The sequence below is a fragment of the Pinus tabuliformis genome, chromosome 5_1 (genome assembly GCF_031772625.1).
Source record: "Pinus tabuliformis cultivar Carrire ecotype Pingquan chromosome 5_1, CPIR1, whole genome shotgun sequence".
NCBI lineage: Eukaryota > Viridiplantae > Streptophyta > Pinopsida > Pinales > Pinaceae > Pinus > Pinus tabuliformis.
In genome coordinates, this window is record NC_142305.1 from 349,573,980 (window position 1) to 349,646,068 (window position 72,089).

A 72,089-nucleotide genomic window follows, 5' to 3' on the forward strand; every position below is an offset into this window, starting at 1 on the left:
TATGTCACTTCCACCAACAATCCTGAGTTAACTGCAGAAGATTTAACCAAAGTAAAACCACCCTTCTAGCTAATTATAATACCCTAGAAGCTCCTTACAAATCAATTCCAAGAAGATCTGACCATAATACCATTTTTTTAAGACTCATTTAGCAAATACACCCTATGCATAGACTCTTATATCAACATCAAATTAGGTTCATGATCTACCAACAATGTTTAAGGGATAATTTTTTCTACATATTCCTTATTGCTCTAATATGTAAGGAAATGATTTTCATTGGGACAACTTTTCTAGGGTATGGGTTGCTCTAAGGACCTTAGTAAGTAAAAATTGTTTCCGCTACTTGACCCCCCTAATTTCATTTTCCTAGGCTCTTTTGAGTGCCAATGACCTACCCACTAGTAAGGGAATATGTCTTTCCCCAACATCAAGCTCTTAATATTTTGACATGTCCTTTTCTAGTAGAGTTTAGGCCTTTTGGGCTAGTAGTCATAAGGACGCCATCACTGCTATCACTCTCTCTCACTACGCTAAGATGTGGAGAGTGAATTATGTCCAATAGAGTAGGTTTATGTTCTAAAGCATTAGAAGGGCTTATGTATTCAATAAAATTTCCAATAGTTAGTTCCTTGTTTGACTCCATATTAGTATTAACATGTTGATCAATGCATACACTATCATTTTTGGGGCTTGGACTAACCCTAAACCCTAATTTATGAATAACATGGCCCACAGAGGATCCTATCCCAAAAATAACATTGACATCAATCATATTATTTGGAGGTTTAGATGACTTACCAAGAGCACTACATGTCTAAATTTTTCAAGGAGAAGCTTATGCATCAAGGCCCGCATTATCCCACATTGAGTCTATTCCATGATGAATGCTTGTGACTAGTTTAACTTCTAAGAGTCACCATTCCTCCATCATTCTAAAGAGAAATCCTTTAATGGTGTTCAATGTTTGTTTAGATCTTTAGTCAAGGTTGTTCCCTTACCTAATACACCATCATCAATTATATGGTGTCTTTTCCATGGGAGTTGTTAAAGGCTTCTTTGCTTCTTCAACTAACATATTCCTGTTCTTCAAGCCTTTGGGCACTCATTTATTTTGGAAGGATAATGGACAATCTTTGAGAGTGACCAGCCTTTTGACATCTATTGTACCAAAAAGGTACATTATGGTAATCCAATGGTTGGGAAAGCATCAGTCACTACTCGTTAGCTCAATGGAATCATAGAGACCTTCACAAACCCACAGATTAACGAGAATTTTTTCCACTGACCTTTCATTGTTTGTTTGAAAGTTCTTATCCATAATCAAGGTTCCTCCTAATTAGTCCTCTATCACTTTTAATCTTGTCACTATCCACTACTATAGAGGTATCTTTGGGAACTTAAGCCATACATGGTTGACCTATAATCCCCTGTCTTTTGGATAAAAAAGTGGTTACTATGAATGCAATATTAATACTAAAGAATCCCATAACCATTTTTCTACAAAATCATGGATGCATCTATTTTTTCCCTAAAAATAAGATGAGTTTAGGGTTTATTGAGACTCTTCAATTCCAATAATATTATTTAAATTTAACACACACACATATATATAAGGATCAATGCAAAGCCTCACTGGGTGGGGTCATACCTTTTGGTAGCAAGAAAAAGGGTGTAATTTTTACCTCAACAACCTTGCTCATGTTTTTTAGTGGAATTATACCACAAGGGAGGTTTACTCAAATCACCTAGAAAGATATTCTAATGCTATGGCTCAAGGTGATGAATAACAACCTATTCTTGGATAGAGTACCAACAAGGTTTAAGATGTCCTAAGTTTTCTATCAGCATTCAAATACTCTATGCCTAAACCAAGAAATATGTTGCTATAAGTTAGGGCTTAGAATATATGCAATGATGAGTCATTCAATGTTATGTAGCAACAAAAGATTTAAGAATGATATTCAACAAGCAAGGATCATAATTTCTACATACCATCGCAGTATTGGTTTCATGAGTTTTAGATATTTATGTAGTGATTTTGTATTGTTAACTTTGGGAGGAAAACCATTGAAATCCTTCGAAAATAGTCCATACTCACATAAATAACATATTTACCATAAGGGTTTAAGCAAAAAAACTCTGAACAGGTTATTCCATAAACTTTTTAAAATTTAACTCACCTGTATGGGTTCTCTCTTCAAAAACATATTTACCATCAATAACTACCCATCATAATTTAAGCTAAGTCTTTGCATAAAAAATAAATATACTTACTAGAAGTTATTGTCCACCATTATTTAAGCACATAAAAAATGAGTAGAATTAAGATGTAAATAAATATAATTAGCAAGAATTATTTCCCACTATTATTTGGGTTGCTCAAAACTTTAATAAGCATGAGTAAAAAAACAAATGTGCAAATTTACTAGTTGTTAGTAACTACCAAAATCTATGCAAATCCATGCAGAGAACTCATTTTTCCACCTTAGATATCACTTTACAATTTTTCCAAAATCATAACTATTAAATTACAAATAATTTTTAATTTCAAAATTTGGTTTGATCGCCTATTTTTAACATCTTACTTTCATTTTTCTATATTTCTTTATCAACTTACTGGTTAAATTTAAATAATATAGTTAGAATTTAAAAGTCTTAATAAACCCTAAACTCATCTTATTTTATAAATTATAAACATACTAACAAATAAAAAAATTAATTAATTACTATTTACAAAAATAATTTTTATATCAAGTTTCATTAATATAATTGACTTTCAAGAATTTTATTAAACTATTAATTAATTTTATTAAATCAATAATATACTGGCATGTTAATTTTATAAATCAATTAATGATACTCACATCAAGGTAAACATTATGATACCAAACTTCTGCAGAGAGCAGGACTGGCAGCCTTTCGCTGCAGAATGGCGTATCTTCCCACCTAACATCCTCTGAGCGGTCACGGTTGTAGAAATTAAAATTTTGAGGGCGGGTTTTCAAATTCAAATTCAAATAAGTGTGCCATTAAATGCGTATGTTGTATCATGTATCGTATATTCTAGCATTCCCAGGATCTGGTGGTGGTGGCGGAGGCGGCCGCGGCGATCAAGGCGAAGGCGGCACGAAATTCATTTCAAATTTGCTGTCGCATTTGTTGTTTCTACTTAAATGTTTTGCAATTCAATTCCTTCAACGTGAGTTGCATGCACTTAAATGGACACCTTTAATTAATTAATTATCAGAGAATACACAAAGATCTCCTTATCTTTTGCTGAATCTGACATTAAAATGAAAATTTATGGGATGAAGAGCTCTTAAACATTAATGTCGATAACTCGTTCTAGTTCATTTTAATAAATAAATTTTAAAAAATGTCTATAAATAAACACTTTAATGGTTCGAAACTGTTCAATTAGTGACTAACTACTTTTACAAATATGTCATTTTGATTTTGACCATTATCACATCTAAATTGGATACGAAGTTGTGTACACCAGTAAACCAGGTCGGAGTTTGAAAATATTGAGGAAAATGTTCAAAGGAAGAATTTTAATTGTGTTATATTATTGAAAATATTGGGGAAAACGTTTAGAGGAAGAATGTTAATGATGTTATGTTATTGAGTTGAGAGGTTTATTTTACAATCAATGTTAGGGAATGTGTAAATATGTGTAAATCTGTTTGTATGTAGAGTTGACATGTGTTATTTTAAAATAAAAATAAATTAGCAATTGCATCCAAAAGTGTAAAGGAACTGTGATAGGAGGAGTGGGGAATATGGAAGACAATAATCAAGTCAAATATATGGACAATGAAATAGAATCAAAATTTGAGTTTTTATAGTGACAAAGGAGTTATTCGTTGTGCCCACCTTCATTTGAGCCATCGGTTGTGCCTACCATGCTCGAAATAAAGGTAGCTCAAAAGTAGCCCACTAGACTGGCCCACCACAACAGCGATAACACTCATGACACGAGCAACCACTAATGCATTCTCTCATTTTTAACGCCAATGTAGTTTTAACTAGACTCTGCGCTTGCAACTCCTCATCCATGGGACTCCATATTCGCAATGGAATGGAACGAACTCTCAATGAAATTTATGCTACAAAACAATCTCCTCTCCCACGTTAGCTTGCAGCCAAAACAAAATTATAATATAATTCCAAGAAACAATATAGAACTCACTGGTTCAAACCGCACAGGTCCAACTTTGGAATGCATGCGTCCATCGTAGGGCCAATGGAAAGCATCAACTCCTTAATGGAGGGCGAGTTGTTTTTGTGTGTGTACTATTTTGGGTTCGACCTTTCTACAGATTGGAGTAGAATAACTGAAGACATAAGTTTCTCAAATTATTATGAAATGACACTGTATAATAAAATTAACTTATTTATACTTAGTCAAGACCCTCCTTATGGTACTTTAGTGTTCAGTATTTATATTGAAGGAAGCTCAGATACTGTCAGTTTGTCATATTGGTTTAGTCGACGCCCTATTGGGGTAGTTAGAGTTTAAAAATGCTAGAGCCAGCTTGTGCAGTTTTTTGCTGAACATTGCGTAGTATTCCATCCCAGGTTTGCTTCGAAGAAATGGAAATATATGTGGTCTTAATAAATTTGGGAGGAAACCCATCGAATTCAACTTTTGAGTTTTTTGAAACGAGAAATAAGAGGCACTTTTTATGTTAAATTGGGTGAGGTACAATGACGATTCAGTGCAATCGACAAGTATTCAATTTTCCGCAAATTTAAAAAGAGGCAAAATGATTGTATCAAATTGGGATCATGGTGCAACACTATTAAAAAGTTTATCAGGTTTTAGTGTGCATTAGGAGGATCTTCATTTGTTAAATAATTTATATGCAGGTCTTGTAATTTGTAGGGAGAATACAAACACGACCCTTGTTGAAGAGATATGCACAAATAATAAAAGGGCAGGGTTATCAAGGGGTGAGTTTGTTTACGATATATGTGGGTGTGAGGACAATTTGAATGTTTTGAGATAATGGTGAGTATTGCACCATATATTTCAAGTATTGATAAGTCCTCACAAGTTGCAATACCTCATTTCCAATTCTTCTAGTAGAGTATTGCACTTGCTGCATGTGATTTCTAGGTTTGATTTTTTAGTGCTAGCTACTAATCTTGACTAATATTTAATGTAGTTTCATCTATCCACCTGCAAGGGAGGTTCGGTTCTTGCCCATCCATCTTGTTTCTACATCCCTAACAACTTGCAAGATTGGAAGAAATCAGGCACCAACGTCATGTAAGTGTTGTGGTGGTAGAGGTATTCTTATTATAGGCTCACCAAATGAAGGGCCTTCAAAGCTCAAATGAAGAAAAAAATTGAATTTGCAACAAATATGTTAAAAAGGTCACACATTGAAGATATATAAAAACTCACAGTCACACCAAGTACCGCCTATTGCCAAAAGACTAAGGAACTTGTAATGTTTTTTTGCATACATTTGATTTACCTCTTTAGCAACAGCAAATAAATTTCATGAAGGTGTGGATGCCATAGGGACCAACCTCTCCAAAACTTGACCATGTCTCTAAACATCAATCCAACACTATATTAGAAACTAATAAGGTTTAACCAAACAAAACAAACTATGAATTACCACACTACCATGTATAGTTTCTATTCTTAACAAGAGATGTCAATTCACATTATCACCTCCTTAATAGATTTAGCAACACAAAGATGATGCATCCCAAGCTAGAATGAATAATTAATGGCAGTTTAGAGCATTATCACACATCACCAACTATCCATACACAGAGGAAAAAAACCAAGCCCCTTTAATAGACGAGTAAGTAAAAGGCTCACAATTATACCAATGAAGAAAAAAACTTGTTGATGCAGATGGTTACCAAAATTGATGCGGTAGTATACAATTAGACTAATGGTTCACTTAAAAACCAATCAGCTACGCGTTAAACATATTTTGTACGTGTATTCCCTCCCGAGGGTCCTGCTTGCCTGACCAATCACCGTTGATCCTACTTTGACTTCTTACTCCCTGAGCGCTTCAATCTCCACCGTTGATCTGGCTTCTTCAAATCCAATGGATATCGCGTTGTATCCGCTTGCCAACTAGTCTGACTGATTTCCACCGTCGATCTGTCCTGTTCGATCCAATGGTTATCACACAATCTCGCACAATTACTTGCATGATCGATATTAGGTCGAGAGCACGCGAGATAAGTGGTTTCTCCATGCTACATGTCAACACCTTAGGTTAATCGCACAATTTGGAAAAATACCATTTACCATTTATTTTCCACGCGATATACCACTTACTACTTTCTGAATACTACCCACGTGCTTAATACAGAACCTTTAAGAAATATACTTAATAAGATTTAGCGCCTAATGTTTGTATTAACCCTTAACACTATTTGGCTGTAATTATCAATGAAGCGCATAAATGGAAAATAATACCCGATTAGGGTCCAGAATGCCGATACACAGATTCAAGAGAATTTCACACTAGGAATAATACGCAACACCACACTTAATCAATTATTTCAATAAAATAGAAATTACAGAGTCTTGACCCTCTCAGCTCGATTACAACAGTTTGTCTGACCTCTCTTTCACTCGCAAACCCTATCTCTCTCTCAATATTTCGCTTACTCGCTCTCCTATTCCATCCAACCTCTTGTAGAAATTTCTCTACAAATCTCGCTCTGAGACCATGTAGAAATTCTTCAAATTCTCTACAAATCTCGCTCTAAGACCTATGTAGAAAATATACTTGTAGGTTAACCCAATAATGCAATATAAATCAAAGAAAAATACTATAACCTACTTCTACTATCAATTTGCGGAAGCTTAAAGATCGAGTTGAACACATATAACCAGAAGAAGAAGAATCAATGCACAATACACATGAAAATACTTTGGGGAAAGCCTTAGCTAAAAACCCCACTATCTGTATTATCATACAAGGTGGAAATACATAGGAATTATACAAAGCCTTAGCTCTCACAGCTAGCCAGCTCTCAGTACAATCCTCACAGGTGCTCACAGGAAAACTTGGCTACTCTCCAACCTTCCTCTCTGCCCTCCAAGCTCCTATTTCCTTGCGTTGTTCCTCTGGGATGATTCACCTTCAACCAAGTGGAACACTATCTACTAAGTGGATGATCACCTGGTCTCAGACACTGTCAGAACTGCGCAATCCTCAAGGAATTATTCCTTTTGCATGCATGAGTTTTCTTTATAGGAAAACACATGCAACTGATAGTACACTGTCCTTGACTTTAATCTCAACTTGGTCCTTCTCAGAATAGACATGGATGAGTTTTTGATGAGGGAATCTTCAGTTAACTATAGTACACTAGTTGAGTACATGCATGCATCAATTGACTGTTAACTCACCATTAGTTCCTCAAACAGTTTGGAACTAATTTAACTGGACTTAACTCAGTAAACTGAGTTAACTAATTACAACTCAAATATAACTCAATCTTATCTCCTTAATTTAAGGCTTATCTCCTTAATTTAAGGGATAACTCTTGCATGACTTCAGAAAGACTTCTAACTTGAATTTCTCCAACTAATTAAGTCAAAATAACTTAATTAATTATTTCCAAGTAGTTGTTAAGACTAAATTCGATTTTAATTCACAATTTAATTCAAGGACAAATTAAATTGGAATATTCTTGTTGCCACATTTCAACACTCCCTCTCAACAAGAAAGGGATTATCTGCCACCCCGATCCTATCTCTATGGAACTCGAATTTACACTTTGACAATGCCTTTGTCAAAATGTCAGCATCTTGCTCCTCTGTCGAAATATATTGTAGCAACATGATCCTCCCATCATCAACAGCTTGCTTTACCTTATAAAGCCAACGGGAACTCACAACTGACTTGTTCTCCGGTCTCAGAACCACGTCCCAAACACTGTTACGAACTATGGAGTCATACTCCTCCACCATAGCATCAACCCAAATCAATTGTTGCACTACTTCCTCAAAGGAAGATGGCTCGGTCTCAACACATTCCCTAGCAAGGACCATGTATCTAGTGTACCTCTCAAGTGACATCATCTGTCTGCGCTGAGAAGATGGTGCTCCCACATTCTCTCTCGCATCCTGCAACAATCTATCAGCTTCTCTTGTGCGCTTTCGTCCATCTCTGGAAGACTCTGCTTGAGTGGATTTCTCCACTCCTGGAACCTCTGCATGTGGTTGCTCCGCATTAGTCTAAGGCTCCTCCTCCTTAGGAACCAACAGTTCCTCCATAGCCTGTAGTTGGAGCTCCCTCTCAATGGAAACTCACATGGCCTTCTGCTCATCAAACTCGAGATCTCTGCAAACCACTGTCCTCCGATTGGTAGGCAAGTACACCCGATAGTTGTGAGGTGTATCAGTGTACCCCACAAGTATCCCCAACTCTGCTGTCGGCTTAAGCTTCTTCCATGCATCCTTTGTCACATGGAAATATACTGATGAGCCAAAGATCTTGAAGTGACCCACATCTGGTCTCTTACTAGAGAAAGCTTCCTCTGGTGTCTTCATCCCAAGTATGCAATGCGGGCTTCTATTCTGGAAATAGACTGCTGTGTTGCATGCCTCAGTGCACAAGTGAAGTGGTAGGCCTTGGTCATGCAACATTGCTCGTGCTGCCCCTACACTAGGTTTTTTCTTCCTCTCGGCCACCCCATTCTGCTGTGGGTTATGAGGTGTCGTCAACTCTCGTTTAATTCCTTCCGCTGCACAAAAGTCCTTAAACCCTTGAGAGACATATTCTCCACCGTTGTCTCTTATCAAGGCCTTGATCTTCTTCCTTGACTCTTTCTCGATCAAAGCTTTGAACTCACAAAACTTTGTGAAGGTTTGGTCCCTCTTCTACATGATATAAATCCAACATTTAAAAGAATAATCATCAATGAAAATCACATAATACCTTTTCTTCACAGTGGATGCAATCGAGAATGGTCCACACAATTCAATGTGAACTTGCTCTAAGATAGCCTTTGCTCGACTGTCTCGATCATGAAAGGAAGACTTGGTGTACTTTCCCAAGGTACAACCTTTGCATGTGTCAACTTGCTCAATTTTACCTTTGGGAAGTCCTGCAAATATCTACTGCATTATCTTCAAAGCCCCATGATGTAAATGGCCCAACCGCCTATGCCACAACTTGCCAATGTCTTGGCTTTGCACCAATTCTGCTTTCGTACTCAATGCTGCACATGTTGGGTTGTGTTATATTCTTTCCACGACTAACCTACGTAGTTAACCGGGGGGTTAGAGGGGGAGCGGAGCCCCCATTTTGTTGCGTCGATTACGTAACGGGGGGGGTCACAGGGGGGGCGGCAGGCCCCCCTGTTCGGGGGGTTTGAGGGGGGTGGGTAGCCCCCCTCTACGGGGTTCGGGCAGTGCCCCGAGAAAAAAAAAATTGGACCCTATATTAGGTTGGGCGAACCTACCTATGGTTTTCGGTCCATGGTTTTGGACGCGATGGTTTTTCATTCCATGGTATTAGATGCTTTGGCATGTATAAATATGTATTGTAACATTGAAAGGAATATAATGAAAAATCAAGCTAGTAGTCCCGGTTTTGGGATCCAGGGGAAAATCTCTGTGTATATGTGTTTTATGTGTTATGCTCTCGCATTGTTTATTTTCTATGTTTTAGAATTCGTATGCAGGTAATTTCTATACGGGGTTAAAACCTACATTTGGTATCGGAGTTGTTTTGGATTCAAGGGGACACCTTTGTTACTGAGGGGTTTCGCTTGGGCCTTTGGTAGACCCTGTTCAGTGGGAGATCTGCGAGATCGATTCTGGTGGTGAAAGAAGATGGCGAGCAATGGAAAGATAGAGATCGAGAAGTTCAATGGTCAGAATTTTGAGTTGTGGAAACTCAAGATGGAGGATCTATTGGTGGATAAAGATCAGTGGATCACGGTAGATCCAGGTACTAAACCAATGGGAGTGATCGATGAATAGTGGAAGAAGATGGATCGGAAGGCAAAGAGCACAATACGATTGTGTGCCTCAGATTCAGTATTGTTGAATGTATCAGGGGAAGCTATGGCGAAGGCTTTTTGGGACAAGTTAGGGACTTTGTACCAATCTAAGTCTCTGGTGAATAAACTGTTCCTACGGAAAAAGCTGTATAACCTGAGGATGAAAGATGGAGACTCGGTGACAGAGCATCTGAATGCATTTAATACTGTGGTAAGTCAGTTAGCGTCTGTTGATATTAAAATTTCAGATGAAGATAAGTGCATCAATTTGTTGTGTTCTCTACCAGATTCGTGGGATAGTCTGGTTATTGCAATAGGTAGCAATGCAACTGCTTTGCAGTTTGATGAAATAGTCTCAACCTTGCTGACGGAGGAGATGAGACGAAAAAATATGGAGAACCAGAATGGTGATGCCTTGTCTGTACGAGGACGGTCCCAGAATAGAAAAAAAAAAAGTCATCGAGTGGGAGATCTAAATTTAGAGGGAGATCTAAATCTCCAGGAAAACCTGTAAAGGTGGTGTGCTGGAAATGCGGAAATGAAGGGCACTTCAAAAGGGACTATAAATCTAAAGCTCCTGATAAAGGAAAGGGATCTGATGATGCTCCTTCTGCAGAGGCGAAAACCACCTCAGATGAAGGTGGGGATGTGTACTTGGCTTCTTCAAGTACACATGTAGATCATGAGGCATGGTTGATTGACTCAGGTGCATCCTTTCACTTCACTCCCCATAGAGAGTGGTTCTGTGAGTATGAGAAATACGATGGTGGTGATGTCTTCGTAGGAGATGATAGGAAGGCTAGAATTATTGGTCACGGAAAAGTAAAGTTGAAGTTGCAAGGTGGAAGGATTAGAACACTTCCGGGTGCTCTGCATATTCCTGCATTGGCCAGAAACCTGATTTTTGTAAGCAAGTTGGATGATGTAGGTGTAAAAACAGTGTTCGAGAAGGATACCTGCAAGATGGTTCGGGGAGCACTGGTATTGATGCGGGGAGTTCGGACTGGAACTCTGTATAAGCTGCAAGGTAGCACTGTTGTTGATGGGTGCAACAGTTCTGTAGTTCCTGAAAGTGGAGCTGAAAATCTAGTGGTCTCTAGAGAGAAGACCATGTTGTGGCATCAAAGGCTTGCACATATTGGAGAGAAGGGCCTTCGAATACTTCATGGTAAAGGTATGGTATAAGGTATGAGCAATAGCTCTCTGGATTTTGGTTTCTGTGAAAATTGTGTATATGGGAAGCAAAATTGGGTGAGTTTCCCCTCTGGTGCTAAGAGGGAGAAACAGATATTAGAGCTTGTGCACAGTGATGTTTTTGGACCTATGAAGGTTCCATCACTGGGTAAGTTTGTGTACTATGTATCATTTATAGATGACTTCTCAAGGAATACATGGATATATTTCCTTAAGAAGAAATCTGAAGTCTTTGACAGGTTTAAATAATTTAAGGCTCTGGTGGAAAATCAGAGAGAGAAGAAGATAAAGGTGTTGAGGACAGGTAATGGTGGAGAGTTTTGCAGCAAGGAATTTGAAGAATTCTGTAAGAAGTTTGGTATAGCATGGCAGAAGACTACTCCATATACACCTCAGCAAAATGGAGTCGCAGAAAGAATGAACAAGATGTTGATGGAAAGGGCAAGAAGCATGCTTAGTGGTGCCGGGTTAGGACAGGAATTCTGGGCAGAGGCGGTGGATACTGCATGTTACTTGGTCAACATGTCACCTTCATCAGCGTTGGAGGATAAGACTCTACAAGAAGTATGGACTGGTAAGAAACCCTCTCTTTCACATCTGAGGGTATTTGGATGTGATGTATATGTACATGTTCCAAAGGAGAAACGAACCAAGTTGGATAGTAAATCTGAAAAGTGCATCTTTATTGGGTATAAGGATGGTTTAAAGGGTTATAAGCTTTGGAACCCAGTAACAAGGAAGGTTGTGTGCAGCCGAGATGTGGTGTTCTGAGAGGTGAAAGATGTTATTAAACATGAAGTCCAACCAAAGGAACCTGAGAAGATATAGTTTGATCTAAAGGAGGAAGAATCGGACTCTACAACAGAGGAGGAATCAGAAGATGAACAGTGTTAACGGGAAAAGTGTCTATTCAGAACGACCCTATCCCACTAAGGTGTGACAGTTACCTTAGAAACAAACAGAGAAAACTACTTTTGTATTTCCTTTATGAATTAAGATAGAGGGGGATAGAAAGAACCGACCTGTGTCTTGCGCTAATCCTTTGATCCAACCCCTCTCTTCTTTGACAGCTTCCAGCTACCTGCTTCCTTACTTGCCCAACTTCACCAAGTTCCTGTAAGATCACAGAAGAAGAAAACTACACAAAGACATGGATCTATATTCATAAAAAGCTTAGGATCAGATTTAAGCTAAACATACAAATGTAACAAGAATCAATGATACACAAGCATGTAGGAGAAACTCAAATAGTTTTATTGATATAACAAGAAGATCTAGGAGGAGTTACAACCGATGATTCCTGATCCAGCATCAACCTCCCAGCAAAGAAGCCCCTCTTCACCTCCAACAAAGCATAAATCACCCAATACTCTGATATCTATCTCAAAACCAACAGCAATTCTTTGCAATGTACAAAATTCCAGCCTCTGGATCTCTGGGATGAGGGATCCATATATAGATGTATGCAAGGAGGATGAGTCAGCTTATGATTTGACTAGTGTCTTCTCTCTGTCAGTTCTTGCTTCCACTTGGAGACTCAGAGCCTCTTACTCATCCTTAGTCGAATTCAGTGAGGCAAGTGTCATTGGAGAAGATTCTGGAAGCTTCCATTGTCTTTCCACCTCGCGGAATGGCACTGCCATTTGTCATTTCCCGCTCAACGCACCCTGATAGTGCATTTAGGTGCGTTGCAATGCACCTAGCTAGTGTATTTGGGTGCTATGCAACGCAGCTAGCCAGTGGAGCAGCTGAAATGATCCTGATTTGACTGATTCTGAGCATTTTCTGGTGGAGAACTTCTGGGAGAAGCTGTAATTTGTTGACCTTGTTCCTTTAGGGGTCGGAACAACACTTTTAGGGACTTAGGATCCCTTGGTTTATGGACATTTCATGCTTGGAGCTGCAAGGCACAAAAATGTCTATAACAGTTGCCCCCTAAAGTATGAGGCCGTTTATCGGGTGAAATGCTTTATTAGGAGGATCCGAAGTTCTTTCAATGCTGGGAGGAGACCTGTAATAAGATACAATACAATACATTATCTTCATACTATTTTTCATGATCTAGCTGAGGCGGGCATTCCCATGCTCAGCTTTATAAATTCATTCTCATGTACATAGGACAGACAATCGTCTGAGTGTAGACTGATGATTCTGATAGAGCCATCATCCTTTTGGTAGGATGATTATCTGTGCTGCAATGCTGTACATTTAATGTCTTTATTTTCCTGAATATATATCGCAGCCCGCATGGATGAAAATAGATCCGGGGTCTTCAATCTCATCCGATATTCACTCGAAGTACAAGTCGATCCATGTGAGAAATGTTCTGAAGTCGAACATGGAAAGACATCGCTTGATTACCAGTCAATGATGTAAACTGTTAACAAGCGCGAGAGGAATCACTGATAATGATAATGACCCTCAAGGTACTACATTACAATTCACGTGGTGTGAATAATGGACTTGGCGTCGAACACCACACAAAATCTTTCGGTCAAAGGCCATTGATGTAAACCTGTCGCCGGAAGTGAGAAACTTGCCATTAAGGCATGCAAGCTTCAAAGTACTAAATGGGGTGTTCCTAGACCAACTTCTTGGATAATGAGTTGATGTCGACAAGAAGCGATCTGTCAAAAGGAGGGCCTTAATGAATCCCACATCAATGACACGGTACGGAGCAAATGATTTTGATGGAGGTGAAAACAATATGATGATATACGGTTCAAGATGGCGGTCATGAAAGAATGAAGTATAATGTATGGTAGTGGATGGGACATGGGTGACTTCTCTGGATGACTTCTCTTGAACATGTCGGCGACACTTATGTGATGGATTGGTAGCATTTACCCCAAATGTGGATGGTATGGCGTGACCATGGTGATGTGACCGGTGAATGAAACAACCCAACCCGACTCGGACACGGAGTGGAAGTGTCATGTTCAAGAGCGACTTGCTACCAATAAAGATTCTTTGAGTTTTCTTCCCAATTTTTCCCAGTCATTGCTGACCAGTACCTCTTTATTTTTGTCAAGCTTGAGGAGGATAACATATGCTTGTTCTCTAATTTTCCCTTCGGGCAAACCCATCGCTATGTTTTAACGAGCCTAGCGATAGTGAAACTCATTCTCGTCTAAAGACAAGTTTGTCGCTATTAATCTTTTTAACGAGTTTAACGACAAAGATAACTCGGTCCTTTTCATTTTTAGAGAGTCTGAAAAGGTACGTAAAGGTAACTCCAAAATTCCTTTTTCGTCATCTAATCCCCTAAGTCCGAAAAAGTATAAAACAATACAGAAGGGATGAATTTTCAATAGTTTTAACGAGCCGAACAAAACAAGCGCTTGATCTTTTTGTGCAATAATCCCTCAGGTCCAAAAAGATTAAAATCTAGAGGAGGGATAGCACTTCCTGTCCCTTTAACGAGCTGGAAGGCCAAGGACTCGGCAATCTTTTCATATTTTACGAGTCAGTTGAAAAGAGCTTAAAGAAGACTCGTCTTTTGAGGAACGAGTGATAAAATGGGTAGCAGCTGATTCCAGGTAAGGTTTGGAATTTTCCAATCATGGCAGTGTCACAAGGATGGCTAGTGAAATCACTCTTCGCAGCTGTTCCTCAAAATGGGTAAACAATCAAATGGAGGTGAATGATCGGCCAATGGAAAAGTGAAGGTGACGGTGCAAACACGACCAAGGCTTTGATGGCTGAAGTACTACATTCACGGTGGTTATTTACCGGGGAATAGTTCATTTTTTAACGAGCTTAAATGCGGGTGGAAAAATTTGCTCGGTCCGGGTTTATTTTTTAACGAGCTTGAACGTCGCGGAAAACACTGCTCGATTAATCCAGTCATATGATAAGAATGTCTCATATAAAAACGGCAAATTTTAGATTTTTGCCCCACATCCTTTCTTTATGCAAGTTAGGTGATGACTAATCCTACAAGTTTAAAGGGTTAGAGGTCCTAAAAATTTAAAAAATAAATAGTCGCCCATCACTTGCACTCCAAAAGGTTTGCATGCCCCCAGGTATAAAACAAAGTTTCAAGGTCACCCTCTATTCGAGCTGACAAAACATTTGTTTTATCAGGAAGGGTATACCTCTTACAGGCTACCCAAAGATTGTTCTATTCACACAGCAAACAAAACACTTCTTCGGCGATGTCTACCGAGATAAACAAAGGTGAGTGGTAGTGCTCGCCCACTTACATAACTTTGACAAGAGAATCCTGTACTAGAATAACCCCCTCTTCCAATCATGGATGGGGCTACAAACTAGGCATATTCTCCCGCGGAAACCTACTCTATACCCAAAGTTTTCCTGCCGAAGCAGACCAGGATGCATGCCCCCTGGGTTTCAGTCATATCCTTCCGAATTACTCGCGCTCATCGGGAGGACGGACTGGAGATTAAGGCATTTCTTGCGTGAAAAGACCATTTAGGGACGGTATATGACCATTTGCTATGCGTGATCCGGGAAATGAAAGCTGGTCCACGAGCTTGACCACTCTTCCTTCGTGCGGAAAACACATTACTCTAAAGATTGAGGAGACAATGGCTCCCATGCAATAAATATAGTCTCGTCCAAGGAGTAGGTTATAATCCAAGGGTCCTTGAACAACCATTACGTTCATGCGAACTGTCTTCCTTCTCAATGTTATGGGCACATCGGGAAGGATCCCTAAAGGTCGACTGGTTCCTTTATCAAAGCCTGTCAGATTTCTCATTTCAGGAAAAAGCGCTGGCGAACCAAGCGCTTTCCAAGCAGTCGAGGAAAGGATACTCACAGAAGCCCCCTCATCTATGATGGTACCAGCCATAACCATTCTATATATTTGGACGATAATTCGGAATGGTATGCTAGCTGGTAAACGGGGTCTGCCTAGTTGATTCCAGTCGAAGGAAACAACTAGGTTGCTTGGAGGTGGGACCGAATAGATGGCCGGATACAGCTCTGACGATCTTCCTTCCTACGGTAAAGGAACGGGTAAAGTACCCCCATGTTCGTCGGAGTCTGTGTTTATGAAGAGAATTTGGACGGTTTCATCCTTGTTCTCTTCAGTGACTGTATCATCTGAAGATGAAACCTCTGAAGGCAAGACCGGGTCAACTACTGTCTCAACCTTTTGACTTTCGTCTGGTATGGATCCATATGCTTTATCTTCAATGATAGGCGCTTCAGCCGACCACTTGAGCGGGCCAGCTGGATTCTCAACTATCGATGGACTCGACAAGAGTTTTTTATATCCAGGAGGAAGTCGTAACGGTGAAACCGAACGATCATCCAAAACTCTTTTAGCTTCGTCTAAGAAGGGACAATGGTGGACGGCATGATTGCCTTCGCACAGTTTACAAGGAAATCTAGCTTTCCCTTTTTGTCCTGGGGCTTCACTTTCGCTAGTTGACGGTGTGCTTTCAACATGATCATCAGAGGTTGACGACACCGGATTGTGCAAACGAGGAGACCAGTCCCTTAGTATTCGAGGGATGCAAGGACAATCTCTGTGAAAGTGGTCTCCTTTGCAAATGACACATGGCGATTTAGGCCTGGTCGGTGCAGTGTGTGGATTTTCGTTAGACGACACTCGTTTTCCCCCATTCGCTTTTGGCTCCTTTTTCTTCTTCTCTTTATTTTTCTTTTCCTTCTTCTCCTTAGGAACTTGGCTTTTAGCTTTACCAACCCCATCAAGCGAAGAGGAAGGAGGAGAGGAAGAATTAGAGGAAGTAGAAGGCTGGTGGGCAACTCTGGACTCGTCTAATTGCTGATTCGATTTTTCAGGAATAGTGGTGTTCTGAACGACATTGGTTGAGAAGAGCCATACCGGCAAGCCAATTGTTAGTCCTGGAAGCGACAATGTGGCCATATGGGGTGCACCAACATCTCCCCAAGAGGAGAAGGGACTAGGATTTCCACCAAGCGGAATTCCTTGGTTGGTGGACTCCATTTTCTCAACCTAAGATCAACGTAGGAAAGGGTAATGACTTTTCCGTTTAAAATAAATTTTTAGACGCTTTGACACAACTTGTTTTTTCAATTTTTAAGAGTCGAGAAAAAACAAAAGTTGACTCTAGTCTCCTTCGATTTTGAATGAGCCTGAAGTGATAAGTGCTCAGATGGACCTTTTCCGTTAAGGAGTCTGAAAAGGAACGAAAGGGACTGCTCTGGAGATCTAGGTAGAGGGAGTACCAAACCAATCGCAAAACTGCAGAATACTTTTTACGGTATGGCAGTCAATCTTCCCGAATGCTGTGTTCAGTGCATTGCGATCGATAGGGCAGCAGACAAAGCTTCCTATGGATAAAGGATTTAAGCCTATAGGGGTCTCCCAATATATACTCGACGGTACGTGGGAGAACAAGTCCGTACTGGCACTTATCGTCTCAAAGTGGAGGAATCACCCAACCATCAGTGAGGACAACAGTTACCAGGCTTTACGGCGCCGGAATACGTCTCTAGCCTAAACCTCTAAATGTTGTGCGTTAAGTTCCAAAGCGTTGTTAGATTCATTGAATTTATTTTAAGTTGATCTTTCTTATGAAGTTTTCCTTTTGGGTTCACCACGAGATGTAGATGTAATTCCTAAAATGCAATCTAAAGATGATAAGCAAACTTTTTATCTCTTTTCAGCAATGAAAATCCTAGCTACAAGGGGAAAAGAAAGACACAATATTTTCACAAAGAGAAAAGAGCACACTGTAAATGCACTTTCCTAAATCAAGCCAAACAGACTGTCAATATGCAAATGCACATGTGCATGTATTTGTTTTCGACTTTCTTAATATTGATGCCTAAAAAGAAAGTTGATGTACAAATTTGAATTTGCTTTCAAGTGACAAACACAAACAAGCTTCTTTTCGAAATCAAAAGGTAGAGATGATTACGACACTTTATGATTTTGAAATAAATACTCGTTTCGACACTAGAAAGTCACAAATTCAAACCAAAGGCAAAAATAAAAGCATAATCGACTGTCAACAGCAAATAAACTTTCTCCTATGATCAAAATCGACACTTACGACAGATCTAAATCAAAGGACGACAGTACGACTATTCTACTTTTGCAATGGAAAACTGTAAATGACGCAACAAACACACAAAAACACCTACAGTTCTTTTGTACAAATGAGGCGGAATAACAGCAAGGAAAAGGGGTTTTTAAACAGACACATACACTGATCACAGGCTGCAAAAATCAGAGACAAAACTGGAAAGAATGAAGCACAAGAACCTCAGCTGCACAGGGCTAGTCTGATCAGCGCACCTGTAACATAGAGAAACTGGATTGCAGCGCAGGTTTCCCTCTCGGGAATTGCGCTGAAATGCAGGAACTCTTCACAGTACCTGCGCTGGGGCAGAAACGAGAATTCTATCCGGGTTCTGGGTCACGGTTTACAGTTTAGTCTTCGGTTTTTGGCTGAGTAAAAGCAATCAGTAATGCACAATCAGAGGGTAGATTTAAGGGAGGTCTAAGAGCTATCACAAAGGGCAATCAGATCATTTTTGAATCAGCTGTTCAAATCATAAACAGATCCAATGAATGGATTCAAGCAGCAGATGTCTACTTTGCATTTGTTAATGGCAAATGCAGTTCGATTGCTACTTCTAAGTTTATGAAACAAACAACAAGAGAAACACAAGCAAACTAATTAGACAATCGTCCCCAGCGGAGTCGCCATTTTTTAACGGGAAAAGTGTCTATTCAAAACGACCCTATCCCACTAAGGTGTGACAGTTACCTCAGAAACAAACAGAGAAAACTACTTTTGTATTTCCTTTATGAATTAAGATAGAGGGGGATAGAAAGAACCGACCTGTGTCTTGCGCTAATCCTTTGATCCAACCCCTCTCTTCTTTGACAGCTTCCAGCTACCTGCTTCCTTACTTGCCTAGCTTCACCAAGTTCCTGTAAGATCACAGAAGAAGAAAACTACACAAAGACATGGATCTATATTCATAAAAAGCTTAGGATCAGATTTAAGCTAAACATACAAATGTAACAAGCATCAATGATACACAAGCATGTAGGAGAAACTCAAATAGTTTTATTGATATAACAAGAAGATCCAGGAGGAGTTACAATCGATGATTCCTGATCCAGCATCAACCTCCCAGCAAAGAAGCCCCTCTTCACCTCCAACAAAGCATAAATCACCCAATACTCTGATATCTATCTCAAAACCAACAGCAATTCTTTGCAATGTACAAAATTCCAGCCTCTGGATCTCTGGGATGAGGGATCCATATATAGATGTATGCAAGGAGGATGAGTCAGCTTATGATTTGACTAGTGTCTTCTCTCTGTCAGTTCTTGCTTCCACTTGGAGACTCAGAGCCTCTTACTCATCCTTGGTCGAATTCAGTGAGGCAAGTGTCATTGGAGAAGATTCTGGAAGCTTCCATTGTCTTTCCACCTCGCGGAATGGCACTGCCATTTGTCATTTCCCACTCAACACACCCTGATAGTGCATTTAGGTGTGTTGCAACGCACCTAGCTAGTGTATTTGGGTGCTATGCAACGCAGCTAGCCAGTGGAGCAGCTGAAATGATCCTGATTTCACTGATTCTGAGCATTTTCTGGTGGAGAACTTCTGGGAGAAGCTGTAATTTGTTGACCTTGTTCCTTTAGGGGTCGGAACAACACTTTTAGGGACTTAGGATCCCTTGGTTTATGGACATTTCATGCTTGGAGCTGCAAGGCACAAAAATGTCTATAACAAACAGCCACAAACTCCGGCTCTGATAAGATCAATTCGAGAAAGAAGGCAGCCAGAAAGGTATATTCCATCTGCTTTCTGTTCAAATTTTGCTTTGTCTGTTACTGATGATGATCCCAGAACTATGAAGGAAGCAGTGGATTCAGAGGATGGAAAACTCTAGAAAGAGGCCATGGTTGATGAAATGGCATCTTTGCACAAAAATGAGGCTTGGGATCTGGTGGAGTTGCCAGCTGGAAGGAAACCCATTGGCAGAAAATGGGTGTTTAAAAAGAAGGCAAATGTAGAAGGGAAGGTGGAGAAATACAAAGCTCGATTGGTAGAAAAAGGATATTCCAAAGTGCCGGGAATTGAATTTTGTGATATTTTTTCTCCTGTTGCCAAGGTAACTTCTATTAGATTACTTTTATTTATTGCTGCTGCTTTTGATTTTGAGGTAGAACAGATGGATGTGAAGACAACATTTCTTCACGGGGATTTGGAAGAGGAAATCTACATGAAGCAACCTGAAGGCTTTGCGGTGAAGGGTAAGAAAGAACTGGTATGCAAGTTAAAGAAGTATCTGTATGGGTTAAAACAGTCACCAAGGATGTGGTATTAGAAATTTGATACATTTATACGGGGACTTGGCTTCACCAGAAGCAAAGTAGATCACTGTGTATATTTTAAATTAATTGGTGACCATGTTATTTATCTGGTCTTGTATGTGGATGATATATTGCTGGTTGGAAATGACAAAGAAATTATCCAGGATTTGAAGACCCAATTGTCCTCCAAATTTGACATGAAAGATCTTGGTGCTGCAAACTATATTTTGGGCATGGAAATTAAAAGAGATCAGGCAAAGAGGAAGCTCTGGTTAAACCAAAGGAAGTATGTCAAGACAATACTGTAGAGGTTTAATATGCAGGATAGTAAACCGGTGAAGGTTCCTATTCCTGTAGGTGTGAGGTTATCTGCTGAACAGTGTCCCAAGACACAAGAAGAGGAAGAGGACATGTCCCATGTTCCATATGTGAGTGCAGTCGGTAGCCTGATGTATGCAATGGTCTATACTAGACCAAACATTGTACATGCAGCGGGAGTATTGAGCAAGTTTATGTCAAAACCAAGGAAGGAGCACTGGACAACAGTGAAGCGGGTTTTTAGGTATTTGCATGGCACTAGTGATTATGGTTTGTGCTACCAAGGAAGACCAGGATTGGATAGAGTGGTGGATATTCATGGCTTTGTTGATGCAGACTGGGCTGGAGATCTGGACCAGAGAAAATCTACAAGTGGGTATGTGTTTAACCTATTTGCAGGTGCAGTCAGTTGGATGAGTAAGAAACAATATGTAGTGGCACTATCAACTACAGAGGCAGAATACATGGCAGCACTCATGTAAGCAAGGAAGCAGTTTGGTTGCAGAGATTGTGTTCAAATATGGGGTTGGTACAGGGAGCTGTAAGGATAGACTGTGACAGCTAAAGTGCAATTTTCTTGGCAAAGAACCCTGCTTATCATTCAAAGACAAAGCACATTGATGTTCAGTATCACTTTGTGAGGGATATGATAGAAGGCAAAAAGGTGTTGCTGGTAAAGGTGGACACTTTGAAGAATACTGCAGATGCATTGACAAAATCTATGAGCTCCCTGTGGAAAGAAAACAACAAGTGGGAGATTGTTGGGTTGTGTTATATTCTTTCCACGACTAACCTACGTAGTTTATCGGGGGGTTAGAGGGGGGGCGGAGCCCCCCCTTCGTTGCGCGGATTGCGCAATGAGGGGGTCATAGGGGGGGCGGTAGCCCCCCCTGTCCGGGGGGTTTGAGGGGGACAGGTAGCCCCCCTCTACGGGGTTCGGGGCATCGCCCCTAGAAAAAAAATTTGGACCCTATATTAGGTTGGGCGAACCTACCTATGGTTTTCGGTCCATGGTTTTGGACGCGATGGCTTTTCGGTCCATGGTATTGGATGCTTCGACATGTATAAATATGTATTGTAACATTGAAAGGAATATTATGAAAAATCAAGCTGGTAGTCCCGGTTTTGGGATCCAGGGGAAAATCTCTATGTATATGTGTTTTATGTGTTATGCTCTCGCATTGTTTATTTTCTATGTTTTAGAATTCGTATGCAGGTAATTTCTGAACGGGGTTAAAACTTACAGCACAATCATCTACCTCTAGTTTATAGAGATTCTTCACCTGAATCCTTATCCTCTTGGTCTGACCCGTGGCTATGTGTCTTAGGAACACCTTTCCTTTACTGAAGACAACATTGTAGCCTTTGTCCTCCAACATCGTGACTGATACCAGGTTCTTCTTCAATCCAGGCACATACATCACATCTGTCAAGGTGATAGGGGCTCCATGCTCCCTCTAAAAAGCAACCGTGCCCACTCCTGAAACACTATACTTTATGTCATCACCCATCTCTATGCGTACCTTGAGGTCTTTCTCCTCCAAGGCACTGAATAAACTTTTATCACCAGTGATGTGGAGTGAGGCTCCACTGTCAAGATACCAGACACAACCCATCATCAATGACACCATGCATGTGATGAGGGTAAAGTCCATTTAGAACTGAGAGGCTAATGCCTCACCTTCCGATCCTTCTGAGGATCCCTTCTTGGAATTCTTCTATGGCCAATTAGTCACATAATGTCCCATCTCATGACAATTAAAGCATCTCACTTTAGACTTGTCATCGTTCTTCCCTCCATGAGAAGAATTCGATTTGGAATGGGAAGCCTTCCCCTTCCCTTTCCTTGCCTTACTCGCTAAGGCCAGATTTTCTTCATCATCATTCTTTGATGAAGAACCATCTCGTGTGCCCCTCCTGATCTCCTCCTGCATCAGATCTGACCACAGTCATTCCTAACCCAGTAGTTTCTCCCTTCCATTCACAGAGTCGTGGTCACTATTCCAACTCTTTGGAAGGCCAAGGAGAGCGAGGCTCACCATATCATCATCAACAGTAGTTATTCCCACACTACTATTCTCATCTCTGTAGGTGGTGAGCTTGTTCAGATATGTGGAAATAGTATCGCCCTTCTCCATCTTGATTCTTCGAAGCTTATCCTTGAGCGCCAATTTCTTCTGGTCTCTACTGTTCTAGTAGAGGTCCTTCAATGTCCACCACATTGAATATGGAGTATCCTTCCCATGGACACTCGAGACAATATGGTCTCGAACTCCCTCAAGGATGATTTGTCTCACCTTCGCCACACACTTCTTCCACTCAGCCAACTCTTGTGCATTAGTTGAACCTGGCTTTGGGATTTCTTGATCAATGAATTCTTCAAGCCATTCTCTTCTAATACACCCTCCATTGTATCTTTCCATGCTATGTAATTCAAGCTACCTTCTAAGGCATACTCGAGTATCAAGCCATAGAACGCCATTGGCCAACCTTGAAGTATGATAAGAATTCAATTTGCACCTGCAATCCTGAACTTCAAACTTCGAATTCTCTTCTCAGTCTACTGTTCATAGCTCTGATGCCATGTAGAAATTTCTCTACAAATCTCACTCTAAGACCATCTAGAAATCCTTCAAATTCTCTACAAATCCCGCTCTGAGACCTATGTAGAAAATCGGCCTATAGGTTAACCCGATAATGCAACATAAGTCAAAGCAAAATACTATAACCTACCTCTACTATCAATTTGCGGAAGCTTCAAGATCAAGTTGAACACATATAACGAGAAGAAGAAGAATCAATGCACAATACACATGAGAATACTTTGGGGAAAGCCTCAGCTAAAAACCCCACTATCTGTATTATCATACAAGGTGGAAATACATAGGAATTATACAAAGCCTTAGCTCTCACAGCTAGCCAGCTCTCAGTACAATCCTCATAGATGCTCACAAGAAAACTTGGCTACTCTCCAACCTTCCTCTCTACCCTCCAAGCTCCTATTTCCTTGCGATGTTCCTCTGGGATGATTCACCTTCAACCAAGTGGAACACTATCTACCAAGTGGATGATCACCTAATCTCACACACTGTCAGAACTGTGCAATCCTCAAGGAATTATTCCTTCTACATGCATGAGTTTTCTTTATAGGAAAACACATGCAACTGATAGTACACTTTCCTTGACTTTAATCTCAATCGAGTCTTTCTCAGAATAGACATGTATGAGTTTCTGATGAGGGTATCTTTAGTTAACTGGAGTACACTAGTTGAGTGCATACATGCATCAACTGACTATTAACTCACCATTAGTTCCTCAAACAATTTGGAACTAATTTAACTGGACTTAACTCAGTAAACTGAGTTAACTAATTACAACTCAAATATAACTCAATCTTATCTCCTTAATTTAAGGCTTATCTCCTTAATTTAAGGGATAACTCTTGCATGACTTCAGAAATACTTCTAACTTGAATTTCTCCAAATAATTAATTCAAAATAATTTAATTAATTATTTCCAATATTTTTTAAGACTAAATTTGATTTTAATTCACAATTTAATTCAAGGACAAATTAAATTGGAATATGTAGAAAATCTGACTGTATGTTAACCCGATAATGCAATATAACCAAAGAAAAATAATATAACCTACTTCTATTATCAATTTGTGGAAGCTTAAAGATCGAGCTGAACACATATAACCAGAAGAAGATGAATCAATCGCACAATACACATGAAAATACTTTGGGGAAAGCCTCAGCTAAAAACCCCACTATCTGTATCATCATACAAGGTGGAAATACATAGGAATTATACAAAGCCTTAGCTCTCATAGCTAGCCAGCTCTCAGTATAATCCTCACAGATGCTCACAGGCAATCCTGGCTTCTCACAAGCCTTCCTCTATGCCCTCCAAGCTCCTATTTCCTTGTGTTGTTCCTCTGGGATGATCTCCTTCAACCAAGTGGAAAAACTTGATTTACCAAGTGGATGATCTCTTGATCTCACACACTGTCAGAACTGCGCAATCCTCAAGGAATTATTCCTTCTGCATGCATGATTTTTCTTTATAGGAAAACACATACAACTGATAGTACATTGTCCTTGACTTTAATCTCAACTGGGTCTTTCTCATAATAGACATGCATGAGTTTCTGATGAGGGAATCTTCAGTTAATGGGAGTACACTAGTTGAGTGCATGCATACATCAACTGACTGTTAACTCACCATTAGTTCCTCAAACAGTTTGGAACTAATTTAACTAGACTTAACTCAGTAAACTAAGTTAACTAACTACAACTCAAACATAACTCAATCTTATCTCCTTAATTTAAGGCTTATCTCCTTAATTTAAGCGATAACTCTTGCATGACTTCAAAAAGACTTCTAACTTGAATTTCTCCAATTAATTAAGTCAAAATAACTTAATTAATTATTTCCAAGTAGCTGTTAAGACTAAATTCGATTTTAGTTCACAATTTAATTCAAGGACAAATTAAATTGGAATATTCTTGTTGCCACATTTCAACACCTCTCTCGTTCCATTTATTTCTTTCTTTTATGGATCAAATCCTATCGTAACAACATTGACAACTCAATCTCTATTTTTATCAGCTCAACTATTAAATCCCTATTCTCAAGCTCTGATACACACCTATCCTAACACTTATCTCATATTCTAAAAATAATACAATGATTTAATTGTTACAATAATTGAAGTAAAGATCAATTCGAGAGATCCAACCCTCTCTCCTAAGAATTTATTTTGACCACTCAAGTCAATAAAATCCATCTCTTGTTAGCCACAACATGTGAACATACAATCACATTGCTAGCTAAGTTCGGATGCTCCTGCATCAGACTCCCGGGGAAGAAAATAATCATTCATCAAACTATCAGGATTGACTACCTGTAATTTTTCTTTTGTTAACCAATTAGCATCCTCCATTGGTTGTCCCTTCCATTTGACTAGATACTGAAAATAATCTTGTCCTCTGGTTCTTTTGGATACTCTTTTCTCCAAAACAGCTTCCACCTCTTTCTTGACTGTCTTTGGCATTTGTTCTTCCCAATTTAAAGTCTGAACTTCATCTTCTGTAGGTTCCTTCTATAACTCTGCCTCTGTCTCCTTGTATGGATATAAATCTGCAACATTGAAGATAGGTGATATTCCAATCCCTTCTGGCAACTCAATTTCATAAGCATTGGTTGAAAACTTCCTCACAATTCTGCATGGCCCTATCTTTTTCATCTTTAGTTTATTATAAGTCCCAACAGGAAATCTTTCTTTCCTCAAGTACACCATCACTAGATCTCCCACTTGGAATTCTTTTTCTTTCCTCCTCATATCAGCTCTCTATTTGTATTTACCACTACTTTCTTGCAATTTGTCTTTGACATCTTCTTGTAGTCTCTACATCTGCTCTACAAACTCTTTAGCCTTTGAACTTCTTGTCTCCTATTTTCCCAAATTTCTGAGCTCATACACACCTCTTGGATTCATTCCAAAACAATCTGAAATGGACTCATCCTAGTACTTCGGTTTGGAGTGTCATTATAAACAAACCCAGCTTCAGCAAGTGCTAAATCCCATTGCTTAGGATTTTGATACACTAAACTTCTCAATATGTTTCCCAAGCTTCTGTTTACCACTTTGGTCTGCCCATCTGTTTGAGGGTGATATGCTGAACAGAAACTAAGGTTGGCACCTAGTTTCTTCCAAATATTTCTCCAGAAAATGCCCAACAAACTTTGTATCCCTATCAGACAAAATACTTATAGGCAATCCATGTAACCTTACAACTTCTTAAAAAAATAAATTAGCAATATGTGTTGCATCACTAGTCTTTTTGCATGCAATGAAATGTGCCATTTTTGAAAATCTATCTACCACAACATAAATGGAATCATTTCCTCTTTGAGTTATAGGTAAGCCTAAAAAAAATCCATACTAACTACATCCCATGGTCGGTATGGTATTGGTAATGGCTAGTACAATCTTGTATTTTGGCTTCTCCCCTTAGCATGCTGACAGATCCTGCACTTCTCAACAAATTTCTTAACATCAATTTTCATCTTTGGCCAGTAGTAAAAAGCATTTACCTGAGAAAATGTTTTGTCTTGACCAAAGTGCCTAGATAACCCTCCACTATGTTTCTCCTTGATTATGTTTTCCCTCATAGAACATTTGGGAATGCATAGTTTGTTACCTTTAAACAATAAACCTCCTTGGATAAGATAATCTAACCACTGGCTTCTATTATGAACTGTTGGATTTTGTACAACTACATAAATATCTTTGAATTTTTCATCATCTTTATACATATCAACCATTTCTTCAAATCCTACAACACCAACTCTTAATTCTTTCACAATGAAATTTACCTTGCTTAGAGCATCAACAACTTTGTTCAACTTACCACTTGTATTTTTTATCATAAAAGTGAGACTCTACAAAATTTCTACCCACTTGGCATGCTTCTGGTTTAATTTTTGTTGGTTGTTTATGAACTGTAATGCTTGATTATCAGAATACAATACAAACTCTTTTGGTAGTAAATAATGTCTCCATTTTTTAAAGCTTGCACAATAGCATAAAATTCTTTATCATAAGAAGAATATTTCTTCTTAGGTTCATTTATTTTCTCACTAAAGTATACTATTGGTCTCTGTTACTGACTTAAAACTGCTCTAATTGCAACTCAACTAGCATCAGTTTCAACTTGAAAAACTTTTCCAAAATGAGGCAAAGCTAAAACTGGTTTTTCTGTAATTTTCTTCTTCAGCAACTTAAAATTTTGGTCTGCTGCTTATGCCCACTTTAATGGCTGATTAGTATCTTTGATTGTTTAAATAATTGATGCACAAATATGACTAAAACTTCTGATAAATTTTCTATAAAAACTTGCAAGACCATGAAAGCTTCTTACCTCAAATATGTTTCTTGGAATAGGCCAGTTCCAAATTTCTTGGACTTTCTCTGGATCCATTTTCAGACCTTCTTTAGAAACTGCAAACCCTAAATAGATTAATTCTTCTTTCATGAAACTATATTTCTTCAGATTTATCAGCAGTTTCTCTTTCTGTAGAGTTCTTAGAACCAACTTAAGATGCTCCAGATGTTCTTCTTTGCTTCTACTAGAAACTAGAATATCATCAAGATAAACAATGACAATCTTGCCTGCATATTCCTTCAAGAATCCATTCATCAATCTCATGAATGTGATGGGTGCATTAGTGAGTCCAAAAGGCATCACTAACCACTCATACAGCCCACCGTTTGTTTTAAATGAAGTCTTCCATTCATCTCCTTCTCTAATCCTTATTTGATGGTATCCACTCTTCAGATCTATTTTAGTAAAATACTTTGACCCATTTAAACAATCCATCAAATCATCCATGCATGGTAAAGGAAATCTATACCTAATAGTAATCTTGTTTATGGCTCTGGAATCAGTACACATGCGCCATTCACCTCCTTTCCTTAGACTCAGTACTGTTGGTACAACACATGGAATAAGTCTCTCTCTGATTAATCCCTTATCCATCAGTTCTTGCACTTGTCTCCCAACTTCTACATTTTCTTGAGGAGTTAACCTGTATGCTGCTTTATTTGGCAAACTTGCTCCAGGTATTGTTGGGTTGTGTTATATTCTTTCCACGACTAGCCCATGTAGTTAACTGGGGGGTTAGAGGTGGGGACAGAGCCCCCCTTTGTTGCGCCGATTTTGTAGCAGAGGCGGGGGGGGGGTCATAGGGGGTTTGAGGTGTACCCATAACCCCCGTAAAACTTTGGTTTTGGACCCTATGTTAGGTTGGGCAGACCCACCTATGGTTTTGTGCATGATTTTCACACAAGTTTTTGGACGCGATAGTTTCTCGGTCCATGGTATTGGAGGTGATGGTTTTCGGTCCATGGTATTGGATGCTTCGGCATGTATAAATATGTATTATAACATTGAAAGGAACATAATGAAAAATCAATCTGGTAGTCCTAGATTTGGGATCCAGGGGAAAATATTTGTGTATATGTGTTTTATGTGTTATGCTCTTGCATTGTTTATTTTATGTGTTTTAGTATTCATATGCAGGTAATTTCTGTACAGGGTTAAAACCTACATTTGGTATCGAAACTGTTTTGGCTTCAAGGGGACGCCTTTGTTGCTGAGGGGTTTCGCTCGGGCCTGTGGTAGACCTTGTTTAGTGGGAGATCTGCGAGATCGATTCTGGTGGTGAAAGAAGATGGCGAGCAGTGGAAAGATAGAGATCGAGAAATTTAATGGTCAGAGTTTTGAGTTGTGGAAACTCAAGATGGAGGATCTGTTGGTGGATAACGATCAGTGGATTGCAGTAGATCCGGGTACTAAACCAACAGGAGTGTCCGACGAAGAATGGAAGAAGTTGGATCGGAAGGCAAAGAGCACAATACGATTGTGTGTCTTAGATTCAATATTTCTGAATGTACCAGGGGAAGCTACGGTGAAGACCTTGTGGGACAAGTTAGGGACTTTATACCAATCTAAGTCTCTGGTGAATAAACTATTCTTGCGGAAAACGTTGTATAACCTAAGGATGAAAGATGGAGACTCAGTGACTGAGCATCTGAACACATTTAATATTGTGGTAAGTCAGTTAGCATCTGTTGATATTAAAATTTCAGATGAAGATAAGTGCATCAGTTTGTTGTGTTCTCTACCAGATTCGTGGGATAGTTTGGTTATTGCAATAGGTAGCAATGCAACTGCCTTGTAGTTTGATGAAATAGTCTCAGCCTTGCTGACGGAGGAGATGAGATGGAAAAATATGGAGAGCCAGAATGGTGATGCCTTGTCTGTATGAGGATGGTCCCAGAACAAAAACAAAAATAAGTCATCAAGTGGGAGATCTAAATCTAAAGGGAGCTCTAAATTTCCAGGAAAACCTGTAAAGGTGGTGTGCTGGAAATGCGGAAAGGAAGGGCACTACAAAAGGGACTGTAAATATAAAGCTCCTAACAAAGGAAAGGGATTTGATGAGGCTCCTTCTGCAGAGGCGAAAACCACCTCAGATGAAGGTGGGGATGTGTACTTGGCTTCTTCAAGTACACATGTAGATCATGAGGCATGGTTGATTGACTTAGGTTCATCCTTTCACTTCACTCCCCATAAAGAGTGGTTCTGCGAGTATGAGAAATACAATGGTGGTGATGTATTCTTAGGGGATGATAGGAAGGCTAGAATCATTGGTTGCGGAAAATTAAAGTTGAAGTTGCAAGGTCGAAGGGTTAGAACACTTCTGGGTGTTCTGCATATTCCTTCATTAGCCAGAAATCTGATTTTTGTAAGCAAGCTGGATGATGCAGGTGTAAAAACAGTGTTCAAGAAGGATACCTGCAAAATTGTTCGAGGAGCACTGGTATTGATGTGGGGAGTTCGGATTGGAACTCTGTACAAGTTGCAAGGTAGCACTGTTATTGATGGGTGCAACAGTTCTGTGGTTCCTGAAAGTGGAGCAGAAAATCTAGTGGTCTCTAGAGAGAAGACCATGTTGTGGCATCAAAGGCTTGGACATATTGGAGAGAAGGGCCTTTGAATACTTCATGGTAAAGGTATGGTAGAAGGTATGAGTAATAGCTCTCTGGATTTTGATTTCTGTGAAAATTGTGTATATGGGAAGCAGAATCGGGTGAGTTTCCCCTCTGGTAGTAAGAGGGCGAAACAAATATTAGAACTTGTGCATAGTGATGTGTTTAGACTTGTGAAGGTTCCATCACTGGGTAAGTCTGTGTACTATGTATCATTTATAGATGACTTCTCAAGGAATACATGGATATATTTTCTTAAGAAGAAATCTGAGGCCTTTGACAGGTTTAAAGAATTTAAGGCTCTCGTGGAAAATCAGAGAGAGAAGAAGATAAAGGTGTTGAGAACAGATAATGGTGGAGAGTTTTGCAACAAATAATTTGAAGAATTCTGTAAGAAGTGTGGTATAGCACGACAAAGGACTACTCCATATACACCTCAGCAAAATGGAGCTGCACAAAGAATAAATAAGAGGTTGATGGAAAGGGCAAGAAGCATGCTCAGTGGTGCCGGGTTAGGACAGGAATTCTGGGCAGAGGCGGTGGATACTGCATGTTACCTGGTCAACAGGTCACCTTCATCAGCGTTGGAGGATAAGTGGTGGGCCCTAGTATTGTAGCAATAATGCTACAACTCCTGGAACTCCCTTCTTTAATTTTATCAACCCGGTAGTTCGTAACAAACTTGGAAGCGACAGTGCTGTATGCACAAGTACTAGCTCTTGCTGCAGCTGTCACTTGGTCAGCTGGCACAAGTCTGCTAGGGATCAAGCCAACTTCTATGAGCTCTTAGAAGAAGCTTTATAGCTGATGGATGGAAGCTAACTCAAAGGAAGCTGATCTACTTGCAGAAAGAAACTGAAAATCAAAGAGTAACATAACCCTAGCAAACCCTAATTCTACCAGCTAGTCCTACTGATGCAAAGGAGAGGAGGAAAACTATTGAAGAAGATGCCATTACTTCTACAAAATTTGAAATGCACATGCCTATGCTATCTCTGTCTAAAGAACACATGTTTTTGTATTTTTGGTTACGTTATCAAAATTATCATACGTGTACTTTTAACTGGCTTCTTACTGTGCAGGGGTGGATCAATGAGGAGGAATGCTTGGAAAAGGTTGGGAAGGCTCAGAGAGGGTCTAAGGAGTCCCTAACACCCTTCTCGAGAGTTTCACGAAGTTTGGCTATCCAACAACCTCACTTGTGAGCTTCTACAGGAAGTCTGCAGGGGTTCTACAGGATGTTTCAGGAATTTCTATAGGATGTCCAGAAATTTCTACAAGATGTTCTGACATTGGATTTTGGAGGATGGGTGAGTGAAAGAGGATGCATGAATGGATAGGGAGGTAGGTTAGGGTTTGAGATGACCCAGCGACTGATGGATGAAGTGATGAGAGGGTGTGGAGAGCTAACTTGTCTTAAGGAAGACCAAGGCAATGGAAGAGCAAGAAGGTAGGGTTACGTGGACAGAAGAGGAGTTGTGAGACGAGGAAGCTGACTAGGAGATGGAGCAGCTGGCCTGGACGAAGCTTAGGTGGATGAGAGAAAGATGGATAAGCCCTGCACGGTGTGCACTTAACTGAATCAACCAAGTCCTGCATACAACCGAAATCTTAGCTAATTTATCAGAACTGTCAATGAAACGAATGAACAACAGCTTTATTCCCAAAGAGAACCATGTACAACACTTAATCAAAGGAACATCTAAAAAGGTCTAAACGCATGACTAACTTCTACAAATGAAAAACATTACACCAATGATTGCATGGCCAAGCAAACTAGTGTTTTTGTTGAGCAACATTGGCTCCACGATTCCAGCCCCTGATCCAATAAGGGAGAGGTGAAACTGAGAGTGTAGGCAACCCTTTTATGGAGATTTTATCAATCTTTGTCTTATCAATCTATTCTATACATCCAAAGTAATTCTATTCATCAACAGTATCCTACTTAACCAACACAACTAAATCTTAGCTCAACAAACTTCGTTCAGATGCATAAAAGGAAAATCACAGTGCTGAAAGGAAAGATAACAATACAAATAAGGAGGCCCTAGGCTCTCAGGTTGGGCCCAACCTCGAGAGCTATGGCTCCTATAAAACCTCAGAGCTGATATCAAATCTGACTGCTTCCCATTATCAAAAAATAATCATAAGTCAAGAGTTATGCCAATAATGGCTACAAAAGAACAAAACAGAGCTAGCAACACGTAGTGCAGAATGTGCAAAAGTTTTTCAAAAGTCCTTTTCGAAGGCTGAAGCCTTATCATTTATACACTACGAGGCCCTAGCTGGCCTCCTAAGTTTATGGGACTTGGCTGCCCAAACTGTGAGTGAACAGCTCCTTCCAAGAAATCTGCTTGGCTGCCTTCTAGATCCGGTTTTGGTGGCCTTTGGAGCTCAGAGTTGGGGTGAAGATCCCGAGGGAGGTTATTTAATGCCATAGACAAACCTCCTACGAATCCTCAACCCAAGCTTGGCTGTCTCCTAGCCCATGTCTTCTCAGTTTTGCTTCAACATGTGTCAAAAAAATCCTGAAATGAGCACGTGTTAGCCACCTAGGAATAGTGACTACCCTCATTCGTATAAATGACATAAACATACTAGAAAATAATGCATAAGTTATGAAAAATGAAGGATTGAACAAGGGTAGTTAGGCAAAATGAGCCCAAAATGTTACCAAATTTGGGGCTCATCATCACCCCCTGCTAAAATGATTGCTCATCCTTGAGCAACTAATCCAGCTCCTCGTCCTTCATTGCTTTAACTGCCACTCTCACATCCCAGGCTTCTGCAGTAGTATCCTCCTCACTGTCATGGAACCCGGCCTTCTTTTCCACCTCTTCCCATTGCTTATGTTCTTCTTTTTCTGCTTCCTTCTACCAATCCCAGAAGCAAAGGTGGGCTTAGCTTGAGGCCGATCCAGCTGGCCTGGAGGTTCTGCATGGACTTCTTGTAGAGAGGTACCCATACTAGGCCCTCCCTCATTCTAGTTGGAGTGTGATACTCCCTGATTTTGAGGCTGTGGGACAATGTGTTCCTCCTCCGGGTGCAAGCATGCACACAATTGTCCCCTAGTAGTCGCTCCATATCCTCGAAATGTGCTATAGCCTGAGCCTGCTGATCCATATATTTTAGTAAAGCCTGCGGGTTGGTTGTTAGGTGTTGGTGGGCGGATATCAATGCAGTGGGGTCCCCTGGCTCTGCTCTGATTAACAGTGGTTCATGCAACTCCCGATTCATAACATCTTTGACCTCTGTCGCTCTCTTTTCTTCGTGGTTTAACCATGAGGTAAATGCCATTAGCTGCATATCTCCCACAACCGTGTTGGGATCCCATGAAGTTACATTAGGAAGGGCCAAATTATGGAGGTAGAACTCTGATAGCTTGGCCTTGTCCTCTGAGGAGCTACTGTTGCATAAATATGTGAACTGCTGGGGGTTTTGGATCTGGGAGATACCCCTCTGTGCTAATGCATTAATCTGGAATTGCAGCCACTGGTCCCGTAGGTATAGGCCATACGATTTGGCCGGCTGCCTACATTGTAGAGCATCCATAGCCCAACTAGCCATGCAGGCCAGTTGTGCCTCTTTTTCTTGCAACTGTTGTTTGAGAGTTTGTATCTCTATGTCTGCTTGCAGTTCCCTTTCCTGTAGATGTTGGTTTAGTTCCTCAAGACCAACTTGCATTCCTTATTTGCCTTGATGTTCTGCTGTAGTGTCCCCTGAGGCTGTGCCCCTTTCTTTCCTTTGTTCCTATAGCTGCAGTTTGAGCTTCTCATTCTCTTCCTGTAGAAATACTCGCCGGCAGTTTCCCACGTACTTGGCCATAGCTAATTCCCTTCTTGCCTCCTTGAGTTGTTCCTCAAAGGGGCCTATATCTGCTACTCCTTTAGATTTAGCTATCCTCATCCATGTGTGGGTTCGTACTCTTTCTTCTTCCAATGCAAAGAAGAGCGTGTTACAGGGAAAAGTGTCTATTTAGAACTGCTCTATCCCACTAAGGTGTGACAGCTGCCTTAGAAACAAACAGAGAAAAACTACTTTTGTTTTTCCTTTATGAATTATAGATAGAGAGGAACATAAATACCAACCTCTGTCTTGCGCTAATCCTTCGATTTGATCCCTCTCTTCTTTGATAGTCCTCAGCTACCTGCTCCCTTGCACGCCTAGCTTCACAAAGTACCTGTAAGATCACAGAAGCATAGCACTATACAAAGACATGGATCTATACTCATAAACAATCTAGGATCAGATGTAAATTGACCATACAAATGTAACAAGCATCAATGATACAAAAGCATGGAGGAAAACTCAAATAGTTTTTATTGATAAACAAGAAAAGATCCAGGAGGAGTTACAACCAGTTGTTCCGACCCAGCATCAACCTCCCAGCAAAGAAGCCCCTCGTCACCTCAAACAAAGCTTAGATCACCCAACAATCTGATGTTTGTCTCTAGAAACCAACAGCAATTCCTTACAATATGCAAAATTCCAGCCTCTGGATCTCTGGAATGAGGGATCCATATATAAATATCTGTAAGGGGGATGAGTCAGCTTGTGATTTGATTAGTGTCTTCTCTCTGATAGTTCTTGCTTCCACTTGGAGACTAGAGGCCTCTTACTCATCCTTGGTCGAATTTAGTGAGGCAAGTGTCACAGGAGAAGATTCTGGAAGCTTCCATTGCCTCTCCACCTTGCGGAATGACACGGCCATTTGTCATTTCTCGCCCATCGCACCCCACAGAAGGGACTTTTGAAATGCAACGCACCCTCACAGTGTATTTAGGTGAGATGCAACGCACTTAGCCAGTGGAGCAGCTGCAATGATCATGTTTTGACCAATTCTGAGCAGTTTCTCATGGAGAACTTCTGGGAGAAGCTGTAATCTGTTGACCTTGTTCCTTTAGGGGTTAGAACAACACTTTTAGGGACTTAGGAGCCCTTGATTTATGGACATTTCATGCTTGGAGTTGCAGGGCCCAAAAATGTCTATAACAGTTGCCCCCTAAAGTATGAGGCCGTTAACCTTTTGGTGTCGGGTGAAATGCTTTATTATGAGGATCTGAAGTTCTTTCAATGCTGGGAGGAGACCTGTAATAAGATACAATACAATACATTATCTTCATACTATTTTCATGATCTAGCTGAGTCGGGAATTCCCATGCTCAGCTTTATAAATTCATTTTCATGTACATAGGACAGACAATCGTCTGAGTGTAGACTGATGATTCTGGTAGAGCCATCATCCTTTTGAGTGGATGATTATCTATGCAGCAATGATGTACATTTAATGTCTTTATTTTCCTGAATATATATCGCAGCCCGGATGGATGAAACTAGATCCGGGGTCTTAAATCTCGTTCGATCTTCACTCGAAGTACAAGTCGATCCATGTGAGAAATGTTCTGAAGTCGAACATGGAAAGACATCGCTTGATTACCAGTCAATGATGTAAACTGTTAACAAGCGTGAGAGGAATCACTGATAATGATAATGACCCTCAAGGTACTGCAGGACAATTCACATGGTGTGAATAAAGGACTTGGCATCGAACACCACGCAAAATCTTTCGGTCGAAGGCCATTGATGTAAACCTATCGTCGGAAGTGAGAAACTTGCCATTGAGGCATGCAAGCTTCAAAGTACTGAATGGGGTGTTCCTAGATCAACTTCTTGGATAATGAGCTGATGTCGACAAGAAGTGATCCGTCACAGGAGGGCCTTAATGAATCCCACATCAATGACACAGAACGGAGCAAATGATTTTAATGGAGGTGAAAACGATCTGGTGATACAAGGTTCAGGGTGGCGGTCATGAAAGAATGGAGTATAATGTATGGTAGTGGGTGAGACACAGGTGAATTCACTGAAAGACTTCTCTTTAACATATCGGCGACACTAATGTGATGGATCGGTAGCATTAACCCCAAATGTGGATGGTATGGCGTGACCATGGTGATGTGACCGGTGAATGAAACAACCCAACCCAACTCGGACACAGAGTGGAAGTGTCATGTTCAAGAGCGACTTGCTACCAACAAAGTTTCTTTGAGTTTTCTTCCCAATTTTCCCCAGTCATTGCTGACCAGTACCTCTTTATTTTTGTCAAGCTTGAGGAGGATAACATATGCTTGTTCTATAATTTGCCCTTCGGGCAAACCCATCGCTATGTTTTAATGAGCCTAGCGATAGTGAAACTCGTTCTCGTCTATAGACAAGTTTGTCGCTATTAATATTTTTAACGAGTTTAACGACAAAGATAACTCGGTCCTTTTCAATTTTAGAGAGTCTGAAAAGGAATGTAAGGGTAACTCCAAAATTCCTTTTTCGTCATCTAATCCCTTAAGTCCGAAAAAGTATAAAACAATACAGAAGGGATGAATTTTCGATACTTTTAACGAGCCGAACAAAACAAACGCTCGATCTTTTTGTGAAATAATCCCTCAGGTCCAAAAAGATTAAAATCTAGAGGAGGGATAGCACTTCCTGTCCCTTTAACGAGCTGGAGAGGCCAATGGCTCCGCAATCTTTTCATATTTTACGAGTCAGTTGAAAAGAGCTTAAAGGAGACTCGTCTTTTGAGGAATGAGTGATAAAACGGGTAGCAGCTGATTCCAGGTAAGGTTTGGAATTTTCCAATCACGGCAGTGTCACAAGGATGGCTAGTGAAATAACTCTTCGCAGCTGTTCCTCAAAATGGGTAAACAATCAGATGGAGGTGAATGATCGGCCAATGAAAAAGTGGAGGTGACGGTGCAAACATGACCAAGGCTTTAATGGCTGAAGTACTACATTCACGATGGTTATTTACCAGGGAATAGTTCATTTTTTAACGAGCTTAAACGCGAGTGGAAACATTTGCTCATGTCTTATGTTTATTTTTTAACGAGCTTGAACTATGTGCTAAAACTGCTCGATTAATCCAGTCGTGTGATAAAAATGTCTCATATAAAACGGCAACTTTTAGAGTTTTGCCCCACATCCTTCCTTTATGCAAGTTAGGAGACGACCAATCCTACGAGTTTAAAGGGTTAGAGGTCCTAAAAATTTAAAAAATAAATAGTCGCTCTTCGCTTGCACTCCAAAAGGCTTGCATGCCCCCAGGTATAAAACAAAGTTTCAAGGTTACCCCTTCTTTAGTCCGTTAAAACATTTTTTCTACCGAGAGAGGCCTACCTCTTACAGGTTACCAAAGATTGTTCTATTCATAGTGCAAAAAAAACACTTCCTCGGCGATGTCTACCGAAATAGACAAAGGTGAGTGAAGGAGGCTACTCCACTCACATAACTTTGACAAGAGAATCTTGTTCTAGAATAACCCCCTCTTCCAATCACGGATGGGGGTACAGACTAGTCATATTCTCTCACGGAAACCTACCCTATACCCGAAGTTTTCCTGCCGAAGCAGACCAGGGTGCATGCCCCCTGGGTTTCAGTCATGTCCCCCCGAATCACTCGCGCTCATCGGGAGGACGGACTGGAGATTGAGACATTTCTTGCATGAAAAGACCATTCAGGGATGGTATATGGCTATTTGCTCTGTATGATCTGGGAAATGAAAGCTGGTCCACGAGCTTGACCACTCTTCCTTCGTGCGGAAAACACATTACTCTAAAGAGTGAGGAGACAATTGCTCCCATGCAATAAATATAGTCTCGTCCAAGGAGTAGATTGTAATCTAGGGGTCCTTGAACTACCATTACATTCATGTGAATAGTTTTCCCTCTCAATGTTATGGGAACATTGGGAAGGATCCCTAACGGTCGACTGGTTCCTTTATCAAAGCCTGTCAGATTTCTCATCTCAAGCAAAAGCGATGGTGAACCAAGCACTTTCCAAGCAATTGAGGAAAGGATACTCACAGAAGCCCCCTCATCTATGATGGTACCAGCCATAACCATTCTATATATTTGAACAATAATTTGGAATGGTATACTAGCTGGTAAACGGGGTCTGCCTAGTTGATTCCAGTCGAAGGAGACAACTAGGTTGCTTGGAGGTGGGACCGAATAGAAGGCCGGGTACGACTCTGATGAACTTCCTTGCTGCGGTAAAGGAACGGGTAAATTGCCCCCATGTTCGTTGGAGTCTGTGCTTATGAAAAGAATTTGGACGGTGTCATCCTTGTTCTCTTCAGTAACTGTATCATTTGAAGATGGAACCTCTGAAGGCAAGACCGGGTCAACTGCCGCCTCGACCTTTTGACTTTCGTCTAGTATGGATTTAGATGGTTTATCTTCAATGATAGATGCTTCAGCCGACCACCTGAGCGGGCCAGCCGGATTCTCAACTGGTGACGGACTCGGCAAGAGTTTTTTATATCCAGGAGGAAGTTGTAATGGTGAAACCGGACGATCGTCCAAAACTCTTTAGCCTCGTCTAAGAAGGGACAACGGTGGACGGCGTGATTTCCTTTGCACAGTTTACAAGGAAATCTATATTTTTTTTTTTGTCCTAGGGCTTCACTTTCACTAGTTGACGGTGTGTTTTCAACATGATCATCAGAGGTTGACGACACCGGGTTGTGCAAACGGGGAGACCATTCCCTTAAGATCCGAGGGATGCAAAGACAATCTCTGTGATAGTGGTCTCCCTTGCAAATGACACATGGCGATTTAGGCCTGGTCGGTGCAGTGTGTGGATTTTCGTTAGACGACACTCATTTGCCCCCATTCGCTTCTGGCTCCTTCTTCTTCTTCTCTTTCTTCTTCTTTTCCTTCTTCTCCTTAGGTACTTGACTTTTGGCTTTACCAGCCCCATCAAGCGAAGAGGAAGGAGTAGAGGAAGAATTAGAGGAAGTAGAAGGTTTGTGGGTAACTCTGGACTCGTCTATTTGCTGATTCCATTGTTCAGGGATAGTGGTGTTCTGAATGACAGAGGTTGAGAAGAGACATACAGGCAAACCAATTGTCAGTCCTGGAAGCGACAATGTGGCCATATGGGGTGCACCAACATTTCCCCAAGAGGAGAAGGGACTAGGATTTCCTCCAAGGGGAATTCCTTGGTTGGTGGACTCCATTTTCTCAACCCAAGATCAACATAGGAAAGGGGTAATGAATATTTCGTTTAAAATAAATTTTAGACGCTTTGACACAACTTGTTTTTTCAGTTTTTAAGAGTCGAGAAGAAACAAAAGATGACTCTAGTCTCCTTCGATTTTGAATGAGCCTGAAGTGACAAGTGCTCAGATGGACCTTTTCCATTAAGGAGTCTGAAAAGGAATGAAAGGGACTGCTCTGGAAATCTAGGTAGAGGGAGTACCAAACCAACCGCAAAACTGCAAAATAATTTTTACGGTATGGCGTCAATCTTCCCGAATGTTGTGTTCAGTGCATTGCGATCGATAGGGCGGCAGACACAACTTCCTATGGATAAAGGATTAAGCCTATTGGGGTCTCCCAAAATATACTCGACGGTACGTGGGAGCACAAGTCCGTACTGGCACTTATCTTCTCGAAGTGGAGGAATCACCCAACCATCAGTGAGAACAACAGTTACCAGGCTTTACAACGCCGGAATACGTCTCTAGCCTAGACTTCTAAATGTTGTGCGTTAAGTTCCAAAGCGTTGTTAGATTCATTGAATTTATTTTAAGTTGATATTGTTTATGAAGTTTGCCTTTCGGGTTCACCACGAGATGTAGATGTAATTCCTAACATGCAATCTAAGATGATAAACAAACTTTTTATCTCTTTTATGCAATGAAAATCCTAGCTACTATGGAAAAGAAAGACAGAATCTTTTCACAAAGAGCAAAGAGCACACTCTAAATGCACTTTCCTAAATCAAGCCAATCAGACTGTCTATATGCAAATGCACATGCATGTATTTGTTTTTCGACTTTCTTAGTATATGGATGCTAAAAAGAAAGTTGATGCACAAATCTGAATTTCTTTTCAAGCGACAAATATCAACAAGCTTCTTTTCGAAATCAAAAAATGGAGACAATCACAACACTTCACGATTTTGAACTGAATACTTGTTCTTGACACTATAAAATTACAAATTCAGACCAAAAGAAATAGTAATAGGATAATCGACCATCAACAGCAATCAAACTTTTTCCTACGATCGAAATCGACACTTGCGACAGATTCAAATCAAAGGACGACAATACGACTATGCTACTTTTGCAAAGGAGAACTGTAAATGACTCAACAAACACACAAAAACATCTACAATTCTTTTGTACAAAGGAGGCGGAATAACAGCAAGGAAAAGGAGTTTCAAATAGACATACACTGATCACAGGCAACAAAATTCAGGAATAGAACTGGAAAGAATGAAGCACAGAAGCCACAGCTACACAGAGCTAGTCTGATCAGCGCACCTGTAACACAGAGAATCTGAAATGTAGCGCAGGTTGTCCACTCGGGAAGTGCACTGAAATTTAGAATCTCTGAACAGTACCTATGCTGGGCCAGAAATGAGACTCTGTTCGGGTTCCGGGTCACAGTTTGCAGTTCAGTTCTTGGGTTTTGGCCGAGTAAAAAGCAATCAGTAATTCAACAATCAGGGGTAGATCGAAGGAGGATCTAAGAGCTATCACAAGGGCAATCAGATAGTTTGTGAATCAGTTGTTTAAATCATAAACAGATCCAGCAGATGGATTGAAGTAGCAACTATCTACTTTGCATTTGTTATGGCAAATGCAGTTCGAATGCTACTTGTAAGTTTATGAAATAGACAACCAGGAATGATAAACAAACAAACTAATTAGTTCCCCAGAGGAGTCGCCATTTTGTTACAAGGAAAAGTGTCTATTTAGAACTGCTCTATCCCACTAAGGTGTGACAGTTGCCTTAGAAACAAACAGAGAAAAACTACTTTTGTTTTTCCTTTATGAATTATAGATAGAGAGGAATAGAAAGACCAACCTCTGTCTTGCGTTAATCCTTTGATTCGATCCCTCTCTTCTTTGATAGTCCTCAGCTACCTGCTCCCTTGCACGCCCAGCTTCACAAAGTACCCGTAAGATCACAGAAGCATAGCACTATACAAAGACATGGATCTATAATCATAAACAATCTAGGATCAGATGTAAATTGACCATACAAATGTAACAAGCATCAATGATACAGAAGCATGGAGGAAAACTCAAATAGTTTTTATTGATAAACAAGAAAAGATCCAGGAGGAGTTACAACCAGTTGTTCCGACCCAGCATCAACCTCCCAGCAAAGAAGCCCCTCTTCACCTCAAACAAAGCTTAGATCACCCAACAATCTGATGTTTGTCTCTAGAAACCAACAGAAATTCCTTACAATATGCAAAATTCCAGCCTCTAGATCTCTGGGATGAGGGATCCATATATAGATATCTATAAGAGGGATGAGTCAGCTTGTGATTTGATTAGTGTCTTCTCTCTGATAGTTCTTGCTTTCGCTTGGAGACTGAAGGCCTCTTACTCATCCTTGGTCGAATTCACTGAGGCAAGTGTCATAGGAGAAGATTCTGGAAGCTTCCATTGCCTCTCCACCTCGTGGAATGACACTGCCATTTGTCATTTCTCACCCATCGCACCCCACAGAAGGGACTTTTTGAGATGCAACGCACCCTCACAGTGTATTTAGGTGAGATGCAACGCACTTAGCCAGCGGAGCAGCTACAATGATCCTGTTTTGACCAATTCTGAGCAGTTTCTCATGGAGAACTTCTGGGAGAAGCTGTAATTTGTTGACCTTGTTCCTTTAGGGGTTAGAACAACACTTTTAGGGACTTAGGAGCCCTTGATTTATGGACATTTCATGCTTGGGGTTGCAGGGCCCAAAAATGTCTATAACAGAGCGGTACTGTGAATTTTTGTGGGATAATTTTCCTGGCCTCCAAAAAGTTATAATAAGAGCTCAAGTTGGGCTGGGGGCTAGGCTCCATGATGTGTTCTACCTCTGCTTCCCTTTGTGGTGAGGTGGCTGCCTCCCCCTCCATTCTTTTGGTCTCCTTGAGCTTGGCTAAAGTTTCCTGTAGAACTGCTTCAACATCCTGTAGAGGGGTTTTTGACGCTGACATTTCCATTCTCTCCCTCCAGGTAGTTGTCTTGGGGCTCCCCCGCTTATAAGTGACTGATACTTTGGAGGGGGAATTCTCCCTTGGCAAGGTAGGGGTGTCTTCGATAGTAATTGGGTCTTTAGATGGAGGTTGGGGCCTGCCAGTTTTAATTCTCACACTTCTCCTCGCTTTGAAATACAGCGGAATCTCCCTTTTGCATTTCTCCTTTGGCTTGGGGGAGGTACTTAGGGTGGCCAACACAGCTGCTGCCTCCCGAGCAAGAATTTCGGCCGTCTTCTCCTTCTGTGTTCTTTTCTCAGGACTTCCTATAGAAAGCCCTGTAGTGGCTGATTTCTGGCTTCCTGTAGAAGCCGTTTTCAATTTTCCTAGAGAAACAGATGGCACCGTTTTAGCCTGCTTGGCTGAGGGTGCTTTTTCTTTCAATTTTGTTGAGGCTGCCTTAGAGGTTCCCTCACTGACATGGACCTTTTCAGTCATTTCCGCTCTCCTCTGTAGCCGTTTCTCCCTGGGGGTTAATGTGGTTTTGTCACCCTCTGTTTTGGCAGCTTGTTTTTCCTCTTGTTTTCCCTTGGACTCTTTCTTTTCCTCATGTTTTCCCTTCTGCTCCTTCTTTGGTGCTCTGGCCATGTTTTCTCGGCCTTTCTGTTTCTTTTCTATTTGAATTGGTTCCTTCTCCTCGCTGCTGGAGGAGGTGAGCTCCTCAGCCAGTACTCAAATGTCATCATCCTTAGTCAAATTTCGGAAGGTTTCCCAGGAGAGAGGGACAGTATACGTGTGAAGTGAATCTTCCACGAGGAGCTAATGAGCCCATGATGGGCTATCTGATCTGGCATCCCCTCTTTCAGCTTAGTGGCACACTCGGTCATGGACTGCAGGAGGAAGTAAGGGATGCTCAACCTTTTCTCTGAGGGTAGTTCCATTTGGTGTCTAAGTTCTGTGAGCAGCCAAAAATGGTATCCATACACGATTTTGAATCGCCCATCGCACATGATATACTTCATAATTTGGAGGCTGACCTCACTCTAGAATGGTTGTAGGCTGGTTCTTCGCACTCCATTCTTGTCTTTTGAGAATTTCTCCTCCGGCAAAAAGAATTCCTTCTTAGCCTTCTGGCCTAGTTTTCTCTCCTCCTTATCCCAAGGTACCCCCATCGGTAGATCAGTGACCCTGCTAATGAACTGTGGGGTAAGCCTGAGGGTCAAACCTCTGAAGTTGACAACAGCCAACGTTTTGGACTTTGGTTGCAAGGATCGCAAGAATTCCTCTGCAACCTCGTCGTTGTGACCTTGAAGCTTGTCACAGAATGACATCCACCATGCACGAGAAAACAGGTCTACCACCTCATGGGTTTCCTGTAGTTTCTTTGAGTCAATGGGCTCTTTCCTGATGAACCCACCCGGCATGGTAAAATCTTGTTGTGGTGGCCTGAGCTGGCTGGCGCGTATACAAAGATGGACCTTTGGGATTTCCTCAGACAGAGCGCAGAGTTACGCCTCTATCATGCACACAATTTATAAATTTACGACTGTCTACAGGTGAGCCTTGACAGTGGCTCAATTATGAACCAAACCCTGTAGAAAATCCCGCATATACACGACGACGACAATTCTCATGCAGAAATAAGAAGACACTTGCAAATTCATGCACAGACTGAAATTTACAGTTTTCTACCCCTTTTGTACGTCGACTTCACCACCTTTCGAACCAATTGCATGGGAGGACTATGTTCAGGCTTACCTCGTTCCAGACTTGCCACCTTTGACGTGAACAGTTTGATTTTTCCGTAACGTTGAGCTTCCTGTAGCACAGCTTCCTGTAGGAGTCGTGCACGGGTTCTGGGGAGCGCTTCAGCGGTTCTGGGCCTTCTGTGCAACAACAGGACGCTGAGCAGGCCGAGAACTCGGAGTATCAACCTTCAGGAAATTGCGGATGCGTACTCGGCTGCAAAGCGGTTGGAATAAATGAGTGTAGTGCGCCATACGCGATCTAGCCGGTAGATTTGAATCTCTGCGGAACTCGTGGCGTGGGGGTGAGCTGTCCCCGTCGGCCCGTTGGCCGACGTCACCTGTGATCATTCCACTGAATGTCTGCCTGACCGCCGAATCATTCCCTGCATATCTACCGCCGCCACTCCTGTTAGATCGCCGCTTCTCTCCGACTGGACTCTTCCCACGTGTCCATTTCCTGCCTTGTCGACGCCCCCAAAGCTTTTCGGATCGGACGAGGCCGTCGAGCTGGTTGTGGTGGCCAGTTGAATGGCTACCCGACTTGCTCAACCCATTCATTTTCATATTTACACACATTTTAAAGTATTATTCATGTGATTTGACGAAACAGGGTGAGGCACTTACCTGTGCGGCTGTGACGTTATTTTTCTCACGCTTCAGGACGAGGGTGACGGATCCGCTTGCTGCCGCTTCGTGCACAGGCACGGGAGCTCCGGTTTGCTGACTGCTGCTGGTTACGAGACCGGTTGCTCGGCTGTGGATAGTGCATGCGCTGGCTCACGAGTTTCAGGTATCTCCATAACATGCGCTTTAGCCGGATCAACTGCTACAGGATTCCTGTAGGACATCCTGTAGCCGTTTCTCCTCCTCAGGTGCATGCTGAAACGGTGGAGTCACGTTCACGGTTGCAGGGTCTTCGAATTGCCTTGACAGGTAGCGCAGCGGCCTCTGCATGCTTTGTTTTTCATTTGAAAATGATTTCTTCTGAAAGTCCAACATTCTGGTTTGACTGCGCAGGTATTTCAATCGTATGGCAGCCATGGTGGTGGAAGGAGGCGACAGCAGTGGGTGCTGGAGAAAAACATTGGTTGCATGCCTCCTTATTGGACTTCAGGCTTCAAATTTTCCTACACAGTCGGTCCTAGCCTGTTCTAAGATTCTACAGGAAGTTTCCTATAGAAATACAGAACTTCCTGTAGAAAGTCCTGTAGCTTCCTGTAGGAGGCTAAACTATGACCAGACTGTGCCCAAACCTTGGAAGAGATGAGTGTTTCTGGAGGGAGTGCTGGTGAGGTCACCTGGTAGCATGGTAGGGACCCTTATCCTTGAGTTGAGAGGCCTCCTTTTCTGCATGGAATACCTGCAACCTCCATTAATTTCCAAAGCTTGAGCCTGTTTTCTGTTACTGCCTCTTTTTTCTTTTTTCTCTCCTTTTTTTTTTTTTTTTTTTTGAGGAGACAGCAGGGGTGCCTCAATGAGGTTTTCACCCCTACCATCTGCCTTGGGCACCTCAGAGAGGTTTTCACCCAAGGATCTTTTTTGTTTTTATTCCAATTTTTCAGAGAGATAGCAGGGGCGCCTCAATGAGGTTTCCACCCCTACCATCTGCCTTGGGAGCATCAGAAAGGTTTTCACCCAAGGATCTTTTTTTTATTATGATTTTTTTTTTTTTTTTGGATGCTCAGGGTATGCCCAAAACAGAGGCAGAACCCTTCTCTATTACCAGTACTGATTTTTCCACAGTTTTGATGAACTCTTGCCTCGAAAGAGGTTTCCTGTAGATCTTTAGTCGATGCCCATTGATGAGCATGGGGATGGCTTGCTCATCGATGGTCTGGATAAGAATAGACCCATTATCATTACACTTCTCCACTGCATATGGCCCTAACCATCTTGTCCTCAGCTTCCCCTTGAAATCCTTGTGTCTGGAATCATACAACAGCGCCCAATCTCCCGGTTGGAATTGCTTGTCATTGAGGTGTCAGTCATGCCATATCTTCCTCTGAAGTTGAACCACTTCTGAGTGGAGAAGGGCTTGCATTCTGCGTTCATATAGCCCTTTCAGCTGCAATAACCTTTCTTTTTGGGCGTGGCTGAGATCTAGGTCTAGCTGAGCTGCCATCCTCAATGTATTGTACTCGAACTCAATTGACAGCAAATCTCTCTTCCCATAGACCAGTTCATAAGGTGTGAAACCGGTTGTGGTCTTCCAAGTGGTGTTGTAAGCCCAGGTGGCCTCAACCAGGCGATCTACCCAATCCTTTCTGCTGCTGCTCACCACCTTAGTCAAAATCCCTTCTAATGCTCTATTGGTGACTTCCACCTGCCCATTTGCTTGAGGATGATAGGGGGTGGAAGTCCTATGCTTGATCTTGTGATGAGCAAGCAAATCTTCAATTAAGTTGGAGGTGAACTGGCTTCCTTGATCGGTGACTAGCTCTCTTGGGTAGCCAAATTTGTAGAAGATGTTTTCTCTTAAAAACTCAGCCACCTTTTCTTCCGTCGCTGCTTTGATTGCCTTGGTTTCTGCCCACTTGGTCAGATAGTCTGTGCACACAATGATGTAAGACCTTTGCCTTGAAGGAGGATTGATAGGACCCACAAAATCCATGCCCCACTTCTCGAATGGTTCAAGAGTCACTTGAGGTTGGAGAGGCATTTAGTCCCTTGGGGTTGGCTTCCCCATCCTTTGGCATTGGTCACATTGGCTGATATATCTCTTGACGTCTTGATGAAGCGTAGGCCAATAGTAGCCTGCCTGTAGAATTTTGAAGGTAGTCCTCTTGGCTGCAAAATGTCCTCCACAAGGCCCATCATGACAGGTTAGAAGGATGTCAAAGACTTCCTCCTCCCTTACACAACGCCTTAAGATCTGATCGGGGCCAAGTTTGAATAGGTTTCCCCCGATCCAAGTGAATGAGGCACTCTTCCTTACAATTCTGCTTTTCTCTTTGGAAGATAGATGCGGAGGGAACTGTGTTGAGACCAGATAGTTTTCTATATCAGCAAACCATAGGGAGAGTAATGAGATAGCAAACAGATGTTCATCTGGCATCTGGTCATCCACTATTCCATCTTCACCTGCAGGTAAATCCAATCTAGACAAGAAGTCAGCAACAACATTTTCTTTACCTGGTTTGTCAACGATAGTCAAATCAAATTGCTGCAACAGAAGTAACCATGTAATAATACGAGCATTCACATCTGGTTTATTCATTAAATATCTAATTGCATCATGATCAGTATGTACAAATGTTTGATAGCAAGTGATGTAGTGTCGGAACTTGTTCAGGGCATGGACCACAGCCAGGAACTCTTTCTCAGTTACAGTATAGTTCAGTTCTGCCTTGGATAAGTTTTTGCTGACAAAGTATATGGCATATGGGAGTTTTTGTTCAACCTGTCCTAAGGCTGCCCCTATGGCTTTGTTCGAGGCATCAGTGTGGATGTGGAAAGGTAGGGCCCAGTTTGGACCTCTTAATATCGGGGCGGACACCAACTTATCCTTTAATTCATTCAGAGCCCTTTGACAGTCGTCCGTCCATTTGAACTCAACATCTTTTGCTAAGAGGCCAAACAGTGGCGAGGCTAGCTTACTGAAATCTTTAATAAACCTTCTATAATATCCTGCTAAGCCTAGGAAACTCCGAACATCTCTTACTTTCTGAGGAGGTGGAACCTTTTTGATGAGAGCAATTTTATCAGGATCCACCTGCAATCCTTGGCAAGAAATGGTATGTCCTAGCACGGTCCCTTCAGTCATCAAGAATTCACATTTTTCCGGACTAAGGGACAGGTTCATCTCAATGCACTTGGTTAGGACTTTTCCTAGATTGGACAATGCTTCTTGGAAGTTGGACCCATAGGGAGTGAATTCATCCATATAGATTTCCACCGAATCATGGACCAACTCAGAGAAGATGCTCAATACTGCTCTTTGGAAAGTAGCAGGAGCGTTGCATAGCCCAAAGGGAAGGACTCGGTAAGCAAAGGTACCCCAAGGACAAGTGAAAGTGGTCTTATCTTGGTCTTCCGGGCTGATTTGGATCTGGTTATACCCGCTGAACCCATCTAGGAAAGAGAAAAACTTCTTCCCTGCTAGTCCATCCAACACTTGATCTATGAAAGGCAGAGGAAAGTGGTCTTTCTTGGTGGCTTTGTTCAGTTCTCGGTAGTCCACGCAAATTCTCCACTTTCCATTTTTCTTGGGTACCAACACCAGAGGGGACACCCACTCGCTATCCGAGATGGGGTAGATGAATCCTGCATCCAACATTTTTTGCAGTTCTTCTTTGACAATGTCCTTAAGGGCTGGATTCATTCTCCTCTGAGGTTGCCTAACTGGTTTACAATCTTCTTTGATGTAGATGTGATGGGTACAGACCGAAGGGTGGAATCCTTTCATCTCCTTATAGCTCCAAGCGAAAGCATCTAGATGACTGGCCAACAGACTATATAGCTCCTTTTCCTGGGAAGGAGATAGGGAGGAGCTGATCTTTAACGATCTCTCGGGGCCAAACTCCACATTTTTGACCCTAGGAGAGAGTGGATCGGTCACACAAAGGTCCACTAAGGTGCTAGCTTGAGTATCTTCCACCAATTTCTCTAAGGACAGTGCACTGGGAGGCGGATTCTGAATCAAGGTCTTAATCAAATCATCCTCAGTTTCAGGACCTCCCCTGGTGGTCTCTAAGGTGCACAAGGGTGCAGAGTACACCTCATCCTCTTCTCCTTCTTCCAACCAAAGTGGTAAGTCATGCTCTAATAGAGGTTGGGCAGGAGGGTATAGGACTAGTTGCTTGGAAATAGGACCATTTTTGATGGTCATGTTCCCTGCTCGGCAGCTTATGTAGGCATCCGCAGTGGCTAGCCAAGGTCTTCCCAAAATAAGGGGGTATCCGGTAAGCTTTGCCTTTGGCTGAAGAACCAAGAAGTCCCCAGGATACTCCCAAGAGTCAACAGAGACTAAGACATCCTCCACAATCACTTCGGGAGTCACAGTCATACTATCGCTCCATCCATTGTCATACTATCCTCCTTGGCAAGTCTCATGCCTCTGCTCTCCATGTCAAACTTCAAGAAAGAGAGAAAAGTCATTTAAAGTCAATTATCTCTGGTACGCAGTTTCTCTTAGCCTTACCTGCGGGTACGCAATCCAAGTTCACAATACCTGCGTACTTGTACGCTCTGTATGTAAAGGGATGGGTGCGTACTCCTGTAAAGGTCAAAAGGCGCAAGTTTCACTCCAAAAAAGTTACTTGTGGTCATTTCTAGAGTCTTCTAGAAGTATGTTTGACGTGTATGAAGCACCTCCAGATGGTTCATGTATCCCTACCAAAGAGGAACTTATCCCATCAATAGGGGAGCTATCCCATCCAAAGAGGGGCTTATCCCATTGATGGTGGACCTGAATAACTTCCTATAGAGCACTATAAATATAGGCATTGGGCCAAAGGGAGGGGAGGTTGAAAGCTGAACATTCCTAAGGGTAGATGCTGTTGGAATTAGGACTTCCTTGTAGAAGCTTGTGAGGAGAGATTACCATCTTTACTTGTTTCCATTGGGAGGTGGGTGAGCTGATCAGAGTAAGGGAGAACTCTTGTGGACCCTGGGAGGAGCTTGCACAACACCAAGGCTCAGGTTGTAATGGTTCCTTTTGTTACCTTTTAATACAAATTAGTCCATTCTTCTCAACAATTTGTTATTAATGAGTTGTTTCATGTACTCCTTGGTCTATATGTTAAATATGTTTTATTTTATGTGATATTCAGGTGCTATTTAATCGTTTGATTGTTGGTGAATGCAGGTTTCGAAGGGAAGGAGGAGGTCATCCGGATCAACGAAGCTGGACTACTACAACAATGTTGGATTACAGGTAGGATCTAAACACTTGATTTCTCATATTGTAAAAGCATATTTAGGGAAGGATTGCTCTTATTTGTCTTGTTTGTCATTAGAGAGTCTTAGGCTTTCTAGGAAGGTCGGTTGTGTCCGCACTAACGACTCTTTCCGCGTGACAAAATGGTGACTCCGCTGGGGATCCATTAATGTGTTTGAGTTCTTTTTGATTTTATATTTTGGTCTGAGAAAAATTGCTTGTTTTCTGATTTTTGGTTGTCTAGCTGTGTATTTGGGTGGGTTAGCTTAGAGTCAATTTAGTTTTTTATTTTTCTTAGCCTTGCCAGCAGTACGCAGTCTCTGGGTTTAACACAGTGCGTACTTGTACGCACTGCGTCTTTGTGCACAGTGCGTACCCGCGCCTGTGTGAACAGATGACCTGCGTACCCTTGTCAATTTTGAGAAAATTTCAATTTTTGCTTGTTTGCTCTTTAGATTTTGTTTTCAATTTGTTTTTACTGCCCAGATCCATCAGTTTACTGTCAAAGATCTTCACCTGAACTTGTCCCGTTAGTGTCGAGGGTTTTGGTGGAATTCATAGGGATTTTGCCTTAGGGTTTGATTTTTAACCGGTCCTGTAGTGACTTTGGTGTTAGGGGTTGTCAAACTTTGGATCTCCCTGGTTTTGATTAGTCCTCTTAGGAGTCGGGCCTGTCACAGAATTCGCCCTAGTGAGAGACCTACCTATGTGTCTTCTCTTTGCGAATCTCGAAAAGTTTGTTTGTTAAAGCCTTGAATTCCATTCTTGAGAAAAAAGAACAAAAAGATTTCGATTTTGTTTTTTGGTTAGTTTATGATTCTGCATGAACTGATCCTTAGTTGCATTTTGACTAAGTAAAACATCCGGGAATCATTCTTGTAGGCTTTTGTCCTCATTATTTTTACTTTTAGGTAAATTTGCTTTTGATTTGCTTTTGAATGAATTTGATTTGATTGTTTTAGATTTGTTAAATTCGATTTGATAAAATAGTTTTACATGCTTTATTAACATAGAAAAAACACAAAAATTCTTTTGGAAAAAGTTTGCTTTGGTGGCATTTGTAGACTTTTGGGAGAAAAAGGAAATTTTGTAGAGTAATTAGTGGTCATGAGTTGTGTGTTTTGAAAAGATAAAGAGAATTGTTTCTTTGATTGTCTTTACTAAGAAAGTTGTTTTCTATAAAATTTGCATTTTCCAACTCTCTTAGTTAGGAGATTCATTGAAAAAGAAAAGTAGTGTAAATCATCTTAGGTGCATCTTTGTAGTGGTTGCGAGTCGAGTCTACACACCACCAGTTTCATCTCCATCACCTTTTTGTCTTTAAGAAAAACCATAAAATTAACGCTTAAAGTAAAATCAACTTAGTAACTTTTATTTACTAGGGCTCTGAAACACCAATTTAGATCAGGCTAGTGTCTTGGAGTAGGAGAGTAATTAACTCTCCAAGACAACAAAACCAAACAAGTAGCTTATCTTGTGATAGAATAAATCCAATTGTCTCATTTTTACTCTAGGAAAGCTCCTCTTAAAGGAGAAGCACGAGCTCGTGTCCGAACCAGTGAGGGGATCAATCCTCCCTCGTTGGGAACGACGCCAGACATGCACGCATTACAAACGGTAAACCTCGGATTAACCATTGTCGAGGAGCCAGGGGTCACTTGTCGGTAAACCTTGGATTGTTGTCAAGGAGCCGGCAAGGGGATTGAACTTGATACTCTGCCCTTGCGTGCTGTCGAAGTGTAGACTGTTCCCCAAGTGCATTTGTTGCGGTTGGTAACCTTAGTGACCATTATCTTTAGGATTCTACCGAGGTGACGATGGAGGGAAGATCCCACTGTACCTGGAGCAGACATTGGCTAGACTCACTTGGATTTTCCGGGGGGTTCACTTCACTCGAGACGGTTAAAGTGGAGGAACTTGTGCCGGTCTATTCATTAAGCAGGTTGCCGGGGTAACTGTTCCACCTGCCACTTCTGTACTGAATCGGGCGATGTTGGGTTTCATCTCCAACTAGTGTTTTCGGTCTAGAAGGCTACTGTTTGTGCTTGGTTTGACGCCCTAGGTTATTTAGGCGTATGATTCAAATTTGTTTGGTTATTTAGAGACTTTAGGTGGTTTGTTTTGAGATTTTACTTTGTTTGCGTGTGCAGTAGTTAAAAGTTTTTAACTGTGGCGGAATTACCGAGACAGTCCCGTAGACTTCGGGGCAAGTCTCCTGAGGTTGTTTCTGTGGCCGAATTGTTGAGAAGATCCCGTAGACTTCGGGGTGAATCTCCTCAAGAGGTCCCAAGTCATTACGAAGGTTTAAAGGTCCTTGTAACTCCTCCTAGCAGCAGTAGAGTAGGTTCACCAGAAGAAGGAGAGTCTTTGTTGGTAGTCCATCAAGATTACCAAAGTCTAGAGACAGGTTATAATCCTGAAGTAGTTGAAGTTTCTGAGCTTGCTGGTAGTTTTTCATCTACTAGTGATATAGACGAAGAACCTGAAATATCTGAACATGTTACTCCAACTTCTAGTGTACCAGATTCACCTAGGGTAGAAAGAGTCATCACCGAAAATCTTCCTACTGGTTTGATAGCTATTGAAGAACTTGCTCCAGAGGAAGAATTAGGCGTATCTACCCTTGAATATCAACCTACTATTGATCTCAGGGAGCGTGAATCTATCTTTTACAGTCCTCCTAGAAGTACTACTTGGTACCTTTCGTTAACCAATTATTTAGACAACTCAGGGGTAGGTTTTTCTCCACCTCGTACTCCTTTTCCACCTGGAGGTATTTATACTCCTGTGAATATGTCTGGTCAGTCGTTCGTGTTCACTCAATCTCCTGAATCTTTCTTACACGGTGGTCCTTCTGTTCCCACCGGGTATCAATCACTTTCTGGTACCTTTGCGGGGGCATCTCCTCAACCCATTGATCATGGGTTATTAGTTGGAAACAATGGTAATAAATCGTTGGGTGTAGGGGACATTTACACAATGTTAGGTTCAGTTCCCGTTTCTCAACCTCAAGGTGGTCAATTACCGCCTGGGGGGCAGCCTCAATTAACGCCTGGGGGGCAACCTCAAGGTAGACAAATTGTGTCTGGGGGGCAGCTTCAAGGTCAGTATGTACCTATGGTACAATACATGCCTCAAGGTCAACCCCAGCCTCAATATGTACCCCAAGGTCAACCTCAGTATCAATATTTACCTCAAGGGTATCAACCCCAAGGGTATCAACCTCAAGGGTATCAACCTCAAGGTCAAGGTCAACCCCAGTATCAGTATTTACCCCAAGGTTATCAACCTCAAGGTCAATACTCGAGTCAAAGTTATCAACCACCTCAAGGTCAGTCATATGTTCAAGGTATGGGAACTATGCCTTTCAGTTATCAATCCTATCCTCAATCCGGTTATGGATCTCAGTATCCTCAACCTGTTACGGGTCAATACCCCGGAATGATAGTGTGGGATCCATCACAGGGTCAACAGGTGTTGCAGCCAAGTATACAGTTGCTACCTCAAACTGGACAAACCGTAGTTTCTGGTCCACCCCAGCAACCGCAACCTGTCCAGTCAAATGTTCAAACTTCTGTAACTTCGGTAGTTACTCAGCCGCCAATTGCACCTAGTACTCCATCTCAAACAGCTACTGCAACTACCACAACATCTACCGCACTTACTTCTGGAGTATCGACAGCTCCGGTTTCTACTGTTTCTGCAACCACTCCTCAGACATCTTTACCGTTGTCCGGATCTACGATTCAAACCACGGTCCAGATGCCTGTAGGGTAACCTGGTTTAAGTACTGTTGTAACAACTCAACCTCAATTTACTCACCAACAGTACCAGGGACAGTACCAATTCGGTCCTGCTGTCCAACAACCGGTTTACCAGTATCAACCGTATCCTGGGTACACTTATCAACAACCTCAACAACCCCAGTACGGTCCGGTTAATCCTGGTTTTCCAGGAGGATATAATATCCCTAATGCGATTCCTGTTCCTAGTTATCCTGGATATCCTCCTCCTGGGACTGGTCTTGTGACCCAGAGTTTTAGAGATCCTAACGGTAGTTACCGTTTATCGCAACTTTGGATTTACCAGACTTGACGCGCCTAACGAACGATCCAATTCAATATCTTCCGTTCTGGCCGCCAATGCCAAATAAGTTGCCCAGTGATATACCCAAGTTCGAAGGTAAGTCTGGAGAGGATCCGTCCAATCACGTGATGACTTACCACCTCTGGTGTGCTTCCAATTCTATCTCGGATGATTCGATCCGCTTACGTCTTTTCCAGCGTACGCTCATTGGTCTCGCGGCCAAGTGGTACATTGAGTTACCACGGGCCTCTTTTTACAATTTTAGCCAGTTAGCTACCTCGTTCCTAACTCATTTTCAGTTGCCGGTCAGATACGATAACGGCACGGAGCTATTAACTTCATTAAAACAGTCGACCTCCACTTATATTTCTGATCATATTCATGAATGGAGACGTCGAAGACGTTTAGTGAAAGTTTTTATCCCAGACCAAATCTTAGCTGAATGGTTTGTAAAATCATTATTACCGAAGATTACTGAAGATGTAGCTAAGTCCGGAGTAGTTATTGAGGAGCAAGTCATTGCTCAAGCCCAGTACCTTGACTTAGTTTACACTCAGTCGGGTACGTTGCACGAGAAGATCCCAGATCTTCCTAAGTCGAATCAAATTGCTGCTGCTCCTTCGGGGTCTCATGCTGCTGATGGCATGATTGGTACGGTAAATACTAAAAGTAAGAAGAAATCCTCAAAGAATTCTTCTCCAATAATAACCTTACCGGACTCCCCGACAGGAGAATCTTCTCCTGAAATTACTGCCGATATTCATGCTGTAGAGTCATCTACAGCTAAATCAAAAAACGGTGGTAAGAAGAAAGGCAAGAAGAAGGATAAAGCAGACAAGGCTCCAAAGGAGAAAAAAGAGAAGTCGGAATCTAACGACGAAAAGCGCAAACCTCGCTATCCTTGTTTAATTTGTGAAGAAGATCATTTCACAAGAGATTTCCCTCATCGGGTAGAGGTTGTGAAAATCGTTAAAGGTTCCCCAACTCCTGTTGTTTTGAAAGATCCATTTCCAAAGCAGGAGATTAAAATGATAGGTTCTTCCTCGAGTGCCAGTGAAGAACCCATATTGATGATGTCTCATGTACGGATTGCGACTCGATCGCAAGATTATGGTAGTAAGAATCTTGTTGATGGTAAAGAAGCAGAATCTTCTCATTCTAATCCATCAACCTCAGCTCCCGGTTCCGATCCACTACAGATCGAGAAACCTAACCCAGACTTGATAATTAAACCGCCCGCCAAGGATATACTTCGAAAGTCTGCTTTCAATCCACATGCGAGAGCAGCTCAGAATTATAACATTGTTGAGGATTTAGCTGTTTCACCCTCAGCAATGTCGGCTTTGGAAGTGCTGCAATCATGCCCAGCACAACGAAAATTACTCTTGTCGGCTATAGGAGCTGTTGATATTCAGGACCCGAACCTGATAATCTTTGATCTAGAAAATAGTACACCGCGTCTCCCTCATCAAATGGCTTTCCAGATTCCAGTGATAGTCAAAAACAGGCCTATTCATCGGACTGTAATTGATGAAGGAGCTTCTACGTGTATTATGTCGATTCAGTGTTGGAGATCGCTTGGTTCTCCTTCACTGAACCAATCCCCGACGATTCTTAAGGCCTTTGATGGCCGTGGGTTCCATCCGTTTGGCATTCTACAGGATTTGCCTATAGGTTTTGAAGGAAAAACCGTTAGTCTGGATGTGGAAGTGGTTGATGCCCCTCTAGACTACAACCTTCTTTTGGGTCGCAGTTGGTCTTACGCTATGACAGCAGTCGTGTCATCGGTCTTCAGAGTTATAAAGTTTCCACATAATGGTAAGATCGTGACGATAGACCAGCTGGCTTATTTTTCATCCGACCCAGCCTCTTCAGAGAGTATCCAGCATGTCGATAAAACGACTATCACTTACAGGGATGTTGGTGTAGGATTGGTTAAAGATTTCGGTTTACTGGGAACTTTTCCCTTTCCTTCCATCAATGCAGACCCTTCATTCGCATCCATTCATATGATTACTTCAGACACTATTATTTACGATGATCCTTGGATTGTCCCATCTGAATCTGAAATAGACTCCTTCGGTAATGCAATGCCTTTGAGTCCATATGAAATTGCTTATGAGGTCGTGCAGTCTTTTTCGGACTCCAGTTCGACCCAATTTGACCAAATGAATGTGGTCCGTGAGGAATCACTTTTCACATCAACCTCAGAACGGATAACGTTTCCCGAAGTTGTGTCATCTGACGAACAACTTCGCGAAATCCTAAGTGTAGACGATCTACCATGGGAAGATCTTCATCATAGATCTTCGTTTTTACCTGAGGGTGATGACTTTGAAAATGATTTTTCATCAATTTTTACAGCTGAATATGTCAAGGACGCTCAGAATCCCATGAAACATCCTGATTCAGAGTTGAATTTGGGAAACATTTCCCAAACTATTGCCATCGACATTTCAGTCAAAACGGAGTTATTGAAAACATTCATATAGGTGCCTCGTGTACAGATAACGAAATTCAAACATACAAGGTCCTATTTCAAGAATTCTGCGACGTGTTTGCCTGGTCCTATGAGGAAATGCCAGGAATTGATCCCTCCATTGTTGTTCATGAAATCAAGACCTACCCGGACGCTAAACCCGTTCGGCAACGTCTGCGTCAGATACACCCTAGGAAAGCGGCTGCGATTAAAGCAGAAGTCGAGAAGCTGTTGAAAGCAGGTTTCATTTATCCGATCCCGTTAACGGATTGGGTATCGAATATTGTTCCGGTTAACAAGAAACAAGGAACAATAAGAATATGTATCGACTATAGGGATATAAATCGTGCTTGTCCAAAACACAACTATCCTACACCCTATATCGATCAAATAATTGATGATTGTGCCGGCAGTGAAATATTTTCCTTTATGGACGGTTTTTCCGGTTACAACCAAATCAATATTCTACCTGCCGATCAACCAAAAACGGCTTTCATTTGTCCTTGGGGGACATTTGCTTATTGCAAATTACCTTTCGGACTTAAGAATGCCGGAGCCACTTTCCAACGGGCAATGTCTTACGCGTTTCACGACATCAAGCACATTGTGCAACCGTATCTCGATGATTTGCCTGCTCATTCTTTACATCGAGCTGATCACCTTGTCCACTTACGCGCTATTTTTATGAGGTGTTGGCATTATCGAATTCGGTTGAACCCACACAAATGTGTCTTCTGCATAGAAGTGGGACGATTGCTAGGATTTGTCGTTTCAAAAGCCGGTATCCGCGTCGATCCCTCGAAGGTCGAAGCCATCATCAAATTGCCTCCTCCTTCGAGTTTGCGCCAACTCCAAAGTTTGCAGGGGAAAGCAAACTTTTTACGTCGATTCATTCCTAACTACGCCGAGGTTACAAAGGGTTTCACCGGTTGTTGAAACAAAACGCTCAATTTTCTTGGGATGAGATAGCTCAGAAATCTTTTGATGCACTTAAGCACGCGTTGACCCATGCACCGTTGCTGCATCCTCCCAACTACAACCAGGATTACTTTTTGTATCTCGCCGCCTCCCACTCCACCATTGGAATGGTCTTAGTTCAGGAAGATGAATTCGGAATGGAACATGTGATATATTATCTTAGTAGGACGTTAAATCCCACTGAGCTAAAATATTCTCATGTGGAGAAATTGGCCCTGGCAGCTGTTCAGGCTGTCCAGCATTTTCGTCATTACATTCTTCTCCGTAAAACTACAGTGATTTCGGATTGCAACCCTATGATCTACATTTTGACAAAACAATTGCTAGGGGGCAAGTACTCCAAATGGATTGTTATCCTGCAAGAGTTCGATTTGGAGTTCGAGAAGTCCAAGTCTAAGAAATCCTTAGTTTTTGCGGAATTGATGTGTGACTTCCCGCGTGCTGACACGGAAACTGTGGCAGAGGAACCCATTGCGGACGAATCTCTGTTTCTTATCAGCACTTTAGATCCTTGGTATGGGGATATAATCGTCTATCTCCAAACCCAATCCTTTCGGCCCGAAGCTTCAAAGTCAGAACACCGGAAAATTCGATTCCAGTCCCAACAATACAGAATTATTGGAGATACTCTTTATCGTCATGGGGCAGACTTGGTTTTTCGTCGTTGCTTAACTCATGAAGAGGCAGAAAGGGTTTTGAATGACTGTCATTCTGGAGCATGTGGCGGTCATATGTCTGGGTATGCCACAGCTCAGAAGGTGTTGCGTGCTGGCTATTTCTGGCCGTCCATGTTTAAAGATTGTATCATTGCGGTCCGAAAATGCCACAACTGTCAAGTGTTTGATCGCAAGATGCGCGCACCACCTGCTCCTCTCCACCCTATAATTGCCGTTGGTCCTTTTGCTAAATGGGGTATCGATTTTATTACTTGTAACCCTTGGTCTGGGGGGCATGCGTATATCATCCTTGCGGTTGATTATTTTACTAAATGGGCCGAGGCGATGCCTACATTCGAGGCAAGCGGAAAAACAACAACGATTTTCGTATTCAATCATATTATTGCTAGGTTTGGTGTCCCACAAGCGATAATCACTGACCATGGATGCCATTTTCGAAACATTATGATGACAGAACTTACAAGCCAGCTTGGTTTACGCCATGATAGTTCTACTCCTTATTATCCTCAAGCAAACGGTTTGGTTGAATCCATCAACAAAGTTCTAGTTATCATGATCCGACGAATCATTGGTATTCATCGGTCGAATTGGCACAACATGTTATTCTCAGCGCTTTGGGCGTATCGAACCTCAGTAAAAACATCAACAGGGTTCACTCCTTTCCAACTAGTTTATGGTTTGGAAGCAGTGTTGCCCATTGAATGCGAAATCCCATCACTTCAAATGGCTATCGAATTACTCCCAGCTACTTCTGAAGAGGAGAAGCGTTTGTTATACTTAGCTAAATTAGATGAGACTCGACGTGATGCTGCTTTGGCAATCGAGACTCACGCAAAAAGGATGAAAGCTCAGTATGACCGTAACGTGACCCCTCGTAATTTTTCGGAAGGAGACCTAGTGCTATTATATGATCAAGCTAATGATAAATTAGGTGCTGGAAAATTCGTTCCCATGTGGCATGGGCCCTACATTGTCAAGCGAAAGCTGGCGAAAGGGGCCTATGAGCTGGTAGATTTTGATGGGGACTCTTTGGGTAAGCCCAGAAATGGACTTTACCTAAAGAGGTATTATGCTTAAATGGTGGGTATGGAGATTTAGTTAGTTCTAGTTAGGTTAATTTTCTTTCTAGCTGGTGTGTTTGCTTAGTTTAGGCTGTGTGCTTAGTTTAAAGAGTGTGCTTTTGTCGTTATTCTGGCTTATCTTGGTTTTACTCTTGATATTGCAGATGTCGACGCCTCTCCAAACATACATTGGATTTGCTGATGGTGCTTGTCGTAGTACATGGAATATCTCTTCCGCAGCTTGGGTTATCTATTCGCCCTCTGACGAGTTAGTTTCTATGCATGGGGTGAGCCTCGGTCAAACAACAAACAACATTGCAGAATACAGTGCAGTGATTGAATTATTATCTGAATCTATTTCATTTGGGATTCGGAGTTTGATAGTGAGGTTAGATTCTGAACTCGTTGTATTACAGCTTAATAGAGTCTATGCCATTAGAAATCCAGTGTTATTAAGATTGTTTTTGAGGGTGCGTCTCTTGGAACGTGAATTTGATTACATTGAATATCAGCATATTCCAAGGTCTTTAAATACATTAGCAAATGCAATGGCGTCTCGAATGTTAAATAGACATTTGTAACAATCATAAATGTAAATTTATAAACATTTCATCACACATGTTAACAAAATAAGCCGGTAATAATGATATATATATAGATAGGAGTGTGTCAAAAATATACATCGTCTTCGATCATAGGTTGAAAAACACCTTATGATCGGCAAAAATGATAAGTACAAAAACCAAAAATGTCATATGTGTCTACAAAAGTGACTAGCCAATCACTGGTGGTGCTCTCTATACGAGACCACTGCCCGCGCTACCCTACACAGGAACCTCCTGAAAGGTCCTGGGACTGCGACCACGTAGCGCTGAAGTCGGATAGGAATGTCATCTATAGTGGTCTCTGGTATATCCGCCGTCAGACGCTCTAGATCCTGTTCCAGCTCGGCTAAGGTCTCTGCGGCCGCATCCTGTGGGGCTGGTGCTGGTACAGCTGGTACTCTCCTCTCAAAAGCCCGGAGGTTGGCCGGACGCCGTGGACCTACATCTGCATTTTGAAAATTTGTGCTGTCAGTTTTGAGGCGATATATATATAAAAAAAAAAAATACATAATTTAAAAACTTGTGAAAAATGAAATACCTCTGTCGTCCCATTGTTCTCCCTGTGGAAGAACCATGTCCGGATCATTGCGAAAATCCATTCCGGCATACGGAAAATCCTGAATCGCAAAGACCTGGCCTTCCAGCCAGTGAAAGTAACCATCAGGAAATCGAACAACTGCTGCTCCCTCGTCAGGATGCCGGGCCATTACCACAACCCATCTCGTCAACTTAGGCTCCCGAGGAGCCCCAACTGGAACTGTAAGATGCTGGGGGATCAGCATTGGAACTCTCTCTAGGGCAAAGCTCACAACTAAAGGCCCGTATCCAAAGGTCTTCAGTTGTCCTCTCTTTGCCCTGGTTAGTTGGCCCTTCATATTGGCCAACACAGCATCGCACCAGTTGAAAATGGTGCCTTGGAAGCAATCTATAGCCATCTGCATTTGGGATCCAGTGGCTATGTGCAAAGCGGCAGTGCCGCAAAGTCTGGTAACTGTAAAGGCAATTACCATGAGTTCAGGTCAGGATATATATTTGATTTCTATCCCCTTCTCCTGGTTTTGATTGTTGCACCACTCTAGCCGGAGACTAGCAAGGGATTGGCCACCCGGCCTAGTCCCGAATAGAGAGAGTTGCTCGCCCCTGTTAGGCAAGCCAGTGAGAAAGTATATGTCGGAGGACTCTATCTCGAGCTGGTTTTCTCCGATGTAAAAACATTGATCCTGAATATTCCACCTTTCAACCAGCCACTCTAAGAATGGCACCTGGGCCCTCATGCCAGGTATGGCCCAGTACTTATAGAGACCGCATGCCTTTAACGCATCAATAGAAGGTTGATGACCTATTGCGGCCAAATCAACGTCTTCGTGCTCTCTTTCACGCCAATCCAGCATGGTGAGTGACCTACACACCAAAAAACAATAGTTAGAATTCATTAAACAATTTTTGATTGGTTAAAATTGGGGTTTGGGGTTTAAAAAACCGCGTTTCACGGGGTACGCACCCCACGTTCAGAAGACAGAGCGGCGGTACACAGCTGCCTGAAGGCGGGCTGCGTACTCGACCTTTTTCCCATATACGAAAAAGTCGGGGTACGCAGGTCGCCCATGGGGCACCTGCGTCCCCCGAGAAATGCATTTTAAAACCCTAAACCCTCCAAAAAATCAAACTAAAACTTGAAATGAAATTCTAAACGGATGAAATTGAAGAGGAGGATGTTGTGAAATACCTGAAAGAGACGGCGCTCGATTCTGACGGTCGGATTCTCCGCAAAGTCCACGGGAAGTTTTCTTGTCAAAAGCCCTTTTCTCAACCTCAACAGTAAAATGGTAAAAATGACATGGTAAAAAGTCTTTTTATAGGTTTTTTGGATGAATGAATGCTAAGTTTGTTTATTTTTCACCATGAAAGGACATTTTTCAATGTATTTTTACCCATCTTAAACAGGTATGAGTAATGTGTCGTTTTTGTGCAGGACAAAAGGACTTTAGAGTAAAATCATCATTTTCACGAACCAAAACATCAGAGTCATCTTTTAAGCTCTTTTTTGACTCCTAAAAACATGAAAAGATTGCCGAGCGTTTCTTTTACACTTGTTAAAACGTAATTAAAAGACGGTCCCCTTATAGCTCTTTTCTGACCGTAAAAACAGGAAAAGATTGCCGGGTTTTTGTCGTTTCAAACTCGATACGAAAATAAAACGACGTGTCCTTGATCGCTTTTTACTTTTCAGGTCAGAGACACTAATCATGAAAGTACTCCTTGGTCGCAAGATCAAGCGGTTCTCTCAGGTATTATTTTATACTTTTTCGGGCTTGGGAGACACAAATTTACGAAAAAGTTCACCGTGGAGTCCTCTTTAGTTTTTTCAGACTCTCTAAAAATGAAAAACGCCGAGTTTCTCCTATACTGGACTCGTTAAAATTTCACAGTAAAGGACCTGTTCAATTACAAACAGGAACGGACCACTCCTTCTTAGGGTCCGAATCTAAACTAAGTTGGACTCATCCAAAGGATGAGCTTATAATCAAGCATATGTTATCCTCCTCAAGCTTGTAAAAAATAAAGAGGTACTTGCCAAAAATGGTGGGGGAAAAGAGAGAAGAATGAACCGATTTGTCATCCTTTGTTACAGAAGAACCTTATCACCGCTCTTGAACACGACACTTTTCATTCACCTGGGTTTGGAAATCCTTTGCCTTAAAAGTTGATCAAACCACTTTGAAAGTCTTCAACCGTTTCCGGGTATTAACTTTGGGTCAATCGTCACCAAGCCATCTGTTGTGTCGTTATGTGTTCAAGAGGTCTCTGCAAATAAACCATTCATATGCAAAATACTTGTCATCCATTTGACCATCACTGAGTCAGTCCTTACAGCAACATTTCTTCAACTTGAACAATGATTTCGTGTTGTGGGCTTGCCTGCAATGGGTCACTTTCTATCGACATCAGCACATTATCTGGAAAGATGACTTAGAAATCGACAGTACCTTGAAGTCTGCATGCATCAATGGCAGGTTTCTCGCCTTTGACGACAGTTTACATCATTGACTTTCGATCGAAGGATTCCGTGACGTGTTCGACATCAAATCATTCATTCACATTTCATGGATTGTACTGGGTACTTTGAGAACCATTGACATCACTGGTGGTCTCTCTCACACTTGTTAACGGTTTACATCATTGACTGGTAATCAAGTGGTTTCTACCATGCTCGACATCAACTCATTTATTCGCATGGATAGAATCGTACCAATTCGGGAAGTAGAAATGAAGACCCTGGATCTAGTTTCCACCATCCAGGATGCGAGGAGTTTTGTATTCATTATACAGTAGATTAATCATAAACAGATGGCTGCGTCCATACTGTGTCTACAAAAATCTATGATTGTGATGTACTGCAAAATCATTCTTGTATCAGAGCAGTAGTTAGATTGTTAGTTAAAGTTTTCAATCTGAGTATGGGAATGCCTACCTCAACGATGATATCATCTTATATATGTATTTTGTGTTGAAAACTTGTAGGTTCTGACCGGGTCCTCCACAAGATACTCCTTGAAATGATAAAGTACTTCACCCTTCCTAGATCATAAAAACCCTAATCTACTACAGGCTTCGCACTTTAGGGGGCAATCTGTTACACTAAAAAATGTCACAATGACTATTTGCAGTTAGTATGGCTCCATCCACTGTCATACTATCCTCCTTGGCAAGTCTCATGCCTCTGCTCTCCATGTCAAACTTCAAGAAAGAGAGAAAAGTCATTTAAAGTCAATTATCTCTGGTACGCAGTTTCTCTTAGCCTTACCTGCGGGTACGCAATCCAAGTTCACAATACCTGCGTACTTGTACGCTCTGTATGTAAAGGGATGGGTGCGTACTCCTGTAAAGGTCAAAAGGCGCAAGTTTCACTCCAAAAAAGTTACTTGTGGTCATTTCTAGAGTCTTCTAGAAGTATGTTTGACGTGTATGAAGCGCCTCCAGATGGTTCATGTATCCCTACCAAAGAGGAACTTATCCCATCAATAGGGGAGCTATCCCATCCAAAGAGGGGCTTATCCCATTGATGGTGGACCTGAATAACTTCCTCTAGAGCACTATAAATACAGGCATTGGGCCAAAGGGAGGGGAGGTTGAAAGCTGAACATTCCTAAGGGTAGATGCTGCTGGAATTAGGACTTCCTTGTAGAAGCTTGTGAGGAGAGATTACCATCTTTACTTGTTTCCATTGGGAGGTGGGTGAGCTGATCAGAGTAAGGGAGAACTCTTGTGGACCCTGGGAGGAGCTTGCACAACACCAAGGCTCAGGTTGTAATGGTTCCTTTTGTTACCTTTTAATACAAATTAGTCCATTCTTCTCAACAATTTGTTATTAATGAGTTGTTTCATGTACTCCTTGGTCTATATGTTAAATATGTTTTATTTTATGTGATATTCAGGTGCTATTTAATCGTTTGATTGTTGGTGAATGCAGGTTTCGAAGGGAAGGAGGAGCTCATCCGGATCAACGAAGCTGGACTACTACAACAGCGTTGGATTACAGGTAGGATCTAAACACTTGATTTCTCATATTGTAAAAGCATATTTAGGGAGGGATTGCTCTTATTTGTCTTGTTTGTCATTAGAGAGTCTTAGGCTTTCTAGGAAGGTCGGTTATGTCCGCACTAACGACTCTTTCCGCGTGACAGGGAGGAGCTGATCTTTAACGTTCTCTCGGGGCCAAACTCCACATTTTTGACCCTAGGAGAGAGTGGATCGGTCACACAAAGGTCCACTAAGGTGCTAGCTTGAGTATCTTCCACCAATTTCTCTAAGGACAGTGCACTAGGAGGTGGATTCTGAATCAAGGTCTCAATCAAATCATCCTCAGTTTGAGGACCTCCCCTGGTGGTCTCTAAGGTGCACAAGGGTGCAGAGTACACCTCATCCTCTTCTCCTTCTTCCAACCAAAGTGGTAAGTCATGCTCTAATAGAGGTTGGGCAGGAGGGTATAGGACTAGCTGCTTGGAAATAGGACCATTTTTGATGGTCATGTTCCCTGCTCGGCAGCTTATGTAGGCATCCGCAATGGCTAGCCAAGGTCTTCCCAAAATAAGGGGGTATCCGGTAAGCTTTGCCTTTGGCTGAAGAACCAAGAAGTCCCCAGGATACTCCCAAGAGTCAACAGAGACTAAGACATCCTCCACAATCACTTCGGGAGTCACAGTGGAGCGATCTGCCAACTGCAGGACTGTCGAGGTCTTCCTTAAGGAACCCTGAAGGTTGAGTTTAAGCATGGTATCCCTGGTCATCACATTAATGGCAGCCCCTAAATCAATCAAGGTGTGGGGTATGATGGTGCCATTGATGTGGACATCAACTACAGGACTCCCAGGATCCAAATACTTTTGACAGATTACTTGCCCCAACATAAGATCAGACAGTTGTCCTATGACATTGATGGTTGAGGCATCTCTTTTTCACCTGCCTGGGTGCCTAAAACACTTTTCCTTAACCAATTTGTTGTATATCGGTACATCTTTGATGGCTTGGAGAAGTAGTATTCTTACACACAACTGTTTGAGTTCTCCCAAAAGCTCATTCTCCTCTGGGTCGGGTTGTGTGGTTACTGTTAGTCTCTCAGGAAAGGGTGGAGTGGCCTTGGTTTCACTTTCCTGTTTGTCTTCCTCGTCCTCTAAGGGAGGAGGTTGGCGATCCGGAAGAGTCTTCCTGGATCGCAGGTTGATCTCTTGGATCTCCACAGCATAGGTAGGGCAAGTTTTTTCCCCGGTATATACCTGTTGGGCCTGTTGGTTGTTGGGGTTCGGGTTCGGTTGAGCAGGCATTTGGGATTTTCTCGGAGGAGCAGGAGGTAATGGTTGTGGTTGAGCTGGTGGTGGAGGCAAAATGGCAGGAGGAGTGTTGTACTGGGGCCTCCACCCCAGTTGAGGTGCATTCCACTGATGCTGTGGCTGGACATGTGAGTGAAACGAATGAGTAGTGGGCTGAGTATGGTATTGAGGTAGGTAAGACCATGGAGGAGGCACAGACCACGTAGGATGAGCAGGGGGGCCCCAAGAAGGCATAGGAGCAGATTGGTTGGGGCTATAATAAGCTTGGGATGTCCCTTGCATCCGTCTAGGTCCATGCGGCCTTCTTTGATTGAGGAGGTAGAGAGGTTCAGTGGGTGCCTCAGTTCCTTGGTACATGGCCTTAAAGCCAGGTAAGGTTGGGCATTGGTTTGTGGGGTGGTTCTCCTCACAAACGAAGCATACCTCTACCGAGTGTAAGGGACACTCGTTCTTAGGGTGCTTCCTTGTACACCTAGGATAGAAGATGGCCAAAGCCCTCTCAGCTTCCTCTTTCTTTTGTTGGATCCAGAATGTATCAAGTTGCATGGCAATGGTCTGTCTCACCTCACTTTTGAGGTCCTCCAGCTGATTAATAAACTCATGCTTGGAAAAAGTAGTACTAGCTGAAAGGGGGTTTCCCCTACCTCTTTTCCGGGCTGCCCTAGAGTGGTTTCTAAACACAGTCTTTATATCCTCGTAAGGTAGTTGCTAGATGTCTCCTCCAGCTAGCATGTGAAGGGTATCTAGGAGGTCTTCAGGGACTCCTTGGAGCAGGACCAACTTGAGAGATTCAGGGTCAAGTGTGCACCTGGCCCGTTTATAGCTAAGTTGGAATCTTTCCACATAATCTTCTAAAGACTCCTCATTTCCCATGGTCATCCGAAAGATCTCTCCCTTGGCTTCCTTGGACCTACAGTAGTCCCGGTATTTGGTATTGAAAGCTTGCTGCATCTGAGCCCAAGTGGTGATACTGTTTCCAGGTAATCCCATGAACCAGCGTAATGCTGCATCCTTGAGAGTAGAGGGAAAGAGTTTCAGTTTTTGCTCATCTTCTGTATAGTCATAGGTTCGACAAAGGACAGCAAACTCAAACAGGAAGGTATCAGGGTCTTCAGTGCTGAATCCATGGAAGTGAGGTAAAGCGGAGGGGCTTATGTTTTTCATTTTCATGTCTCCATTGGTCTCTCGGATGGGAAAGGCACCTTCTATTCTCTCATATTCTCTTCCATCTTCAGCCATGGCTTCAAGTGGGATGGTTTCTAACTCTTCTTCTGGTATAGGATCTTCGTATGTCTCAAGAGGCTCGCCTATAAGTTCTTCTGGATCACTGTCACCAAAGAAGAGAGAAGGGTGACTCAGTGAAGTGGTGGGGGTGTTGGGTAGGAATTTGCCAGTTTTATCTCTGTTCCTACGAGGCATGAAATGGAAAGGCTTTTGATTGCTTTTTGCTTTTTCTGCTTGTACCTGAAAAACTGAAATAGATTGAACTGCAACTAACTATCTTGCTGTTGTTGGGAAAAGTATCCAATACGGAATGACCCTATCCCACTCTAAGGGTGATAGTACCTCAGCAACAATCGAAGCAAAGCTATCTAAGATTTCTTCTTTATGAAAGTAAATTAGGGGAGAAAGAGATCCACTAACCGATGTCTTCCGCTAGTGGTTGATCCAATCTTCTCTCCTTGCTGCTTGCTCCCAGCTCCTTGCTCTTTCACTGGCCCAGTTACACCAAGATCCTGCAAAATGGCAAGAGAGGGAAACTACAAGAAGCATACATTCATAATTGATTCAAGGATTAGAATAAATCAAATACACAAGCATAACAATCCATCATTGAGATACATGCATATAGAAGAACCTCAAATGCTTTATTAATGGAAGAAGTAAAGTTCAGGAAGTGATACAACCATAAAAGGCCCAATCCAGCATCACCTTCCCAGCAGAAAGAAATCTCCTCTTCACCTCCTTCAAAGCAAATCACCCAATAGTTCTAAACTCAAACCAACAACAATTCTTTACATTCACAAGATTCCAGCCTCCCTAGACCTCATGAGAGAGATCTATATATAGGAGTTTTGGAGAAAGGATGAGTCAGCTTGAGGCTGGCATGAAGCTGACTAGTGTCCTCTCCCACTTCAGTTATTCTTCAATTCTTGAGTCCACTTGGAGGTTCTTGCTTCCACTTGGAGATCTAGACCCTCTTACTCATCACCAGTCGAATTCCTTGATCCAAGTGTCATTTTGGAAGCTTCCTGGGCATTGACACCTTGAGGAATGACTGTGCCACATGTCCCAACTCGCCCAGCGCAGGTAGCCTTCTTTGCAGTTGACATTCAGCGCAGGTAGACAGTGGAGCAGTTGACATTCAGCGCAGATGCTCAGTGGAGCAGTTGACATGATCCAGAATTGCCTTGTTTTTAAGTGTTTTCAGGTGGAGAACTGTTATTCAGTGCTGTGGTTTGCTGACCTTGTTCCTCTAGGGGTAGGAACAACATGTTTAGGGACTTTGGATCCCTTAGATTATGGACATTTCATGCTTCATGCTGTAAGGCACAAAAATGTCTATAACAGTTGCCCCCTAAAGTATGAGGTCGTTTATCGGGTGAAATGCTTTATCAGGAGGATCCGAAGTTCATTCAATCGCTGAGAGGTGACCTGTAATAAAATACAATACAATACATTATGATTCATTCTGCTTTCATGATCTAGATGAGGCGGGCATTCCCATGCTCAGCTTTATAAATTCATTTTGGTACATAGAACAGACGATCGTCTGATGGTAGAGTGATAATTCTCTACTGAAATTATCATCCTTTGAGAAGGATGATCATCTGCTGCAATGATGTACATGTCAAATGTCTTTATATTTCCTGAATATATATCGCAGCCCGGATGGATGAAACTAGATCCGGGGTCTTCAAACTCGTTCGATCTTCACTCTAAGTACAAGTCGATCCATGTGAGAATTGCGCTGAAGTCGAACATGGAAAGACATCGCTTGATTACCGGTCAATGATGTAAACCGTTAACAAGCGCGAGAGGAATCACCGATAATGATAATGACCCTCAAGGTACTGCAGTACAATTCACGTGGTGTGAATAAAGGACTTGGCGTCGAACACCACGCAAAATCTTCTGGTCGAAGGTCATTGATGTATACCTGTCGCCGGAAGTGAGAAACTTGCCATTGAGGCATGCAAGCTTCAAAGTACTGAGGGGGGTGTTCCTAGATCAACTTCTTGGATAATGAGCTGAAGTCGACAAGAAACGATCCTGTCAAAGGAGGGACTTAATGAATCCCACATCAGTGACACGGAACGGAGCTAATGATTTTAATGGAGGTGAAAACAATCTGTGACATATGATTCAGGGTGGCGATCATGGATGGATGAAGGATAATGTATGGCAGTGGATGGGACACAGTTGACTCTTTCTGAACAACATCTCTTGAACATATAACGACACTGATGCGATGGATCGGTAGCATTACCCCAAATGTGGATGGTTTGGCGAGACCATGGTGATGAGACCGGTGAATGAAACAACCCAACCCGATGTGATACGGAGGAAAAGTGTCATGTTCAAGAGCGACTTGCTACCATTACAGCTTTTGAGGTTCTCCCAATTTTTCCCCAGTCATTTCTGACCAGTACCTCTTTATTTTTGTCAAGCTTGAGGAGGATAACATATGCTTGTTCTATAACCTGCCCTTCGGGCAAGCCCATCGCTATGTTTTAACGAGCCTAGCGATAGGGAAACTCGTTCTCGTCTAAAGACAAGTTTGTCGCTATTTAATCATTTTAACGAGTCTAACGACAAGGAAAACTCGGTCCTTTTCATTTTTAGAGAGTCTGAAAAGGTACGGAAAGTTAACTCCAAAATTCCTTTTTCGTCATCTAATCCCTTAAGTCCGAAAAAGTATAAAACAATACAGAAGGGATGAGTTTTCGATAACTTTAACGAGCCGAATAAAACAAGCGCTCGACCTTTTTGTGCAATAATCCCTCAGGTCCAAAAAGATTAAAATCTAGAGGAGGGATAGCTCTTCCGGTCCTTTTAACGAGCTGGAAGGCCAAAACTCGGCAATCTTTTCATATTTTACGAGTCAGTTGAAAAGAGCTCAAAGAAGACTCATCTTTTGAGGAACGAGTGATAAACAGGGATAGCAGCAGATTCCAGGTACAGGTTGGAATTTTCCAATCACGGCAGTGTCACAAGGATGGCTGGGTGAAATCACTCTTCGCAGCTGTTCCTCAAAATGGGTAAACAATCATATGGAGGTGAACGATCGGCCAAATGAAAAGTGAAGGTGGTAGGTGCACATACGACCAAGGCTTTTATGGCTGATAAATTTATGATCACAGTGGTTATTTACCGGGCTAGGTTCATTTTTTATTTAAAAATGAGCTTAAACTCTGGAGGGAACATTGCTCACTGCTTATATTTATTTTTTAACGAGCATGAAGACCGCGTTAAAACTGCTCGGATCTTGCGTTTATTTTTTAACGAGCATGAACTTTATGCTAAAACTGCTTGATGATAAGATTGCATGCCCCCAGCATAATAACGCAAATCGAGGTGCACGCCCCCCAAGCTTCATTGCATTCAACTCGGTGGTTGGAATGAAGGTTTACCTCTGAGAAAGGGGATTTGTTTCATTTTTTAATGAGGTTGACACAAGATAGGAACTATCCTCGACTCTTCATTTTTTAACGAGGTTGACATGAGTTAGGAACTATCCTCGAAGTTTTAGATCCATTAGAAATAGAAGGTTTCATATTCCACTGTGGCCTTTTCCGCCAGATTACTCGGAGGCGGTAGGGCAAAAGTACCCATTAAAGCAGGGTCTTTTAGGAGACCTACTCCGATATTTTGGAGCGAATGATTGCTTCCATGGATTATCGGAATGCTTCCCGTAACTTGTGAACTGTTGGGGAGAAAAGTTTGTTGGTCGACGATTGTAATTCCTCCTTGGAAGGGAAATGCGATCTTCCTGAAGTAGGTCGACACAACCGCGACCATGGCAAAGATCCAGGGCCTTCCCATTAGGATGTTGTAATCGAGGTTTCCATCAATTACTTCAACATCAATTCCTACTGTTTTGCCCCCCAGTTCAACTTGCAAGTTACTTAAAATCCCGTATGGAGTGTATGATCGTCCATCAAATGCTTTTAACGTCGTTGACGATTTCGACAAGGGTGGTGAGCCTAAATCTTTCCAGCAACTCATCGGCATAAGACATGTAGATGCCCCCTCATCAATAATTGTTCGATGAACAGTTTTGTTGAGGGCTTTCACTTCTATAAGGAAAGCTAGTTGAGCTGGTAACTGAGGGTCATATCCTTTATGATCAAAGGCCACAAGATTGGAATCCATTGTCTCAATCCCACCTATTGCTGATAATAAAGCTTTCTCTTGGGAGAAGCAATTTTGCGGTACCTCAAGTGTCGACATAGCGGACGACGATTGAGCCAGGTCCTCTATTATATTATAATTCTGTTCTATTTTGGCACGAGGATTAAATGTCGATTTGTGTACTACTCCCTTTGGCGACCTTACCATTGGTTCAGGAATGTTGGGTGGCACAACTTTGATTAAAGTTGTCGTCGAACTACTAGGTTGTTCATTAGCCTTGTTATTCAACAGCCGTGGATTCTCGTAATCTTTATTCCTTGTCAAAGCATCATTTTGCTACTTCGAGACAGACAACATAAGCACTTGGGATTGGGAAGCATTTTGATTAGCAACCAGATTTTGACCTGGGTTGGGAAACGGATCAGTCAATATTGCTGGGGTTTTTGAACTCTTAAAGAGTTTCTTAACTTCAGCTATATGTGGACAATATTTCGTCCAATGATCCTCATCGCATATATGACACCTTGTCGGGGGTTTCCTTTTTCTCCCTTTATTTTTCTTCTTGCCCCCTGGTTGCTTCAGTTGTTTGCCCTTGTCGGTCGACATGGCATTTACTTCTGAGGCAAGAAGTTCTTCATTTGCATTTTGACTAGAAATTTTGTGTTTTCTAATCACGCCATCGCCGGCGTGAGAGTCATTGTTTGATTTAGGAGGAGGAGGAATTGAGAATTCCAGTCTAGGGGCGTTAGGTATTTTGTCGTAGAGTGTGCCGGACTGAGTATAGACCAAGTCCAGATATTGCGCACGAGCGATAACCTGCTCTTCCGTTACGACCCCCCCCTTTGCCACATCTTCCGTGATGGCAGGAAGTAATGACTTGATAAACCATTCAGCTAATAGCTGATCGGGAACGTACGTTTTTACCATCCTACGACGACGTCGCCACTCATGTATATGATCAGATATGTGGGTGACAGTCGTCTATTTGAAGTTGGTAAGGAGTTCTGTTCCCATTTCATACCTTATTGGTAA